The sequence below is a fragment of the Macrobrachium rosenbergii genome, chromosome 15 (genome assembly GCF_040412425.1).
Source record: "Macrobrachium rosenbergii isolate ZJJX-2024 chromosome 15, ASM4041242v1, whole genome shotgun sequence".
NCBI classification, from domain to species: Eukaryota; Metazoa; Arthropoda; class Malacostraca; order Decapoda; family Palaemonidae; genus Macrobrachium; species Macrobrachium rosenbergii.
This window is the reverse complement of record NC_089755.1, coordinates 33,462,327-33,534,415: the sequence shown is the minus strand read 5'-3', so window position 1 is coordinate 33,534,415 and position 72,089 is coordinate 33,462,327. Positions and strand designations below refer to the sequence as shown.

Here is a 72,089-nt window from a genome sequence, read left to right as displayed (position 1 = left end):
AGGTTCAATTCTGAAGACCATTAGGAGAATCCAATATCTCGACCGGGAAAACAAATACTGTATATTGATTTACATTGGTCTGGATTAAGTACTCTGAGGTGCTCACATCATAAGCAACAAAGTCTGCATAAAAACTTTGGTCACAAGAATGCGTCAGCCAACTGCTTTCAGTGCGATTACACCTTAAAAGAAGTGAACATTTTCGCCACAAACAGCAAGGGCTTCTTCAGAAGGTGGCGTTTGTCTCCGCTGAATTTCTCCAACCTCATTAGCGAAGGTTCCTCATCTCCTAATGCGTTTGCTGTCTCTTATCTTTTTACTCTCTCTTACGTGAATATACTGCTGTTTTATTCTGAGTTCAGCACTATCTGTATTTTTGGACCTGACGTTAAATATCCGCAGCCGATAATCATTGTTGACGTCGTGATTGTTGGAGGCGCGTGCTGCTTACCGCTCACCAGTGCTCATCGACCAATCAGAAACAAGGCAAAAGCGTTAGCGATATCGGCTGTGGATATTTACCGTCAGCTTCAATTAAACTGGCTGTTAATCACTTTTTGGCAACATTATAAGTTGATTGCATTAATTTTTTTATCCTTTGTCTCTTATCCGTGCTTGGGAAGGGCTTAAGAGCCTTTTGTAACTTAGAGTGTTGTCTTGTTTAATTGGGGATATGTGTAGAATCTCAGAGGGTTTTCAGGTTGAGCAAAATCTTTGCCAGTGTCTTATCTTACGTTTACTTTTTTTTTTTTCCTGTAAAATAAATGAAAAACCTTAAATATTTGTCCACTAATTTTGTTGATTTTTGTGGCCACTGATTTTGTTGTTTTCCGCAATTCTTTTTTTCATAAGTTTTCTTGTTTACTTTTTATTTCCCCTTTTTCCATTTTCTCAGGAAAAAACATGACATAGTTTTGTTTCCTCTTCGATTTATTCTGTTATTTATTTACATATTCATTTATTGTTATTTTCGAAGAATAGACACCTCCACGTCTCGAACTGTCGACCCAACCGCTCAATTCTTCTCGCTGCTGGGAGAAAGGAGCTGGGGATTTGGTTTGATACATGTATGCACATGCGCTACCGGGTCTAAAAGCGATGTCGGGCAGGGCAGCCGATCGAGGCTACTGGTCTACCCCAACGCCACAATCAAGTCCTTCAAAAAAAAGAAGGTATCATTACCCCATATAAAAAATGGGAAAAAGCATGTTAAACGAAGGAGAAGAAGAAGAAGAAGAAGAGCCAGAGCAATGAAGATAAAGAAAACTCTAGTATTGTAACAATGGCACCTTCCGTTAATCCCCTCTGTAAAGAAAACGGCCTTCTGATGTACATAGATCCTAAAATTCTATACCTCTCCATAGAGACCAAGCACGAATAGAAACCCCTGAATGTACGCGAAAAACAAAGACGTGATATGCATGATTACGTAGAAATCAAAAGTTATTTTGGCAATGTACATAGAGGAAAAAAGTTTTCATGGTCTTGCACATGTAAACCAAATCTATGTGGTGTTTAGGGATGTATAAAGAAGCCAGACGAATATTTGTGGCATTATTGAGTGCCTTTAGAAACTAAAATGTTTGGCATTCGGTTGGAAACACTGAAGAATCTAGTTTCGAATGGCCTTACTGATCCCAGTGCCAGATGTTATGGTGTTACTAGATGGTATTTAAAACCAGAACAGTGTTAGCCTAAGTTCAGTGAAATTGTATGTTAGCGGTATTGACCACTATTTCACATAGAAACCTAAGCTCTTTGTGTGTCTATGAGTGTACGCAGAAACCACGCTTAATAATTCTCTTGGTTTTACTTAGTTAAGACAGGCATTCTTCAAAAGCATCGTTAGAAAGGAATAAAGAAAGTTAATAAAGAAGTTTCGAAGAGAAAGGCGTTTTATGAGAAATATTATTTTTTCCTGTTCTTAGTTGGTAAGATTCTCAGTTTTTATATATATTAAATTAGCGTGATAAAGGTACAGTATATTATGACAGAAATAATTTTTACATAACGTTTTTATTATCATTTCTGAAGCCTGTAATATTATGCGAGTAACATTTCACCTCTGACATATAAACTCGTGAGGAAGTTCTGTAAGCAACACTTACAAAGTTTTTCTAACTATAAAAACTGCTCTCTCTCTCTCTCTCTCTCTCTCTCTCTCTCTCTCTCTCTCTCTCTCTCTCTCTCTCTCTCTCTCTCCTCCGCGTAAAATGACTTTCTTATCTGGATGCATAATTCATCCACACGGCGAAAGGTATAAAATACATTAGACCCAAATGTGGACATTTTTATGTGGACATTTTTTGTCAGCATTGGTTGTCACTATATTCTTATTCAACAGAGGATAATGGTACAGGTAATGAGTCTTTATGAATTTTGTAATTTCTCGTGGCTGATTTTATTACCTTAACTCTTATCAGCTAATTTTCTCGACGTTAATAAACCAGGAATGGTGGATACGTCGTAGCAGATACGGCGAAAGATGAATCACGCATCCATGATTCTGTTGGTACGTAAGTTCTGATCGTCACCCTTTGCAAGTCATTTCGCACTGAGAGAGAGAGAGAGAGAGAGAGAGGCTGCCTTGTTGTATGTTTTATTTTTATCTTTCCGTCAGTCCAAGTTGAGGAAAGACTGCCGATAGAGAATAGAAAAGATAAGTCAGTGAAATAGAGAGAGAGAGAGAGATAGGCTGGCTTGTTACATGTTTTTTTTTTATCTTTTCTTCAGTCTAAGGTAAGGAAAGGCTGCCGATAATGAAGAGAAAAGATAAGTCAGTGAAAGTGAAAACAGAGAGAGAGAGAGAGAGAGAGAGAGAGAGAGAGAGAGAGAGAGAGAGAGAGAGCTTGTTGCATGTTTGTTTTTATCTTTCCGTCTGTCCATGGTAAGGAATGCTGCCGATAAAGAATAGAAAAATTAAGTCAGTTAAGTGTAAACACAGAGAGAGAGAGAGAGAGAGAGAGAGAAAGTTGTCAAAGTTAATATAAAATTTACAATAATTTACTCATTTTTATGAGTTTTGACATATAATTTTACGGATATTTTTAAAGCTTTTGAGTGACTGTTCCACGAAAAATTTTCATTGAGATTTTTACACATTTTTATGCGTTGCAACGCCAATGGTTAATCAATCAATGGCAGGAGGAAAAAGGTAAAAATGACAATAGAGGTTAAAAGGAAAATTAATTATTTAAAAGTGAAAGTAAAGAAAGAAGAATAAAGTATATATATATATATATATATATATATATATATATATATATATATATATATATATATATATATATATATATATATATATATATATATATATACATATACATATACACACAATGAATACACACAAGTAGATATAATATCTATAATTTATGGTTAAGATGTGACTAATATAATGAAAGTGTGTATATATATATATATATATATATATATATATATATATATATATATATATATATGTATATATATATATGTATATATATATATATATATATATATATATATATATATATATATATATATGTGTGTGTGTACAAACGTGCATGAATGTAACAATATTTTTCTATGGAAATATTGCACTATCTTTTTTCCTCTTTACTTGGCCGTCTGGTGGACTCTCTGTCTGTTTCTCTTTAACTGTAGAATGCAGCAAACAAGGAAGAAAAAGAGAAGGATCTATAGACTTTTAAAGAGAGAGCTATCACCTTCGGTGTGTGTCTCGTCTCGACATTATTGCTGCCTGAGAGAGAGAGAGAGAGAGAGAGAGAGAGAGAGAGAGAGAGAGGAGACGGCTCTTGTCGAAGTATATATGTAGGCGATTTCTAAATACGTAGTTACACATATGTACGTGTTGATATGCTATGCAAGGGAATAAATAATTAAGCTTCCGTATGTGACCGTTTACACTCGTATGCTCACACGCATATATATCAGTTCCTCTCTCTCTCTCTCTCTCTCTCTCTCTCTCTCTCCATCATGCGCAGGAGTATATACACAGTAAATACTGTGCACATGACGTGAAAGAATAAGCAAAAACAAGGGAAAGACGAGGGTTGGAGGAACTGTTTCAGATAGGTTGACTGCAACGCAGAAATAGGCCTATTGTATTGTATGGTTCCTTTGGGTGCATGGGGCTGTTGTTTATTGTTTCTTGTTTCTTTGATTTTGTTTGCTTTCGTTTCTGTTGCTCTGTGCGTACCTCTGAAATTATTTGTTAAGGATTGTTCAGAAATTATGTAATATTTTGCGTTAAACATTGGTAGAGAGGTGAGATATTATACTGACACTCAAACTTTTAAACATCCAAAGCTTCTGTTAATTAAAAAACAACATACATGCAACTTATTTCCTTTCTGTGAACAATGCAGAAATAATGATGTAGGAGTGATGATAATGATGAGAAAAAAACTAACAACGTCTCGTTCTTCTTCTTCATGCAAGTTCAGATAGAAAGTTGAACCGAGGAAGTTTTGAAATACCAGTTAAGCGCCGTTCAGTTAATGGCTTATAAAGGTTGAAAACCACTCGCCGTCAGTTTTGTCGGGAAACGTCGTATTCCCTTTAAGAAAACGAGATGAAGTACCTTCCACATGTTTTTACGATATATTAAAACGTGAACATGATTCTCGGCCAAGAGGAGTTTTAGAAAACGGCCGTTTTCTAGCACCTTGAGGGTATACGAGCTGCTCGTTTGAGCGTCGAGGATGAAAGTTATGGCGATGGAACGCTCCCTACAGTTGCCTGAGAGGTTAAGAACGCGGTTTAGAGAGATCGCAGGTGTGGCTTTGATTTATTATTATTATTATTATTATTATTATTATTATTATTATTATTATTATTATTCTCTTTCTCTCCGACATATACACTGACTAGACAAATGAGAATTGTTGATAGATTCTAAGCTTTGTTTTAGAATGAATTCGCTAGACTTATGTCAGGTCTGGTTCTCGCCACCACAGCTGACTAACAGCCCAGTACATTATTCATCGGTTAGGTCAGTGGAGACGCAAGGGATTTAAAGGGAACGGGCGTAAATCTTCCTGGCTCGGTCGGGAATCGAATCCGGGACCTTTTGTCGGTAGGTCAGTCGTACACACACACGCACACACACACACACACACACATATATATATATATATATATATATATATATATATATATATATACATACATACATACATACATACATACATACATACATACATACATACATATATTTTATTCAACTTCCCTACAAAGAGTAAAGCCCCTATGGTGGTAGGAGTAATAATAGAAGTACTAGTGAAAGAGACACTAGCATTGCTGAGTATAGCCTATATATATACTAATTTCATATGCACTTTTATTGCGCATTTTCTTTGGTCATTTCTTTTGATCTGTATTGTCTTCCTCATGTCTATCAACAATAGCTCAGTTACTATTTGTTCGTTTAGTTTTTGAGGGAAACTATATTTCATCAAGGAAAGCATTGCTGGATTTAACTCTAAATTTTGACAACCTGATTTTTACTCCAGTTAACCTACAACATGTTACACCCCCTATCCCGTTGTTTATATTAACACCCTCCCCTTAAATAACCCCTCCCCCCCAACACACACACATCCCGAAGCTGGAAGTTTCCGGATTACGAACTTGATTCGCTCGTAATCTCTTTATTTTCTAGTAAATCTCTCGTTAGCGAGCTGTGACACGATGATTTTGAGAGGCGTTGTATTGTATATCTGCCAGGCTTAAATTATTATTATTATTATTATTATTTTTCCTGGGCCTGGATAGATAAGAGCGATAAGAGAAGAAGGTCTAACGAATCGGTGTAATGAAAAAGTTATTCCCATAAGCAGTGATTTATTACGTGTATGAATAATGTGTTTTCAGAGGCAGAAATGCTTGTCACGTCAATTGATTTCAAACGTCTTTCTCTGCTCTTGTCGTTGTTCATTAGTTTTGGTAACTTCTTTATCAAATCCTCATTTCCGTTAGGAGTTGTTTACTCAAGAGTATGAGCCAAAGGAAATTGAATTTCTCTAGCTGCTTGTGCTGTAAGTACAGTACTCTCTCTCTCTCTCTCTCTCTCTCTCTCTCTCTACACACACACACACACACACACACACACTAGCATATACGTATATGTGATCTGGTATTAAGACTGAATATATATACATATATATACATATATATATATATATATGTGTGTGTGTGTGTGTGTGTGTGTGTGTGTGTGTAAAATATGCACGTGCCTGTGCATGCGCATGAGAGAAAGACAGAGAGTTTGTAATAGCTTAATAGTGACCTCTTAACCTCTCGATACCCTCAGACATTTTGCATACGCTTGTTACTGCAAAGCCTTCAATCCGAAAGAAAGAACCGATGAAGAAGCCTCATACTTAACAGTGGTAAGTTTCGAACTCACGCACGATGGATTGAGGTGAGGTTGAGCTAGACGTTTCGGCCATATGTCCTGGATTTCGAAATCAAGTCTTTGTAGTGATGACCGTATCCAAAATTTTAGAAGAATATGAAATGTTTAGAGGTTACTGTGGTTGTTAAGAAATCGTGTATATCATGGAGACTTTATAGTAAGTTCGAGCCTACTCTATAAAGGTATCTCTCTCTCTCTCTCTCTCTCTCTCTCTCTCTCTCTCTCTCTCTCTCGTTGTCATTACCGGTAAGTACGTTATGTATGTATATACATACTTACATACCGGTAATTATAATAGAGAGAGAGATCCACGATAAGTCCCTATTGAACCATCTAATAGACTATGGATCGTGTCGCCAAAGTCATTTAGAAGTAGGAGAAGCGAAACTTTCCTCTCCCCCACCACGCCTCCCCCCTCTCAACCATCCCAATCCCGCGGGATGGGATAGACTTGGATAGACACAAGACAGGCTACTCACAGACCCTACACCTCGGAGATAAATGTGTTCGTTTTGTTGTATCCCTAAACTTTGACCGTACAAATCCTTGTGGATGCCATTTAAGGAAATTACTCTGTTTAGTTTTAAGCCTTTTTATTTGTTCATGGTTGTACTTTTTTTAGATGTTATTTTTGTGTGAATGTTAGCATACTTCTCTTCAGTGTGGTTTCATCATTTCGTATGCGGTGAGAGAGAGAGAGAGAGAGAGTTTGATCATTTTGAAGAGTAATGATGGTACATAGGCTTTTATTTAATCAAATAAATCATATTCATTTTACAATTTTTTATTATTTATTTTTTTTTCTGGGGGGAAACTTATTCACGTTTTTTTTTCTTTTTTACTTATGCAGGAAAATTATAAGAAACTGTTGTGTACATTTTTTTCCGTTTGTGTACTTTAACACAGTATATATATATATATATATATATATATATATATATATATATATATATATATATATATATATATATATATATATATATATATTCAGTGATTACATTATAAATGTGACAGTAACCGTCATGTTGTTTATTTCTCTGGAGCCATTCTCTGTTATAAGAAACGGCTTAAGGTCATATACATATGTATATGTGTGTCTGTGTATTATATATTTATATATATATATATATGTGTGTGTGTGTGTGTGTTCGTTTAGTATTTTAGTTAATACAAATAAATTATTCCATTTTTCTTATTTTATAAGCAATACACTTACTTTTTCAGACATACGAATTTGCCTAGCTAATAACTTATCCATTACTTGGTTTTTTATATTATCTTATTAGGCTGCGCACTAATTCGTTTCCCATTCGTCCGTTCATTGTTTTCTTGGCGTTTGCAAATCCTTCGTTTGACGGAAAAGGTGCCCTAGAAAACTAGAAAGGACAAGTGGCGTCGTTTTCATGTTTTCCTTGTTTATTTATTTCCTCTTTTGTGTTTGTATTCACACGAACTTTCAAACAGTTTACATAACGTATTTACATTAACTATCCCCAGAGTTATCGAGTTTCCTAATAATTATGGTTTTTTTATTCAGGTCATATAAAGTTCAACAGCCGTTTCCCAGAAGAGGATTGGCTCCAGTCACTGCCACTTTCATACTTTTGAGTTCTGAATGGCGGATGAACTCCATGTGGGGCAAACTTCCATTCCTTCTTCACGACCAGACCATCTCAAGGCTCTGTTATTTTTTCACCTGCCGTAGCCTCTACGATGCTTACATAAACATCCACACTTCACTTCTGTGAAAGTCTTTGATCAACAATCCCTTCAGACATTTCATATATATATATATATATATATATATATATATATATATATATATATATATATATATATATCATATTGCAAAATGTATGAATTAAATGTTCGTGTCCATACATATTTACCATGTCAACGTACATATCTATATTTCTCATAGCGTGTAAAGCAAAAATGTAAGTGAATAAATTAATAAATATAAAACCCGAACGCCTGCTGTCAAATTACATTCTCTGACTCTGAGTTTCCTGAAGAAAGTACAGAGGACGACTTATAGCAAAATTTTGCTCACGAGGGCGCGGAACGTGACTCTGAATGAAGGAAGCAGGCTTCGCCAAACGTCGTTTCTGCCACCACCCTTCCTCCCCTCCCCTCCCCACCACCACCACCACCTCCTCCTCCTCCTCCTCCCTTTTTAATGGTTCATCTTGAAAGCCAGAGAAAATTAACATGACTGCCGCTGCCACGTTCTTACTTCAGGTACTGAATCTTAGATGAACCCCATTGCAGAACGCTCCGTTATTATTTGCTTCGTTAACTTCCAGGGAATTCTCATCAGCAGCACGTTAAACGTCCCCATAAATTTGGTTCAAACTGAATGTTCACGAAATGGGAGATTTTTTGCCAAAATAACTTTAGTTAATTAGGTCTTTATTCAAATTATCTTCTAGTAAGGGGTAGATTTAGAACCAAATCAGTCATAATGAGCTGCTTGCTTAGTCAAATTTTACCTGAGAACAGCCCAGGCGAAATACTCATCAGTAAGAAAAAGAATAGGTATTGTAAATATAAAAATGTTAAAAATAAGCAAATGTCAAGCTAAAAGGGTAGATAGCAAGAGTTTTTTGTAAACAAAACAGACTACAGGAAATTTACGATGCACCAGTTAACTTGATCCAATTGTGTGCAATGCATATTACTCTCGAAAGTACGTGGAACAGTGATCCATTTCATCGACGCTCTTCAAAATCGGTCTGAAGGGAAACGACGTCAGAGTGAAGCGGAAGGAAAACAGACGTTCAATACTTCATTTCTCCGTACCGTTATTTCTTTCCCTCATTTTTACATTTTTCCTGCCATCTGGATGTCGGGAATAAAATAAAAAAGCAAGGTAAGAGCGAAGATTGTTCATTCGTGTATGTTAGACCATAGGAGAGAGAATGTAGTTGTGGCCTTTCCATACTCTCCATATCTACTTTCTTTTCCTCATTCGCCCCAGTTTGAACACCAGGAATAAAAAGACGAGTGGAAAAAGAGTGCGAGGCTTGAGCTCTGTCAACACAGCTCCATTTTCCTGCTAAAAACAAAAAGGTACACAAAGAACTTCGAGGAGATAACTGAGCTATGATATATGAGCCTAGATCCAGATAAGCTCCTGCCTTAGGCCTACGTGCTTCCCGGTTTACTTGCGTAAGCATTTTTGCTGTTTATCCAACTGCTTTGAAAAACCCATGTGTGTATAGATGTTCTTGAGGTGCATCTTAAAATGATACATTTATACTTGTTTAATTACATTTTTGTATTGAAAATAGACACAGTTCAAGTTCAGACACTGCAGAAAATTTGCTGACACTTCCTGAGCAAAGAGCATGCGCTAGCCAGCATAAAGTTCAAGAAATCGGATTGATTATGACGGTGGAATAAATTTTCCCTTGCTCGTTAGTCGCAGTGAGTAACCGCAGTTTATTATGCAGTATGCCACGCAAGAAACCGGCCACAACAGAAGTGGATAACTGCTCATTCGAGATGAATAACCATGACACCCAACCAACATGGCGAAACGGCATTCACAGATTGGCTCTGTCAGTGTTTCAGGGAGTCCCATTTAATAAACCCTTCCCCTCCCAGCCGAAACAACTGCAAAGCCCAGTTAAATGGCGGGACGTCGGGAGCCCATAATCTTCTTAAATCAACAATGCAACTGCCGCCCGGATTTTGCACAATGATGCGTCGCAAAATTCTCTCTCAATAGACTCTAATCGCAAATCCGATTTTCCGTTGATCAGTCGCAGCCTATGTATTGGGCGAACCACCCCTCCCCCCCGTGACGCCAAATTCGAACTTTGCGGGAGAGGTTTTTAGTCTTGGAAATGTGTTGCTTTTTGTCTGCACCTCTCTTAGTGATTTATTAAAACTTTCCTTTTATATTATTTTTTAGCTTATAAAACTATAAAAGTAAAGTAAGACGGTTGGGACTAATTAAGGCCATTCTATAGGATTTAGAGGGTGCGTTTAAGACAGAGGTGAGTGGCGCAGTGTATGTTGGGGGTTCAACACGTTGCTGGTGAGATTCCTGTGATGGTGTAAGAAGCGACCAGTTTTATCGATTTCTGCCCAGTGATTCATCCATAATTCAACAGAGTAAGTATGAATATGAGGCAGTGATAATTGTCTTTTCTTTTCTTGGGAGCCCCAGCCTTGAAAGGGGACACAGCTTATATATATATATTATACATAATACATATATATACAAAGCTTATAAGCATAAATAATTCGGCTTCATTCCAATTTAAACTTACCGTAATAATGATATCACGCGTTAGTCGGAACTTCGCCAGTTTGAAAGGTCAAACGGCCGTTTTATCTTCAGTGTGTTTATAAATATTAACCGATATGTCATTTATTCAACTGTTTTGTACTCCTTGCTAATGCGTTCGTAATATAGACCCTTTCATTGGTTGGCTGATAGATTTGCTTATCTGTGACCGAGGCTTTGTATTCGTCTTTATCATTTAATTGTTTACAAAGATGAATAGACAGTCGTGGTCGGCCTGCCTGTCTGTCTGTCAGTCTCTCTCTGGAGACGAAGAAGGTTACGTTAGTACAATAGGGCGTTTTCTAGAACCATAAATGATAATATAGTACTGTAGGGGACTTTCTAAAACTCTCTCTCTCTCTCTCTCTCTCTCTCTCTCTCTCTCTCTCTCATATTGATTATCATTGCAACTGGCATAAGCGCTGCTGTGAGGACACCAAACATTGTGTAATAATATTTGGGAAAGCTAGGTAATATCCTTATTTTGAAAAGCATGTTTCGTAAGATCGGCCAATCTCTCTCTCTCTCTCTCTCTCTCTCTCTCTCTCTCTCTCTCTCTCTCTCTCTCTCTCAAATATTTTCCCATGTTCATTTTCTCCAATTTTTTAAAGTTTCGTTTGTCTTAGTGGAATGTGAATTCTAATTCTTGTGCATTTTTATTCATCCCTTTAAAAAGTTTTATTCATTTCTATGTTTATCTTGATTTCAGTTAGTAACCGGTCATTTTTGTTGTCTATATACCTTTGCGTTGTAACGCCTGGATCACTTCTAAATCAGTCATCCTTGCTAGTCTCACTTCTGAATCAGTCATCCTTGCTAGTCTCACTTCTAAATCAGTCACTCTTGATAGTCTCCCTTGTAAATCAGTCACTCTTGCTAGTCTCACTTCTGAATCAGTCATCCTTGCTAGTCTCACTTCTAAATCAGTCACTCTTGATAGTCTCCCTTGTAAATCAGTCACTCTTGCTAGTCTCATTTTTAAGTCGGTCACTCTTTCTAGTCTCACGTCTAAATCAGTCACTCTTGCTAATCTCACTTCTAAATCAGTCAGTCTTGATAGTCTCACGTCTAATCAGTCACTCTTGTTAGTCTCACTTCTAAATCAGTCACTCTTGCTAGTCACACCTCTAAATCAGTCACTCTGGCTGGCTGGTGACACATCTAAATCAACCACTCTTGCTAGTATCGCTTCTAAATCGGTCACTCTTGCTATAGTCACACTTCTAAATCAGTGACTCTTGGTAGTCTCACTTCTAAATCAGTCGCTCTTGCAAGTCACACTTGTGAATCAGTTGCTCTTGCTATGGTCTCACTTCTGAATCAGTCGCTCTTGCTAGTCACACTTCTAAACCATTCACTCCTGTTGGTCTCACTTCTAAATCCGCCACTCTTGCTAATCTCACTTCTGAATTAGTCACTCTTGCTAGTCTCACTTCTGAATTAGTTGCTCTTGCTAGTCTCACTTCTTTGCTAGTCACACTTCTATATCAGGCACTCTTGCTAGTCTCACTTCTAAATCAGTCACACATTCACTCCAGTGTGTCCTTGCCTGTCACTATTGTTTTGAAACAATACCCACGCCTTTCGATGGTTCTCAGGCTGCAGTCAGACACAGGGTCTAAGAAAGAAGTCTTTCTTAAACCATGGTCAGACGAGCTTCTAAAGTTTTGCCTCCCTGAAAAGATCCAGGCGTGACTTTTGCCCACCAAAATTTTTATTCTCTCTTAGTCTTATATGTAACTATATTGGCCTCTATAGCTTTTATGAAGTTGCTGGTAGTACATATATATATATATATATATATATATATATATATATATATATATATATATATACACACACACATATATATATATATATATGTGTGTGTGTGTGTTGTGTTTGTGTGTATTATCGTTACGATGAATATGCAAGCTTTATTTGTCAGTAGTAATAATTTTTTTTATAAAATACATAAGAAATTAAGTCTAGGAAGGTAAGGTAATCAACAAAAAATTAACAATAAATAAATGAATAATTTTAAAAAAAGGGAATAATTACCCTGTATCGAATAGTAGACATACGAAAACAGATCGAATAGAGGCATTACGGAATAAAAATAGGATTAATTATAGTTAACAATGGGAGCAAAAGAAGCCTATTTATTGAATACACTGGAAGGTGGCTTGGCCTACCTGCGTTAGGCCTATCATTAGTAAAGGCGAACTGCCTTACCAAGAAGATTGCTGAGCAACTGAACCACGGTCAAACGCATAAACCAAACTACTACGATATTTTAGGATAATTTGGTCTACTTCTGGAAGAACGAGAGAAAGGTTAAACGCAGCATTCAATAGTAGTAGTCAGTCGACTTGCACACGAATGGGGGCTTGACAACCTGCACTCGGGAGAGATTCTCTTTTGGGCAGAGAAACTTTGACATTATCTGAGGTCACCTTGAGCCACTGACAGAGTAGCTCATGATCTTATCTAAGGTCATCTTGAGCTACTCGTTCAGTGGACTGCGTTTAGAAGCGTATGAAGCACTCTGGGAGAGAACCGGTGACCTTAACCTTACATCCTGGAGTGCTTATAAAAGTTCTTAAAGCATCGAGCGAATATTGAACAGCTTAAAAAATGTTCAGAAACGCGAAATTCTTATTATAAGAGTAAAAGAACTGAGCTGTGTTGAGGTCTAATAAACTGAGATGGTTTGGACATGTACTGGGAATGGATGAGTAACACTCAGTTAGCAAAAGCTGAAGATCTGGTGGTTGCAAGCGGGACTGAACCTCGCAACAAATGTTAACGGTATGGTGCAAGCAGCATTGTTTTAGGGGTCCAAAATCTAAAGCATTCAATCTAGAAAAACTGTGAGGTTAAGATTCTTGAAGAAATTATTTTGACGATTGCAGAGAGAGAGAGAGAGAATTCGGCAAGACAAACCGGTTATAGTCTTTATTTTCAACAAATATGATAATTAGCTTTGATAAAAACTTGTTAATTCATAAACAGTCCGAGTATCTAATGTACTTTTATACGGTTAAATAAACTTTTTAAGAACGAAGCAATTATATGGAAGGAAGTAGATTAGTGTTGTTTTTTTTTATGAAAATGAGGTCACTGTCATATTCATACTTTTAAATTTTTATATGTATATATATATGTGTGTGTATATGTATGTATGTGTGTATATGTGTATATACATATATGTGTGTGTATGCGTGTGCAGTATATGTATATACATATACACATACATACATATACACACATACTGTATATATATAGATATATGTGTATATGTATGTATGTGTATATATGTATATACATATATGTGTGTGTGCGTGTGCAATATATGAATTAAGTACCTCGTAAGTTTATTCATGTAGATTTACAAGACGCCACAGTTAACTGCAAAAGGCGCCTTTAATTATGTTGCTTGTTCTACTCTCTCTCTCTCTCTCTCTCTCTCTCTCTCTCTCTCTCTCTCTCTCTCTTGGGCGATGACCGCACGGAACTCTTTTAAACCAAACGCTATGATAATTACGACTGATCACTGAAAGCAGCCTACACATGTGTTGGCTAATTATATGTTTTTTAGAAATTCTATTTCTGCCTGTTGCCCACGAAACTTGTATCCTTTTCCGTTTTACGTTTTTCAAATACCCGCCCCCATCGGCCTCCCTAAATAAGAATTTCGATATGTAGATTCTTGAACTTCAGTCGAAAAGTGGATTTGTAGGTTCCACGTCCAGGCTAAACGGGTCCTTAAGTGTGTGTGCGTGTGTGTGTCCGTAACTGATGAATACTGCGCCAACTCCTTAACAGCATGTGGCAAAAAGAAATTAAATTTACGTCAAAGTTCTCATAAGCAGGCAACGAGTCAAAGTTATCGAAGGAACTGATTTATGTAAAGAGAACCCTATATTAATCATTTTCTCCGTCTGTGTTTGGTTTATGCAAATAATTGGTCGCCGTAGTTGTTTGCCGATATCGATGACCTTGCCGGCTGCAACTCCAGCCGCATTAATCACCTGGCGTTGTTTTATGCTGCTTATGGAGATGGCGCTGTAATCGTTGTTGTTTGTCCATTGCCGCTGATAAGGATGATGTTGTTGTTGTTGTTGTTGTTGTTGATGTTACTGCCCAAATGAAAACAAAAACAAATACTTCTGTTCAAAACATTTGTGCTCCCGCTCCCTGCACAGTCTAAACGACTAAAAAATGCGCCGAAGTTTCTTCGGCACAATCGAGTTATCTTTACAGCCGCTACAGCGTATAACCAAGGTCACCGAAAACCGATCTATCTTTCGGTGGTCTCGGTATAATGCTGTATGAGCCGCGGCCCATGAAACTTTAACCACGGGCCGGTGGTGGCCTATCCTATGTACTTGCCAGAAGCATGATTATATCTAACTTTAACTTTAAACAAGATAAAAACTACTGAGGCTAGACGGCTACAATTTGGCATGTTAGATGATTGGAGAGTGGATGATTAACAAACTAATTTGCAGCCCTCTAGCCTCAGCAGTTTTTAAGATCTGAGGGCGGACAGAATAAAGTGCGGACGGACAGACAAAGCCGGCACGACAGTTTTCTTTTCCAGAAAACTTAAAATGAAGACCACCGAGTCCCGCCGATCGAGAAAAGAACTATGAGAAAAGGAGAAAGATGCGGAAGCGGTTTTATTATTGGTCGAGGGCGGCCATCTTACGGTAAATTATTCACGAGCTCTAAGGAGGAGCCCCTAGATGCTGTGTGTGTGGTGGACTTTCGCTTTTAATGGATCCCTCCCCTGAGGTTTATAGGTAACGTTTTAGTTTATTTTATTACCTTAAGGCTGTTGTTGTGACGTCGTCACGCTTTTAGTCTCTTCAGTGATACATGCGTGTATATAGGCCTATATATATTATATATATATATATATATATATATATATATATATATATATATATATATATATATATATATATTTTTAATCTAATAATTTTTACAGTTAGGAGATACTTATTTCAATTTTACTGAATATTTGAATAGCATTTTACCGACGTTGTTAGTGTACCACACACACACACACACACACACACACACATATACATATATATATATATATATATATATATATATATATATATATATATATATATATATATATATATATTATATATATATATATACAACCTCTAAGTAAATATTGAGTAAGTATTCAGTAAAACTGAAATAAGTATCTCCTATCTGTAAAAGTAATTAGGTTATTATGAATACATTTCCACCAAAAATCGGTTTAATAAGAGAGAAAAAGATTAGACATGACGGAAATTAGCCACTGAAAGGTGCCCTCTTCCTTAACTGACCCGGATAAACCAGACAAAAGCATAGGCGACCGATTTTGACTGATCGATTCGGTTTTTACTCGATCGATTCAGTGATTCGGGAGAAGGATGTCGGTGCGTATTTTTATCTTTTTCATTATTATTATTATTATTATTATTATTATTATTATTATTATTATTATTATTATTATTATTATTATTAGCATCCCCAGACATCGAAAAAATTTAAGTGTCACTTGTCATTGCAGGTTCTAGACAATATATGTGTGTATATATATACATATATATATATATATATATATATATATATATATATATATATATATATATATATATATATATATATATATATGAATGAATTTTTATCACATCACCGTGATTTATATTAAATACAAATATTGTTTAATATCCAATGCGCTCTACCTATATAAATTATATATATATATATTCACTGTATATATATATATATATATATATATATATATATATATATATATATATATATATATATTATGTATATATATATGCGTATGTATACCGAAGGGGAATTATAATTGATAAGTGGTTCGTCATCTCAGGGACTTGAACCGCCGAACATGAGAACCAGCGACGTACAGTGACGCCTCAAACCATCCGGCTACGAACCACCTATCGTCATAATTCCCCTTCGGTATACACTATATATACTGTACATATATTATTTCCGAGGTAGAGCGAATTGGATATTGAACGACATTTGTAGCTTAATGCTTATATATATATATATATATATATATATATATATATATATATATATATATATATATATATATATATATATATATATATATATACCGGGTGTTTCGAAATTAGATCCCCCCTCCACAGAACAAATGGAAAGTTATGAAGTTTTCTGCTATAGCCTATCTCCAAGTACATTATTTTAAGTTTCTATTAAGCTATTTTTCATTTTACATTTCTTGTATTTTCAGACTGAGTGACGGAGTTAGATACAGCCATGGCTAATGACTCGGAGGAAATCAGATGGATTGACCGAATCCGGGCTATAACCTTCAGAGAGGCCAGGGATGCTGGCGCATCCTTCATTTCACGTTCCTGGATAGCTAAATACATTAAAAGAGATGAATCCTTTGTTAAAAGAAACTGGAACAAAAATCCATATATGACTGTCATCGCGAAAAGAGTAAGAATCTTGGAAGGCCTGAAGTCCTTTCTCAGGAGTCAAAGACATCATAGCTGAGGCAGTGGGTGACCAAGAAAGTCTTTACGTAAATTGACGCTTGAACTAGAAACAAAAAGGGGAAAGAAGAGAAGTTATAGTGCTGCATATCATGAGTTGAAAAAATCTGGTATCAAGCCATTTCATGTTATCAGCAAGCCCAACATCACTCAGCAACAGAGAGAAGACTGTGCATGGTTTTGTGGTTCATTTCTTAAAGATTGGGATGAAGCTGACTTTCTCCATGTTGCCTCATCAGATGAATTCTTCATTTACACAGTCAGGACGCCAGATCATAAAAATGACATCATTTGGGCTGCAAAGTTGGATGATATCAGCGATGACATGCGCTTTGCCAGGTTGTGAAATTTCCTGATTGTTTGGGAATTTTTCTCTATTTCACAGCCATACGGTTAATGTGGATCATCAAAGAAAAAGGGCAGTCATAGAATGGTGAATACCTCAGAGAAACTGTGCTTACTGGTGGAGTATTTCCTTTCCTCAAAGATCCTGAAAATGTGTTATCTGTTGAAGAAGTCACATTTTTGCATGATAAGGCACCATGTTTCAAGGCTTCAGACACAGGAGCTGCTTCGAAACAGTGGTATCGATTTCTTCTCGTCAAGTGAATTTCCAGGTAGCTCCCCTGACCTTAATGTGTGTGTGAAAACATTGGTAGTATCTTAAAGGATCGTGTTGAAGTGCGCACAGTGAACTATGATGGTATACCAAGCCTCGACGACCTGCGAAGAGAGGTGACCCAAGTGCTCAGGGAAATGGAGTTTGAGTCTCAGCTTTTTTGCGATTTGCTGAAATCATACCCCTCAAGAATGCAGGCTGTGGTACAAGCAGATGGAGGCCACACAAAATATTAAATACTCAGAGAGAAACTGAAATAAATACCTGTTCTGAATTACTTTTGTTTTTGTCCATATCTATTTTAGTTTATGCTGTAGAGGGGGAATGGGAATTAAAAGTTTCCTTAATTTCATTTATTATTATTATTATTATTATTATTATTATTATTATTATTATTATTATTATTATTATTATTATTATCACGTAAGAACGTTAAAAAAAACCTGTTAAAATGTATGGATATCTCCGCTCTCCCAAGGAGATGTGAACGATAATACCTATAAAAGTATGAAGTTAAAATTGGTTTATTGATCTGACAACAACCATTAAATCTCTCTTTGCTTTGGTTTGATTTCGTCCTTAAAGCTTCACTAAGCTTATATCCTACCGTATGTGGACAAATTGAGAGAGAGAGAGAGAGGGAGAATTGTTGTTGTTGCTTATGATTAAGCTGACGTATACCAGCACGGACTCTTGCGCATAGAGCAGCCCGTAAGTGAGAGAGAGCTAGAGTTACTATTTTTGTCCCTCCCCTTAGTAACGAGGTTATTATTCATTCTTGGATTTTGGCTTCATTGTGACTCATCGCCCCTTCCAACGGCCTCCTAAATCCTGTTGAAAGGTTTCGTTAATGGCCACCCATTCGAGCACTGACCAGTCGCACTGTTGCTAAACTCCATTGGTCGATAAACCAGCGGCCGTGAAGAGCGCCTTTATATAGTCTGACATTTGGAAGTAGGCTGGTGAGTGGGGTGGGGCAGGGATGTCCACCCATCCAAGCACTGACCTAACCCAACGTAGCTGACCCTCGCTGCAGCTATATTAGAGTGACGAGTATTTAGACAGGCCGTGTGGGTTTGTTTCGCAAGTACTGTCAGAATCAGCGGTAGATCTCGCAATCACTCGATAAAAGACTGACTGTGAGTGAGATCGCACGTCTGCGAGTATTCAGTGCAACATGATTTGCATACCTATTTCGTCATGTCACATACAGTAGGTTTTATTTACTGTGAGGAAGATTGCGCAAGATTAACTCTTAATATTGAAGGAGTTTCCTCTTACTTGTTACAGAAATTAAAGTTATGCCTATGTTACCTTGTGTAAGTTTTAAAGGATTAAGTATTAAAAGCGCGAACATTTTACAAAGAAATATCGTGTTTTTTTACCTAATATTATGTAAAAATTTTGTAGTTATGAATTTGGGTCTCTCTCTCTCTCTCTCTCTCTCTCTCTCTCTCTCTCTCCAGGAGAGCTTGCAAGGTATAAATGAGTGGCGCAGTGTGAGTAAGGAGTGTTCGACGCGCCGTTGATGAAGCAGTTAACAATACTGTAGGAGTTTTTTTTGTTTGTTTGTTTTTGTTTGCAGAGAATTTTAATCATTGATTCTGAAGATAAAATATTATTGTGGCAGTAACCGTGTTTTTTTTTCCTGCAGCCATCCCTTTTAGGGGAGACAGCTCTAGTGTTAAATATATATAATATATATATATATATATATATATATATATATATATATATATATATATATATATATATATTATATATATATATATATATATATATATGTGTGTGTGTGTGTGTGTGTGTGTGTGTATCTGTAGTCTTGTTTTGCTCACTACCTGGAAAGTTCGGGGGGTAGCCGGGCCATTGTCCCAGTTAATAAATGAATCTGAAGATTTACGCGCCCCTGTAACACGGAATTATGTTCTGTGCAGCGCTGGATGCGCGTGCGCAGCCGGGACAGAAAAAAAAACAGCGATTGTAGTGTATAGATCGTCTACAGAATAAATTTTGTTTATTTACTAAGCTCATTAATTATTTATCTATTCAACAGCCAGCTGTTTGATTTGGCCCAGACACGTCCGTTTAGTACGCGTATTGCGAAACCAGATTTCATTTCAGCATTTTCTTTCATTCCCGGATAAAAGAGGAGGGTGGAACGTTTGCGCGTCATCTTTTTTTTTTATCTGCAGCGCCCTTCAGTCTCCCAGAGTGAGCTTTTACACAGCCGAAAACCTCCCCCTGGCGGCGAACGTCCGTGTAAACTCGTTTTAAACGCCCCCCTTCTCATGACACTTAAATTCAGGATGCTCATGCGTATCGTTGCAATTATTATCGATTGATGTCGCTACTTCGTAGCCAATTGGCCTCCTTGCGTGCGATATCGATATCTCTCTCTCTCTCTCTCTCTCTCTCTCTCTCTTTTTGTGAATATCCTATCGTTCATTTCCCCGGTAATGCGAAGGACATGTCTACTTTGTAATTACCGGAGTCGGTCAGTTTAGTCTAATTTTTATCTTGTTTTTCGGAATTAAAGACACGCCCACTAACACTATATATATATATATATATATATATATATATATATATATATATATATATATATATATATATATATATATATATATATTTTATATGTGCGTGTCCGAGAACTCGTGTCTTTGACCAGAACGGCGAGCGCCATCTGGTGGTATCCGGTAAGGTAAAACCTGGTGTCTTTCTTTTGTTTATTACTCTCTCTCTCTCTCTCTCTCTCTCTCTCTCTCTCTCTCTCTCTCTCTCTCTAAAATACGCACGTGTGGTATATATATACGTCTTTAAGCAATGGAACGTTTAACCAAACGAGAGCGGTTGTAGAAAAAAATGAGCAAGTCACTGTCACATTTATCCTATTTGATCGAGGAAGGATTTTATTTTAACACTTGGTATACTTCTCTGTCCCTCTGCTTATACAGGCAGACGCGGGCAGACAGACACGTTGTGTGTGTGTGTGTGTATGTATATATATATATATAGTATATATATATATATATATATATATATATATATATATATATATATGTGTGTGTGTGTGTGTGTTTCGCTATGCATCACAGTTGACTTACTACCAGATATATAATCCGTTGATCCACTGATTAGGTTAACTGGGGCTCAGTGAGTTTTTGCAGGAAGTCGTACATGTGTGTGTGTGTTGTGAGTGTACACACACACACACGCACATGCAAGCACACTCCAAGACCACTGACCCTCTTAAGAACTCGTTCTACGTAAGAGCTGCGACGCCTTTCCACGCTCGTAATTGATACATATGCTTTTTTATTCTTAATTATTTATTTACATATTTATCGCATTTCAGTGTATCCACAAAATGAGTCGCTCTCGTGCAAATGCCGTTATCTCTTATCTCACGAATGCGAGATCGTATTTGCTTTGAGCATCCGGTGGTATTTCTAAATAAAGCTCTTTATAGACGGGTATCTGATGAAGCCTGTGAAAGCACATTGATCATTTCAGTAAATCTTGCAATTAACCGCGAAACTGTGGTGGACATTTGATGATCTGGTTCCGTGGAAATTAAAGTGAAAGTATTTATGGAGGGAGAGAGAGAGAGAGAGATAGATATGGGTTCTCTGATCTGAAATAGCACACCACACCTGTGCATCTGCATAAAGGGTAGAGAGAGAGAGATAGAGAGAGATATGGGTGCTGTGATCTAAAATAGCACACCTGTGCATTTGCATAAAGGGTAGAGAGAGAGAGAGAGAGAGAGAGAGAGAGAGAAAAAAAAAATATAGGTGCTCTGATCTGAAATAGCACACGTGTGCATCTGTATAAGGGTAGAAGTTAAGTGTACCCTGGTTTAACCAGACCACTGAGCTGATTAACAGCTCTCCTAGGGCTTATTGTGGAATCCGAACCACATTATACCGAGAAATGAATCTCTGTCACCAGAAATAAATTCCTCTAATTCTTCATTGGGCGGCCGGAGACTCGAACTCGGGCCTAGCAGAGTGCTAGCCGACAACTCTACCGACTTGTCCAACGAGGAACTGTGTATAAGGGTAGAGATAGAGAGAAAGAGAGAGAGAGAGAGCTGGATGCTCTGATCTAGAATAGCACACCTATGCATTTGCATAAAGGGTAGAGAGAGAGAGAGAGAGTTGGTGCTCTGATCTGAAATAGCACACCTGTGCATCTGTGTAAGGGTAGATAAAGAGAGAGAGAGAGAGATGGATGCTGTGATCTAAAATAGCACACCTATGCATTTGCATAAAGGGTAGAGAGAGAGAGAGAGAGAGAGATGGATGCTGTGATCTAAAATAAAACATATTTTGCATAAAGGTAGAGAGAGAGAGAGAGAGAGAGAGAGAGAGAGAGAGAGTACATTGACATTGAGGGGGAAGGAGAGACGAGGTAATGAGCAGAATGTGCTTGGACAACAGATGAAATGGATAGACGCCAAGACATTGTGGATACCGTTGCCAAAAAAAATTGATTCGTTTCTTAGGTTTAATAAAGAGAAATATTATTCAATGTCGTAGTTTCGAGAAAAAAACAAAAACAGTATTTAAAACAAATAAAAACGTTATTCAATGTCTTAGGTTCAAGAAAAAAAAGAAAACATCATTCAGTATCTCAGTGCAAATAAAAACAAAAACCTTATTCAGTGCCTTATTTTCAAGAAAAAAAAATTCAATGTCTTAGGTTCAAGAAAAAAAAGTTATTCAATGTCCTAGGTTCAAGAAGGAAAATTACTCGATGTCTTATACTCAAGAAAAAAACAAAAAAACATTATTCAACATCTTAGGTTCAAGAAAAAAAATTTACCTCTTAGATTCAAGAAAAAACAAAAAACATTATTCAATATCTTATGTTCAGGAAAAAAATTTACTGTCTCAGGTTCAAGAAAAAAAATGTTATTCATAGTCTGAGGTGTAAAAAAAAAAATATATATTCTTCAGTGTCATAAGTTCACGAAATAAACCAAGCCTTTATCCTCCTTAATCCAAATTTCTTTCGGCACCAGTAAATCTACCACGGGCTCTGCATGAAACCCCGCGTCATTTATATCTGGAGATGCCGTCTTCTCACGCCATCTGTTTATGCCACCGTGGTGCAACTGCTCCAACTGATGTCCGTGTAATTAGAGCCATTGCAAACGACGTCAGTTGCAGTTTAAGAAAAGGGAAATGGTCGTGGAATGACTGGGAATGATTGCAGGTTTTCGGGGAATGACTAAGTGGGGCCTTTTCCCAGAAAATCGGGATTTTTGTGGAAAATTTACTCTAAACGGTCTGAAACCTCTATTACTTATTTATTTAATTATTTTACTGTTTATTTGTTTGTTTGATTATTTATTTATTCATTTTTAAGGAACATTTCTCGTCATTTCACTGGTGTGGCTCCAAAACTAATGTTCCTACGAACTTCATAGTTTGCAAGGAGGCTCGCCGCGTCTTTCCTGTCGCCTCTCCTTGATCAGAACCTGCGAACCTTTTCGTTTCAGCAGAACAACCTGAGAACTGAATAATGATAAACTGGAGATGACTTGGATCGCAAAGTCCGAAGTCCAAGGCGCAGCAAATCACGGTAACTGTCCCGGAAATATATGAAAAATGAATAAGGCTGTGTAGTCCTTTATTCAAGAGAAGTGACTGAATCGGCGCGCAGTTCCACGAGAGTGACTACTGCAGAGAACAGTTCTAAGGGAACGAACACTCGTGGAGATATGGGTTCCCTTGAGCGTGACAGTTCGGATACTCGCGTGGTATAAAAAGAAACTTTTTCCTTTGTTTAGAGGGAGAAAATTTTTTATTCGGTATATAGATGGAAAATAATAAGTAGTAAGTCATATTTGAAGGTTATTATGTCGCAGACAGCTTGAGGAAGATAGATTGCTTGCTTTTAACTTTGTCAACGATGAAAACAGCAAGTTTTTCAGCCAATCAATAGAGAAAATTATACGCACCAAGAACATAAAAGTCTGAATTCTTTCCCAAATGAAAATATCTTTTCGAAAAAAAAGACATGAAAATTTGTACGACAAATACGTCGGAAGTTCTATTCGACAACAGCAGCAAAAAAAAGAACAAAAATTCTGCTGCATCGTTGCTTGTCGAGTCAGACCGGAAACCACTCCCTCCACCAACCCCCTCCTCCCTTCCCCTCCCTCCCCCCTTGTAGTGAGGTCATACCTCAGCAAGGTATGCCGGTCTTGTCTGCCTTTCCCACCGCTTACAGGCCTATAGGCCCGAGCAAATTTGGGATATGCTGTAGGTAAATTATTAGAAGAAAAATGTTAGAAAAATTTATCGGATAACTGTGGGATTGTGTTTGAAAAAATGATTGATAATTAGTGTATTTCTTATAAACACAAGCTTTTTAATCGACTGATGTAATAAAATACTAGATTTATGTCGTAGGAATGATGCGAGTTGATATTATGCGTAATAAATAACGTACAACCAAAATATTAACCAGTATAAAATATACAAATAATATCGAGATAGATTAGATAGACGATGAATTTTTAGGATAATAATTTCCAAACTATGTAGTAGCCTTTTCATAAGTAAAAATAAAAACTCTGCCATTTTAAGCCTGGAATAATATTTAGTTACTTTGGGCGATGAAGGGACCTCTTCTCCATTCCAGAAGAAGAAGAAGAAGAAGAAGGGGAGTAAGGAAGGTTACGTCTACCTGTTAACAAAACAAGCGGAACATAGAAAAAAAAAGAAAGAAAAACTTGTTGCAGTTCCGTGCATCCTGTGGCGCGAAACCTATCATTTGCATCTTGTTGTTGTTGTTATTTCTGCTGCTGTAGTTGTTGTTTTGCTGATTTCTTGTACTCCAGAGTGGTTTGTTAATATCGTTGCTGTTCCGGTTGTTTTCTAGTGTTGTTTGTTGTTGCGTTTGAGTTTTTTATTGTGTTGTTTCTGTCTGTTGTTCTCGATTGATTATGATTCTCGTTGCTGTGATCTGATTGCTTCCTTTTGTTGCTGTATGTCGTTATTAGATATTAACATTGCAATCATAGTTGAAAGTAATTATGTTGAAATTTCATATTCCATCATTTTTGGGTTTCATATAAATTGCATTACCTCAGTTTCCATTATAATTCACCCATGCTTTAAAAACACCCGTTTCAAAATATCCATGTTTTAAATCATTCATGCTTTAAATCACCCTTATTTATAATCATCCATGTTTTAAATTGTCCATTCTTTAAATCATCCATATTTTGAAACATCCATGCTTTAAATCATCCATGCTTTATGCTTTCAATTCTCTGTGCATTACATTATCCATATTTTAAATCATTCATGTTTAGAATCGTCCATATTTTAATCATCCATGTTTTGAGTCACCCATGCTTTAAATCATCCATGTTTCAAGTCATCCATGCTTTATATCATTTATATTTTAAAATATCCATGCTTTAAATCATCCCGGTTCTAAATCATCCATGCTTTATATTATTTATATTTTAAAATATCCATGCTTTAAATCATCCAGGTTCTAAATCACCCATGCTTTAAATCATTCATGTCTTAAATCATCCATGCTTTAAATCATCCATGTTTTAAAGCAGATTATCTCTACCTACCTCCGTGTACCCAGAGCTTAACCAACTGCATACTAACTATAATTGTCTCTGGTCATTTCTCCGCTAGTCTAATATTAATCATCCCAAAGCAACTATATTTCTCAACCCTGCTCGGTGCTCTGTAAATCCGAATTCATTCTTTCTAGAGAAAGAGAGAGAGAGAGAGAACAACGACTAATGATCTCGATTAATGATCTCATTAATGAGAGCAACGGAAAACACAATCGAAAGAAAGGCAAAACATCAGAACGTGTAATGAACCTGTCGTATTTTTAAATCCTGCGTAAATTGAGTGAATGGTTTTTTCAAACTGATCAAAATTGAAAAAAAAAAAACATCGGCGTCGATTACCATAATCGTTGCAACGCTATGTGGTATTGCGCCGATCAATCGATCAGTCATTCTATGTAATATTTGTATTCCAAATAAATGTCAGTGGGAAGTTACAGTTTAGACGCTAAAATGTTACTCTTATGAGAGAGAGAGAGAGAGAGAGAGAGAGAGAGAGAGAGAGAGAGAGAGAATATATACATTATATATCCTCTATAATCGTCACTTGCGGTTCCATTTATATTTGCTACCCAGTAGTTATTATTATTATTATTATTATTATTATTATTATTATTATTATTATTATTAGGTTAAGTTGGTCTTAAGAGGATCTACTGGAAGGCTGAATGGATTTTTTCTTTGCTCTTGCAGTTTCGTTTTAAATCTTCCTTATCCTGCAGAGATTACGTTGGACCGTCGAAGGGTGGATCCTAATTTAAATATTTTTATTAACAGATTTGTTTTTGTTATATACATTTATTTACTTGTCAGTCGCTTCTGTTACCGGAATAACCAGAGGTTTCCTTGCCATCCTGTTACTTTAGTTGTCTTACCATCTTTGTGCCTGCTTGGTAACAGTTTTATTCAGAAGCTCTGGAAGGAGTGTCCTGGAAATTCGAGATTAAGCTCATTCACAGACCAGAGACCAGTATATCAAATCTTGATGGCATTCCGTACCCAAAAACCGGTCCGGAATCGTACGGTGCATTTTGGCAACTGTTTCTGGACCAACAGATGTGGTTGTACATTCATGTATTTGTTTAGAGTCAAATGGCAGTTATTTCCTTTTAACGTAAGAGGCACGACAAAATACTTTTTTGGAGGGAGCAGCTGCATTACCTAACCTAACCTAACCTAACCTAACCGAGCAGTATTTGGGTGGGGGTTGTAACCCCATGTTGTACAGTACAGTAGGTCAGCTTGAAATTATTTTTATTCAGATATGAAATCGATTTGAGGAACCATATTCTCTTCATAATGGATTGGTCCTTAGTTGTTATCTGTCATTTATTGAAAGGTATTTATCACAAACTCAACTTTTTTCGTATTCTGTTGCAGTATTTTTATTTAATTTTCGAAATTCTCTTTTTATCTTAATTTTTCATTGCATCAACATTATTTTATATTTTCCACTTTTTGTACCTTTTGGTCAAGTACTCTATTCTCTATGGTTCCACAGTTTAGAACAAAAATTCATACCTACTTTTTTTACAACCATTTCTAAGTTAGAAAATTTTTCTCCCGTGTTTTATTCAGATCTTGTACTAGTGGACCCTCTGTTGTACTTAATTCCTCGCACAACGTCCAGTCACAAGTGAGATCCGTCTTCTCTCAGCTAATGAAATTCTGAGCGCATCCTCAGTCTCACTGCTGTCTCTGTCCATTTGAAGCGTTCACGTAAGATCATTTTCGCCTTACGAGAACCCAGTGGCTTCTAAGAACTGAAATAAGGCCTCTTACGTTTTCTATAGTTTTTTTTTCTGTACTTAGGATATCTCGTGATTTTCAATTTTAAGTCTGCCGTACAACTGATTCTGAAGATTCTGTCCGAGAGTTTTGCAAAATGTGAGAGTTTGTTATTGTGACAAATTCACATTGTTTTTAGTATCTTCAGACTTGTATTTTAGAGAAAACGGATTTTTCAATGGTCTTTTATATGAAGATTCTACTCAAGAAATAGTTTTCCTTCAAATGTTCCAAGGTTTCAAGGAGTAAAACGAGATTTTTACGTTGTATTATTGCCGATAAAGTTCTATCATAAAGTTGAGCAGTGAGAAAATTTCACGTTTTCTCTCTTCACGTTTGGGACTTTGATTCAGTGGCATTCCTTAAGCGTATTAATAATGTATGTGTCCTCATGTCTGTAATTAATAACTGACTATTGTTAAGTTATCATTCTCTGAGAATATTAAAAATATTTAAAAAAAGATATTTGAGATTTTAGGTTGGGATCTTTTGACAAAGTTGTCACTAAGAGATTTTAAGTTTTAACCTTGGAAGCGAAACAAAATTCACAGTGATAAAAAGATATGATACAATAGAATGGTCTTTAAGTATTTTTTCATCATTGTGGCATCAACAAATATATATATATATATATATATATATATATATATATATATATATATATATATATATATATATGTGTGTGTGTGTGTGTGTGTGATTATATATATATATATATATATATATATATATATATATATATATATATATATATATATTATATATACACAATCACACATATATACATACATAGATATACATATATATATATATATATATATATATATATATATATATATATATATACTGTATGTGTGTGTATGTGACGGAAATGAACACTTGTGTTTGTATGAACAATAAACAATACTCTTTATTTAACAAAACCCACGTAAATTTCTCTTCAAATTGTAATTACTGTTTCTGCGTTGTTAGTTTTTTCCTAATGCCTTGCTTTTTGGCTTTCTTTTCTTTGCTAAGGTTTCAGTCCTTGTTTGCATCAATTGTTTCCTTACGTAGTTGTCCCTCCTACGATGTTAGGACAGCGTTGTTTTATTAGTAGTTGTAACTACATTATAAATATATAATATATATATATATATATATATATATATATATATATATATATATATATATATATATATATATATATATATATATATATATATATATATATATATATAATGTATGTGTACATGTGTGCGAGTCCCACTCCGTTATCTGTCTGTATCCCGATGTAAAAAAAAAAAAGGCACCCAGCAGACGCACAAACTTGAAAAGTCGCTTGCGGTTGGCACTACCTTGTTTCTAGATAATCTTATCCTGCCTTTCAGAAGGTCCATTTTTCATTAACCATGGCCCTAACCCTGGACTAAAGACCTTAAAGTGACCAAGTGCATTATAATAATAATTAGAGTAAATAAATGCTTGAAGTTTGCACCTCTTTAATATACGCAGACGTTTCTAAAGTTCAAATTTGCCTTTCCGTAAAAGAACCTGATTTAGAAAGTCCTCGTTTTGTGAGGCGGACGTAACCAGTTCCGAACTGGAATTTAACCAAGGGGGTATAGATCTAATTACTACTTTTTCAACTGAAGATGATTTGTTTAAAGGACTTGATCAAATAGGCCCACCCTTGAGAAAAAGGCTTGGGGAGCCAAGTAAAATTCAAAGGTAGCGGGCCCAGGAATCCAGGGGAGGCAGCAGGTGTGGGCGCGGAGGAATACACAACTGAGCCGAAAGACACAGCTGTGTCGGGCGCGGCCATATTGTGTGTGTAGCCTCATTCTGTGTCGTGGGAGAGTATCTTCGTTTTATATCGTGTGACATCGGCCTCCCAAGCGGCTCTACACCATGACGGAAAGGGAGGATAACGTCTACCGGGCCAAACTGGCCGAACAGGCAGAGAGATATGACGGTGAGAGTTACAGATGAAGAGGATTTTTGTTTAGGATTGTGAGTGAGTTTTGCGCCGATCTAAGAGACCCAACCTCGGCTTCGTTGACAGCCGACGACGCGTTTGGGCCGAAAGTGTTCGCTCTTTGCCCTCTTTCTATTCCTCTTGGGGCCTTTTCTATTTATTATTGACCCTCTAAAATGAAGGATCTGTCTTGGGCTGACCTAGGGAGTGTCATATGTGCCCTAAAATTGTCCTGACACGATGGGCGGGGTGGGTGTAGGCGGTTTGGCCGCCCACAGTTTTTTGACATTTGTGACCGCGTGAGAGAGAGAGGGAGAGAGACTGGGGTGGGCGATTATCGATCATTTTGGTTGTGCCCCTCTTTTGCACCATCAACAGCTGAAATTGCCATGGGCAACGTCCTGCTGCCATGATGACGTATTGTCTAAATAAATTAGGAAAAAAATTTTGATGGAGGAAAAAAATTCATGGTCCAAATCTCCAAGGGCTTGTCCAAACGGCCGGTATTCTAAAGATCACCCTACAATGGCGGGTTCTTTTTTTTTTTTTACTGTAGAATTCAGCAGATCACTCGTATCCAGTCAGTTTTAAGGCTAAAAAAATACCCTATTTAGATCTAGGTCTAAGGTACTTTCTCTTCGCTGAAGATTCGCCAAATGGCTGCCTTAAAACCCAAGCATGTGCTCGGTAGTCCTTTGTGGGGCATTGTGTTCCTCTCAAGGGCCTCTTGAGCTATTCAAGGACCAGGCGAGCCGCCTCTGTTTCTCGAGGGAGAGAAAACTTCGAGTAGAAGCCTAGAGATTAACCATACCCAGATACCAGTGCTGGTGTAGCCTGTAGACTACACCTATATTTAAGGATGGCAGAATGCATTTACCAGTAGGTTGGTCGTAGATCAATGCTAGAGCTTAGTAGTTCGTATTTAATCCCTGTAAAGCAAAGTTAGTCATAGGGGAATAAATATTGTTAGGCACATGGTCCTGCATTCCTCATTTTTCAGTATTTGAAAGGAAGTTATTCCGTAAAATTACGACTACCGGTACCTTTAGGGTATCTTTCTTTGCACCGTGCAACTAGCTTCATCACACCTAAGTTTTGTTAATCTTAATTATTCCATTATGCCATTTAAGGCTTAGTCAAGGTTTGTCCTCTATGTCTGCTAGATTTTAGGTTACAGGCAATGAAGTGAGCATGAAGTTTTCTGTCTTATTAATGTTACTAATGACAAAGGTCAAGTATTTTTATTCCAAATCTGATTTTGTCTTTTTAGTTTGGTAAAATTAGAGCAAGAATCTTTGGCACTCAGAGTAGGCAAACCCCTGGCTACGGCACTTCATTGCACTATTGTGCATTTACTGAGTAGCCTATGTGGCTTAGGATGGATTAGATATTCTGCCATAGGATGTGGGCTTTTAGGATAAGTGAGGTCAGGATCGATTTCCAAATGGGCAATGCAGAAGTTAAACGACACCCAGTAAAATTGAGGTAAACAGAGCTCTAAGTAAGTTAAAAAATTGAGGTTTATCTATAAAAACACTATAACGATTGTTAAATTGGACTAACAACTTGATCGGTTATGGAAAGTTATGGAGTAATAATGGTTAACATGAGTCTTGGCTTTCTCAGTTCAAGTAGACTATCACATGCAAAATGTCATTTTTCCTCGAGTAAAATCAGTCTTGCCGTAGTTACCCAACGTTGTACTTTGGCTCAAAGATGCTACCCAGTGTTTCTTCTCTAAGATGAGAAAATATTTACACACTAATTTTTAAATTTGGATAGTAGCCTAGATAGGAAGTGATATTTCGAACAGTTTAAGTATTGATTGGGCAATTTAGAGATTGATTTTGCATTGAGAGTCAGCATATGGTTCATTTAGGCAAAGAAACATATTGGAGAATGGTTTTTGTGGTTTATGATGTAGCCTAGATTTAAATTCACTTCTATAGCTCAGTTTGAAAGGTCTTAAATGTAAATGGTAACTTGAGTAAAACTTTCTGCTATACTTGTGGCATTTCCCACCGTAAGTAAAAGTCTCCCCAATGCCCTTTCAGGATGTCACCTTTAGTGTGGAGTTTCCTTACCAAACCCTTTGAAGTATTAGTTCTCAGAGTCTGTTAGTTGTTCTATAATTGAAAATTGGAGGCGCTGGAGGCTAAGAGAGAAATATATTAGTTAGAGGCGGCTGGAGGCTAAGGGAGAAATATATTGGTTAGAGGGCTGGAGGCTGAGGAAGAAATATATTAGTTAGAGGGGCTGGAGGCTAAGGGAGAAATATATTAGTTAAGAGGGGCTGGAGGCTAAGGGAGAAGTATATTACTTAGTTTATAGGGGCTGGTGGCTAAGGGAGAAATATATTACTCAGTTTAGAGGGGCTGGAGGCTAAGGGAGAAATATATTACATAGTTTAGAGGTGCTGGAGGACGAGGTAGAAATATATTACTTAGTTTAGAGGGGCTAGAGGCTAATGGAGAAATCTATTGCATATTTTAAGGGTGCTGGAGGCGAAGGGAGAAATATATTACTGAACTTAGTTCAGAGGTTCTGGAGGCTAAGGGAGAAATAATTATATTAACAGAGTTTAGAGGGGCTAGAGGCTATTGGAGAAATATATTACTTAGTTCAGAGGTGCTGGAGGCTAAGGTAGAAATATATTACTTAGTTTTAGAGGTGCTGGAGGCTAAGAGAGAAATATATTACTTAGTTTAGAGGTGCTGAAGGCTGAGAGAGAAATATATTACTTACTTTAGAAGTGCTGGAGGCTAAGGTAGAAATATGTTACTAAGTTTAGAGGTGCTGAAGGCTAAGGTAGAACTATGTTAACTGAGCTTAGAGGGGCAGGAGGCTAAGGGAGAAATATATTACTAAGCTTAGTTTAGAGGTGCTGGAGGCTGAGGGAGAAATATATGAACTGAGTTTAGAGGGACTGGAGGCTGAGGGAGCAATATATTTACATAGTTCAGAGGTGCTGGAGGCTAAGGGAGAAATATATTACTGAGTTTAGTTTAGAGGTGCTGGAGGCTCAGGGAGAAATGTATTAACTGAGTTTAGAGGTGCTGGAGGCTAAGGGAGAAATATATTGCTGAGTTTAGAGGTGCTGGAGGCTAAGAGAGAAATATATTAACCGAGCTTAGAGGGGCTGGAGGCTGAGTGAGAAATAAGAGGCCGAAGAAGTAATATCTGTGCTTGATTTGCAATTCTCATCAAACCTTGGTAGTTACAGCAAGGTGTAAGTCCAAATAAAGTATGTTGTGTATTGTCTTTGCAACTTCTGAGTTTTTTAAAATGTCTGATCAGGGTTAATCAAGCACTGTAATACTCTAATAGTACATTTTTAGTTTTCTGCAAAAGAAAACTCTTGTGCCGGCTTGGTCTGTCCGTTTGCACTTTATTCTGTCCACACTTTTTTTCTGTCTGCCTGGAGATCTTAAAAACTAATGATGTTAGAGGGCGGCAAATTGGTATGTTGATCATCTGCCCTCCAGTCATCAAACATACCAAATTGCAGCCCTCTAGCCTAAGTAGTTTTTATTGTATTTAAGGTTAAAGTTAGCCATAATCGTGCCTCTGGCAACAATATAGGATAGGCCACTACCGGGCCATGGTTAAAGCTTCATAGGCTGCGGCTCATACAGCATTATACTGAGACCACCGAAAGATAGATCTATTTTCAGTGGCCTTGATTATACACTGTAGTAGCTACAGTAAACCCCCTGTATTCACGTTCTCACGGTTTGCGGACTCACACATTAGCTGGTTTCTCTGTGGAACACATCTAGCCATTTTTCGCGGAATATTCGCCTATTTGCGGTATTTTTCACTGAGAAATATTCACTTTACTGTTTTCATATAATTTTCACGAATAAATGCACTTTTTGTGATAAAACTATTAAAATACTCGGGTATAAGTATTTTTTTACAGGGTTTTCTTGATTTAAGCAATAAAAATGGGCAGTTCTAAGTGTTTTTAGAGGGTTTTAAGCATTACAGGATTTGACCTATTAAATGGGGGTGGGACGCATCCCCACGAATCTGGGGTGTTCACTCTATACAGAAAACCTGATTGTGCTGAAGAAATTTTGACGCATTTTTTACTTGTTATATTAAGTTTTCTGTCTACCAGTAGAGAATGTGCTTCTTTAGCAATAGTACTATGAGGCTAGGGTCAGCGTCAGGGACACCATATTCAAGAATTTAACAAATCCATTTTATGTCGCCCATCACTTGGCCAAAAAGTTGCCTGCTAACTAGAGTGTTGACTGTTACTAGTGAAATATTTTAACTAAAGGTTGCGACATTTTACAGCAATGTTGTTTTTACTGGATACAAAAATTTATTCCTTTTTGTGACAAAGAGATTCTCACCGTTTGGTCATCAGTTCAAAAGCAGTGCCAAGATTTTTGAATACTTAGGTTCATTTGTAAGTTGTTTGTTGCTGTTAATAATTATATATGGGTTAAAAAAATGTTTTGGGAAAATGAAAAGGCTGTAAAACTACAAAATCAATCAAAAGCAAATGAAAAAGATTTTCTTGAAACAATACTTCTTACCATTTCCTCTTAGAATTCTGCTATTGCATTGATTTTCAATCAGTTGTCTCAAACAATTGGCTTTGTTTGGAAACGTGCTGTCCCTTGTATGTTATTTAAATTTGGCAGGTTTCCATAAGAATCACAAAGTTTTAAGTTTTATATTTAAAAGATGTGTAGTACTTCATTAAAATGTTGCAAGATAATTGTTAGCTTTATTTCTGAAATTTTGGATTGACCAACCCAACAGATCGACATCTTATGCTGTACTGAATTGTGAATTACGTTATGAAATAACTTCCCTTAGTTATTGTAGGGTCTCTGGTCTCGGCATAGGCCATATATGATTATATATGTAGGATTAAAATTACTTAAAGTAACGTGGACAAGTTTGTTTTGACCACTTGAATTTTCAACCAACATTACTTTCAGAAAATGAAACCTTGCTGGGAAAATGGCCCAAATTTCATTCATCATCTTTAGGGCCCTTGGAAATGATAATCCTTTTTAAGATGAAAAAGGGGCCACTGACCCGCAGTGACTAACTACTGTGTTGAAATACATTATATCATACACAGAATACTTCATTTTTTTACCTTCTGGGAAGTGTTTGGAAAGCGGGGAAACCAAGAAGTAAAACAAACCATGGTCCATTGATTTTACTGTGAGGGTCGAAGGGTGGATCAGGGCCATTTACTCACACTGCTAAACTAAACATTTTATAGGAATGTGTAATGAGAAAAGGGAATCTTTGTAATGACTAAAAGGAGTGAAAAAAGCTTAAAAAGTAATTGTGATATAAAAAACATTTTCTGATGTTTTTCTGGGTTCATTCTTCAGTCACCAGAAAGAGAAATTTGGCATTAGTGTTGTTGCATCTAGATTCCTCGTTGGAGGTTAAGGATGGTATTAAATAACCTGCTTCAGTGATTTAAGGTCAAAGCTCTTCGTTGAGAATCCTTCAAGGTCGAGTCTCAGAAATCATATAGTACAATTCAAAACATTTCTTGTTAGAAAGACCGGAAGGATCTTCTGTTAGAAATGTATATGAAGCAATGCTATGTACAGTAAAGGCTACCAAGGTCAGTAAAGTCTCAGTAGAAAAGATTGCAAAGGAGGACAAGATGTGGAAGAAATTACTAGGAAGGCAGTTTTTGAGTAATGACCAAAAGAGCTGCAACAGATCTAGTTCATATCAACAAATGTTTTATGCAAAGGGCAGCCCTAAAATTTTATGAAACAAGAAATTCAGACCATTGATGAAGTTTTTGTGACAAAGTTTTGTTGGAGGTGTGGAAGAGGGCACATATATAATGCGTCTGTTGCTGAAAATTTTAAGAAAATTTCATGAAAGAAATTGTCTTCATATGTGCAAATGTCACTTGGAGGAAATTTATAATGAAACAATCAAATATTGTCAAACAAGATTTTTAGAAAAAATGCATTAGTATTGGAAAGTCAACAGACAGTTATCCATTTGGGCAAATGTGGATAAACCAAAAATGCACACTAGGAAAATGCCAGATAGGTTTTCAGGAAGATTTGTTCCATAGGCATGCAGTCAGACATGCCACCAGCATCTGTTGTTGTAGTGTAGGTGTAACATCACATTTCATGTCTCACCACAGTCCAGCCCCCTTGGTAAAACAGAATGACTAGTTAACCAACTGGGCAAGATTTGAGTTGGCCAGCTTTGAGTTATGTTAAATTACCCATGCTGCATGTTACTGTAATACCGTATCAGGCATAGCCTTGAATCATTAAAAATATAAACTTACATAGTTTTCTAGTTTTCTATTTTTCAAAAAGTGTCCCTTAAGTTACTTTTTTAGAAGTAACTCTTATTGAACTAAGTCATGAAAGACCAGTTTGCTTTGTTGTTACATCAGGAGCTATCCAATCTTTATTGGGGGAAAGTATATATACTGTATTCCAGGCACAAATTATGAAATCCTGGTAAGCAGCCTCACACCTCTTTAAGTACTGTAGTGTCACAAAGCAGTAATAGATGTTTTGCATTACTTCTAACCTATTGGTTATTAGGTTGCAGATTGAAGAAGGTAGAAAGCCAAAAATTTTTCCTCGGGATATTTACATATTTCAGTTCAGTTTTTGCTAGTGTTCTTTATGCCTTGTATATCAGTGTATAACAGCAGTACCTTGCATGTACTACTGATATTACTCACTTTCATTGTTTGATTAAATCCTGCTTACTTGATTGTTTGGTTATGGATTTATTTTTTCTTAGTTCCAAAAATATATTAATGTAAAGACTATATCAAGGAAAATGGAGATTATTCTGAGATTTTGCCATGTTTATACAGTTCAGGTGATGAGATGTTCAGTTGTATCATTGGCCAGTTGTATTTGCTGTATTGTTCATGGGGTATGTGAGTTCTTTTTTAGAGATTATTATTGAATTGCCAAATTTAAGCTATATTGAAAGTTATATATATATATATATATATATATATATATATATATATATATATATATATATATATATATATTAATCACTGCCCAAATGCTATTCTGAAAAACTACAACAACAGCTGGAGTAGTGTCTTTATCTATTTTCATTTGCTTGTGGGCCACAGCCCAGAGCTTTTTGCATAGCAAATCATCTTGATTTTTTAAACAAAAATTTCTTGAAATAGTGATGAATGGCAACATTAAGAATTTGTAAGGCCAAATTTTATTTAAGGGGTATAGACAGTGGTACTATACACTTAGATTTTATTTTTTTTTTTAATACAGTAGTGCATTGCACCATATTTTGTTTGGCTAATGGATTTTGTCCAGGGTTAAGTATGTGTCATAAATTGGAAGCCAGGAGTTTAATGCAGTGCCTGTTCATGTAATTATTTTTCCATGGGTCCATGAAAGTGGCATCATTGATTAAACAGTATGATTTTTTCCAACAGAGATGGTCGAGGCCATGAAGATGGTTGCGTCTATGGACGTTGAACTCACTGTTGAGGAGCGAAACCTTTTATCAGTCGCTTACAAAAATGTCATCGGTGCCAGACGTGCATCTTGGAGGATCATCTCTTCCATAGAACAGAAAGAAGAAAACAAAGGTGGTGAAGAGAAATTGGAAATGATTCGAACATACAGGACACAGGTTCGTTTTACCAAGAAGATAATCCCCTTTTTTTATATCTTGACAAATTTCAAAAATAGTGTTCATTTCCTTACCTGTAACCTTCATTGTTCTGTAATTTTTTTTTTATTTATTTTTTTTTTTTTTTTTGCAAGAGGTTTTCTCCAGATCCAAAACACACTTTCATTAAAGATTTGGTGTGCTGTTGTAAAACTTTTTGGTATATATACATGACATGCAGACTTTGTCTTCTACAAGGAAGTCTTCGTTTTTAAGACATTGACATTGTACCATGCTGCATTTTGTAATGTTTATACCAGGGTGGCCTAAGGGACCAGGGGGAGGGAACTGCACTTTGAGAAGTTTCAAACAGCAAAAGAAGTTGAAGTTAATCGGAATTGTTGTGAAGACCCTTTAACCATAATAAAAAGTTGAACTTGGGTTGGAGATTGTTTAAACTATACTATTTCCAATCCTTCTTGTCCTTTTAGGCATTTCCTTCCATGTTGTCAAATGTACTTTGTTGGAAGTGACCATGTGTATTCCTTTTTAATCCTTACCTTTGAGAGCAGTAATAATCTTTGTTTGGGCCTACTCTTCAAAACATCCATGGTAAATCTCTGAAGATGTTTGTACTGTAAGATTACTTATAAGACAGGAGCAGTAGAAAAAAGGCAAAATATAATTTTTAAAAAGATTTTCATAATTTTACTTACAAGACAAGAGCAGTAGAAAAAGTGCAAAATATCGCAATTTTTAAAAAGATTTTATTTTCATAATTCCAATTGCAATTAGTAAGGAAATGTGACTCCAGCAAATGTGTGTGTTACGTTGTCTAGAGTTTTTTTTGGGGGGCAGGGGGAGTAATAATTGAATCCTCCTTATTTACATTGACCTTCAGACTGATTATATTTTTTCCAATCTCTGTTTTTCCCCTCCCATATAAATACAGTACTAATCACACACACACACATATACAGGCAGTCCCCAGTTATCGGTGATCCAGTTTTGCGGCACTTTTCTAGTGACAATGATAACTGGATTTTTGGCACCGATCCCTGATAATCGGTCCTGATCCCCAGTTATCGGTGGCACCGATAACCGGATATCAGCGCCGGTTGGTTATCATCACACTGCCGGGAACAGAACCCCCGCCGATAACTGGGGACTGCCTTTATATATAAATTTACAACATATTTATATATACATATATTATCTTGGAGACATTCTGCGCTTAGGTATGTGCCACTGCATTTTCTCCCCACACTTGCAATATATGAAACTTTTTTTTTTTTTTTTTTTTTTTTTTTTTTTTTTTTTTTTTTTTTTTTTTAAGCAAAAATAAAGTTTTCACAGTTCATTCTTCACATGCTTTGTACTTTAAAATACTCTACACAATACTATATTATTTTAGTTTATAGAGGTTTTATTTCCACACTCGTCATTTTCTTCTATCATCATCATCTTAGATTAAGCCAGCCTTGTGCTGGCACAGGCTCTTGCTCTGGGGCAGCCCATAAATCTTGTCTGAGTTCAACTGCTACATGCCCCAGGGGCAGCTTAGCTTGGACATGAATCCTTTTAATAAGAGAAATGGCTAGGTTTACAAAATAAATTAGCATTCTTTAGGTTTTTAGTTCAGACAAATACCAGACAAATTTGTTGAGAATGTTTGATTTTAAACGCTACTACCCGCCCTTGCCCTGCTCAAAATGATAAGGTTTGGAAGCACTGTACTATAATTGGGAAGACTATTTGGGCAGTGTCTCCAGAGGCTGTTTGTGAGGTTTTTACAAAACTGTTTGACAAAGTGAGTCTTTGTCAACAAAATAAAAATTCATATCTGGATTTTAACAACATTTCACTTCATAATTGATTAAATAGTTTATGACAGTTGCTAAACCTTAATATGAAATTTTGCTGATAGGTGGAAAAGGAGCTGAAGGACATCTGTTCTGACATCCTTGGGTTGTTAGACAAGCACCTTATACCAACGGCATCAGCTGGAGAAAGCAGAGTATTCTTTTACAAGATGAAAGGTGATTACCACAGGTGAGTAATAATTGAAGCTGTGTGCAGCCATGTTAAATTCATGTTTTTTTTTGTTGTGGTGAGTAAATCCTACCAAACAGTATTGGACAGGCATGTCCTCTTAATTTGGTGTGTATGTGTGGGTTTTTTAATGTCATCTCGTGTTTTTCTTGTGTAAGTAGATAATAAGTTTGAAGTCCTTGCTGTAAGACTCATTCAAGGACAAGGGTAAGCATTGATTTTATCATAGTACTCATTTTTGTGATAAGCGATTTAGCACTTTTTAATTTAGTTTTTAGTCCTTCATTGCATTGATCACATTTAACAGTAAGGTAGACTTAAGCAGCTACTTGGTAACCTGTTGTATCCTTACAGTCAATTATGTTGTAAAATTTTGTAATCTACCGGAGTACAGTACTCTATTTTGGTGACTTTTTGGTAACCCCATTACTCCCTTAGTGGAGCAGACCTTGCTGCATTTGGAATGCAGAATACATGGCTTATGAGGTGAACACTTACAGGATGTTCTGCTTCAAAGTAGGATAGAGTCCATGTTTTGTCATGGCACACTATGGTGTATCTGTGTAGGCTTTTTGTTTTTTCTTTCTGGAGAACTCATGTGACACAACTGGGGTTTTTGGTCATGTGTGATAATGATCTGAATTACATATAAGCGAACTTGTATCCTTTGTTAGCTTGAGCTTGCTCGTGTGTGTAGTTCATTGTATCTGCAGCTTGCTGGCTTTCTGCGGCCACTGTGAGTTGTGCAGATTTTATGCCCTCCAATCTCATTAGAACTGACATGATTTTGAGTGTTGGTATGTGCCTGTAGTAGTATATTCATTTATAGATGGGCATTAGTTATTGGCAGACGTCAGTGTGTATGTTGCATGCTTTCAAATAAACAGTTTGATTGACATTACGGTAAAGTTTTTATTGCTTATGTAACTTGCATTTATAGTGAAGTGTCTACCTTATTTTTAATATTTGAATTGCATGCTTATAAAACAGTGCCTAAAGATAGATAGGTAGATATGTTACCTGACTTGTACTATACAGGTTTAATGAGTTGTTAGATTTATTTTACCACCAACTAGATGTTCTGGTGTCAAGTATATCACTTGGGGCAGAGTTGTTTGCCTTGGTTTCATTAAGTTTTGTTATTTTGTAATGCATGAAGCATTGTCCTTTTGTTGATTGAATAAGGGTATGTATGTCTCGCTGAATTTCAGCTAAGAGCATATGTCAAGCCTAAGACAAAGAAATTTGTCACAAAATTAAACATATTCAGTTGAAATTGATTTTTTGTTTAGTGGTATTGAATAATTTTTTTTTTTATGTATTGAATAAGATTTTATTTTATTTGTAAGAGCACTCTTCAGACCAGACCCATGGGAGTCGTTTTAACAGTGGACTGATTATTGCTGATAATAATTGTAATAGTTTGACTGTGCATATATTTTTGATGGTCAAATGTAGTGTCCTATAATCCAGTTTGTAAGGATTTGCCATTAACAGAGGTAGGGAAGAATTTCTTACGTGTATAGGGTACAGCATATTTGTAGTGTTCGTCACAAGTCTTGAATGATGTGAAATTTAGGAAGCAGATACCTAACATTTCATATGTGGGCCAAGAACTAGTTGAGATCACTAGTAGTTTATTGGAGGACTGTAATACTGTACTAGGTGCAGTTTTGTTCCCCCTAGCCTCATGTTTCATGAGGAAGGTAAATGGAAGTTTTTTTTTTTTTTTTTTTTTTTTTTTTTTTTTCTCTCTCTCTCTCTCTCTCTCTCTCTCTCTCTCTCTCTCTCTCTCTCTCTCTCTCTCTCTCTCTCTCTCCATCTAAATAGTTGTGATTTTACAGTTATGTTTTAATTTGCTTTCACTGAGCACCAGTTATATGCAGTTTTGAGTAGGTAATTATTTTTCCTTTTTAAGAGTTGAGAGAGCTGCTGCTTGTGCCCTTGGCAGCTTGGTTTATTAAGCATTAGCAAATTGAAATTGCTTCATGAAACTTTATGAAATTTTTGTATTGCATGTACAAATACAGTAATTTGTTTTTTCAGTTTCACCATGAATCCTTTTCTCTAGAGGCAGCTCTCTTGCAGTTGTAAAGTTGGCACTTAAGTCAGTCGTACGAGTAGAGTATTTAATTCAGAATCTTTGTTCCTGCATTGTACTTGCATTTTATCCCTGTGGCCTGCTTCCCAAATTATTGCTTTTATTGATTTGATAAGGTCAAGGGAAGGGGGCTTCCGTTTTGATTGAATGTCAAATATTATGCATTAATGGTGCAGTCCTTGCCGATAGTAATAACATAAAGGTACTGCCTAAGGTTTGCCTTTAATGGGACACTGAAATTGGTTATATGTAAAGGTATCGTGCATCATCCCACTGTTGTGTTGTGTTTAGTATACTTATGATTTGTTGCTCTTTTCCAGTCTGTGCTTAGTGCACAACTACTTCAGTTTGCCATACTACAGTTGTGAACTTTCCTTTAAACAAAACCTTTGGGAAAGTGCTATCACTTTTGAGTATTGAAATCAAAACCTGGAGACTATTGATAATAAAGACACTGGCACTTACTGCCTGATGGTCGTCTCATACTAAACCTGCACGTTTTGACCGTTGACTTTTTAGGTCAGCCATGTGTCATTTAATGCGTCTGGTCTGGTTAAACAAACTTCATAGATTTGATTCTAAAAGAAAATTTTCTTTGCACTTTTTTCCCTTGATTTTTAAACTTTTTTAATTCTTGCAAACAAAGCTGTTAAATCAGTAACCTTTCATGTGATGGTAATTTCCAATTTAGTCCTTGATATAGTTTTCCAAGCACATTTTTGTACTGTAGGGAGGGCATTTTTTGAATTTTTTTTAGATCTGCTCTGGTACATTTTTAGTTGAAGTAAATTTTCAGGTTTTTAAAGCTTTATGTCCAGTGGTATTTTGAGATTGTTACTCATGGTATGCAGAGTGATTGGTGGTTGATATTTATGTATCGTCCCTGGCCAAGAATTTTGTGGAATTTTGTTTCTTTATTGCTTTGCCAGTTTTCCCTGTATTTTACATCTTCAGTGTTCATGCACTCCTAGCTTTTAACATTGCTATGGTGTATCGCACTCTTTGTTTTGCCTGTGCCTCTTCTTTTTCCATTTTATTTTTTTTTTTTATTTCCAGAAGTACAGTATTACAGTTAGAATTGTATTTGGCTTACTAATATTGAAGGGAAATCAGAGACATAAATTCCGCACCGAGGAGTGTGGTACGTACAGTACAATCTCTAAGTAGTCCCAACGTCTCTGCCTACAGGTATCTTGCTGAGTCTGCCACTGGCAACGACAAGAAGAATGAAGAGGGGTAAATATTGTTTCTACGGTAGTCCTCATTTCCTTCAACCCCCTCCCCTCCCCCATTTCCCTTCTGCCCCTCCTTTAGAGAGCTTTTATTTGTTTTCTTTCCCAACCTACAGTTTGTAGAATCACTTTTTAGGTGTTGTACTGTTAAGCCAAGTCACTGGTTACCAAGATTTCTATTAGTTGTATAGTTTATTATCAGACTTCACAAAGTAGATGTATTTGCGGTTACCACTTTTGTCCTTCCTTTCCCTGGGTATGAAATAATTATGATGGGTTATTTTCAAGTCCATTGTATGTAGGCATACATAGAGGAATTCTCAACTGGTTGGTATTTGGTTACCTGTTTTGCAGTGATCTCTTGTGTTTAGGATTAATAACATTGCTTTACAAAGCAATAATTCCAAATCCATGGTTGTGATAAGTGAATGGTAAATTTGTCAAAGGGTATTGGATCCATACAGCTACTGCACTGCAAGGAATGGAGAGGGTAAGGTATTTTTCTGCTTTTTCACATAGTTCATGTATATTTTGTCTTTTTTACTTAGCATATTTACATTTTTCTTCATTTTTATACTTGAGCTGTGAAAAGTTGAATATGGTGAAGTCGTTCAGATTGTAGTTTTCCACAGTTTGTGTATGCTGCATGTTAAGCATCCTTACAGAAGTGCATGTTTTATGGTTGTTGATATCTGTCACAGTCTCGTTATTTCAAAAGCCATTAATGGTACCTTGTTACACGGTGAATTTAATATTTTTGTTAATGGTCTATGTTTTACAAGTTGGCATGATGGGTGAAAGTAGGTACTTGTATGTTGGACTTTTCGTTATTTTTTACATAAACTGTGTTTAATTTTAGTGTTGTATTGGTAGTTTCCTGTTAAGATCAAAACATGGAATGAATATTTTATTTGTGAATACGGTAAGCCTTTTGACTGCACATGTTGATAATAGTATCCTGAAATACTTGTACAATAATAATGTATGAGGCAACTATTTATTTTGACGTTTGAAAATGGAGTCTGCAGGAAATTGTTTTAGTGATGCAGTGACATTATCAATCTGTTATCATCTGAGGTTCAAACGAATGATTTTGCAGTAACTTAGCAGCCTCATATATAACATGCTGATTTTCATTCCACTGTTTTTCAAAGCCAATATAAAAATAAAAAAAATGGATCCAAAACATGTATATAGTTTTTAATGTTAGAAGCATAAAGTTTTTCTTAGTAATCCTTACTCAACCAATTTGTAAGTTTCCATTCCACAAATATATTGTAGTTGGTGTAAATGTTGAAGCATGTTGATTCTGTACATAATGTAGCCATTTAAGTAAATAAGGATGCCGATAAAGTAGCCAAAAGCTGCAGTCATTGACTGGGTGAAATATTGTATTTCCTGGCAATGATTTACTGCCTCTAAAACCCATCATGATCAGTAAATGGCATGGATTATTGAATACTTGTACAAATAAACAACATTAAACCAGCTGTTGTGTGGTGTCCATTCCAAAAGGGACTCCACATACAGGTAATATACTGTATTCGAATTGGTCACATTCGTCTGACCCATTGCCACTGGATGGATAACTTACGAACCCAAATACCCAAATGCAGAACAACATTTATAATCACTGCATCTTCAGTGATTGACCAACGTTGAACCAACAACATATTTCACATATTGGAAAGAAATGTTTTGGTAAAATTTTCAGATTCTTCAACATTTGCAGTTTATCCAATTATAGAATTTTTAGGGAGTCACATTGCTAAATAAGGTCCTCTAGTTCATCAAGAACAACCGTTTAGGCCATCCCTATGAGAGTTAAAAATGTCAACTAGTAACCTTGCAAAACTTGAGTAATAATATAAACTGACAAGATTGATTAATCAGTAATAATTATGCTTGGTGAAGGAAATGAACTTAATCTGCTGTTGTTTGGAATAATAAAGTTGATAACTAAATGTTGAACAGCGCTGAATGACCTCATTGGTCCAGTGCTTGGCTGTTGGCCTAAATTCTATATTCAAGTTCAACGGTTTGAGCATACTGGTTGATTTTGGTGTTCAATTGTTAAATAACCCTGATGACTCGGTCTGAGAATGCAGAACAGAAATGACATTTAATGTGTTTGTCTCCTTAGACAACCAGTAACAATGTTTTTGATCCTTACACAACCAGCAACAATGTTTTTGAGACAACCCTTGAAAGAAATTTTGACGTTTCAGTGTTTATCATTGTTTGTCCACTTCTTACATTTTTAAGTTGTAATTGATAAAATAAGACCAATGCTGGGAACAAGACCCGAGAATTAGAAAATATGGTTAAACTACTTTTAAAAATATTGATAATTACAATACAGTGTGCTGAACATAGATTCCCAGAAAAGCAAAAGCTTGTGCATATGTAAGATGCATATTACGGTGTAAGTCAGTGGTGAAACAGTTGAGGATTTAGTACAGTTAACTCATATTTCATATAAACCCATCTATCAGACATTTAGTGCCTAACTCCCATCCCTTCGTATCTCACTGATTTTGCATGTAGCCTGCACAAACTATGATGAGGGTAGATAGTATCTGCCATTTGATCCACGGGTGCATGCGTAAACAGTTTCTCGTCGTTTGTCTGAGGACGAAAAGTATTTTTACATTGAGACTGCACATATGGGGACAGTTTGATTGATGGGTCTATCAAAGTTACACATTGTAAAAAGTTTTTACAAATATTTGAGAGTAAGATTTTTACCACAGTGGTCTTGGAACTTTTTTATAATTAGTTTGGAGATTTTGTTTTGTTCCTGTGGCTTGCAGTTGCATTGCTTTAACAGCTTTATGATATTTATGGTGTTCCATGCTCATGCTAAAATATTAAAGCCCTTTGAGAGTTTTAATGATATTACAGCACAGTTATTGTGGTAATTCATTTGACAGTGCAACAAGTCACAACTAAGTGCTAAGCATTCATGCAACAGCAACTTATGTTCAGCACAAAATATTTGCTTATATATAAATATGTGTGGTTTTTTGTAGCTGCTATTAATGCAGCTGCATTAGATTGATAGTGCATATTTTTGGAAAATTGTATGCTTGCCTTTGTTTTACATTTGCCCCCCCAAAAAACTGAGTAATATAAAAAGAAATTTCCCCCTTCAAAGAAATGTTTCCTGGATGTTATTAAAAAATTAGGTTTTTAAAGTTAAAACAGGCATTGTTTATCTTGGCCATGCTTATTGTGCAAAGGCGTGGGCCAAACTGAACAAGTAAACTCAAAATTCTACAGCACATTTCAGTAAGTGGTGTATTTCTTTAAACTGTTTCACATTAGTCTGCATTATGTTCTGAAGCATAGGTTAAGGTAAGTACATTTGTTATTAACAGAATTAGGTTCTTGGTTTGATTATAAATAAACAGTCTTGTTTTATATATACTTTAGGGCATGAAGTGTTTCACTTTCTTTTGTGTTCATTTACTGGCGTGTCTGAAGTATGTGCATTCTAAAACATTTCATTAGACTGCCTGGTTATCTTTCTGTTTTCACATACATTACTACTAGCATATAGGGTAGAAAACTCAGTTTCGTGACAGATTCCAAGCATGAACAAGGAAGGCAAAATAATGAGAAAAATGGGGACCCATCCCAAACAAAAGATTAGGGCTTCACCCAAATCATTTTAAGTTCAGTACTCGTTGGCCTTGCTATAGATATAATGCTTGGACTATACAGTACTAGTAAATTGTTAAGAAAGGAAATAACTTGGCAAAGGCAAAGTCAGGTTTCCCCAATCCCTGTGGATAGAAAGCAGCAAGTGGTGCTGCCTTAGTCCTTAGGTAATAGAAAATGTGCAAGATTCTTCAGCTGCAGAAGTTATCTTTGCCAAATCTTCCGGTACTTCCAGAGTTCTTTTTCTAGTGAAAGGTCATTAAGTGCATTTCAGCAGGGAAAAGAAAAATCTTATCACAGAACTATAGCGAAAAATTTTTTACTCAAATGTTTACATCAGATACACTGATGTAAACAGTTCTGTAGTGTGTTCATTGTAATTTCAAAGTTAAGTTGATGCAGCATTCTTTAGCTGTAGAACATTAACGTTGTTTAACTCCGAGTTAGCTGAGACCCATCTTTTGTATCATCCTACAAATTTACCAGATGAGTAACTTACCCATAAATTTGATATGAAGAATATGGTGATTTTTTAAGTTTATTGTGTGAGCATTAGGTGTGTTAATTTAAACATAAGAATTATCTGATTCTTAACCTGCTTAGTTGGAATTATGAGATTCTCGAGGGGTGACTAACTACTTTGATGTAAAAAAAAATCATTATAAAAAACCTTGCAAAATAAAGGTGGAAAGCTTATATATAAATACTACATGCTATTGTTTTTAGGTATGAGCATAATTGTCCCGTCATAACGTTGTATTTACTATTTTTGTTGTAGCAGCTTCAATATTTGAACAATGTAAATGAATTTTTTCTTGTATAGTTCGAAAGTGTCTAAATGCTTTGTCATGAAAATTTTTCCATAATCTAAATGTCATAAATAGTCGCCACATCATCATCAGTTACAGTGCATTTATATTCATTTTCTTTTTAGATTTGGAAATTAGCTGAATGTGACCATTCCATTGCCTAAGCAATATCAACAGAATGCCAGAGTTCCAATAAAATAGAGCGCATATTGGATTTTCTATGAAGGTGCAAAAATAACTTATGAGATATTCGCACATGAAGTTTAGAGACTCAATAAGGCTGGGTATGGAGCAAATCATGGAGCCATATCCTCCCCGTTTCTCTTTCTGAGAGCAACTGAAGTCTCATGCACTGAGTAGCTGCTTGTATACAGTAAATACAATCATCACCATAACTATCAGTTGCCAAAAATGCTGATTCCATATGTGATCACTTATTTTCACTGGCTAAAGTCAGCATTATGGTTGAATAAATAGGGACGGTTTTTGCTGCACAGCAGGCTGGCTGCTCCTTACACTCAGTGCCCCCAGGGGTCCCAACAGCCCACAAGCTGTTCTACAATGTTTTCCGTGTGTCATAATGGATTCTTGACTACTTTAAGAAAAATTTAAGATTTTTTAAAAATTTTGATTCCCCCCCCTCCTAAAGTAGCTAGTCACCCCTTAACCTGCCTACTTTAAATCCTGTAATAGCAAGAATGCCTATTGATTCCAAATCAAAATGATTAGTAGGTTTTGAGGCAATGTTTCAAGTTCTTGATAAGTTTACCCAAATACCTCACATGATTACACTTTTAAATTGATGTTCTGTTGCAGTTAGATTAATTTATGTCCTTGTCTGATGAGTATATCAGGAGCTGAGAATGGTCAGGACTGATTGTTGTTTGAGAGTTTCTTTTTTTGGTATATGTTCATAAGGGTAATTATTATTAAATATCCGAAGGCACTTCTTGTGTTGAGATTGAAGGTCTTAGTAAAAGAAAAATTTATTATTTTCTTTTTAACAAGCTAACCCACTAGTATCCCTCAGAGATTTTTCTTTAGGGACAAAAATTTCTTCTGCATTAGTAACCTTGACCTTGTGAACTGCATGAGCATGCCTGGCATAGACAGACATGAACTGGTGCCACTGTAATGCCAACTAGTTCCTAGAGTTCTGAAAGGGAACTGTAATTACTTTTGATTTAGGCCCCAGAAATTCCATCCCTTTTTTTATTTAAAATAGAAGTTCTGTGTCCAGATGTGAAATTGAAGAGGAAGCTGAAAGGTGTAATTAATGCACAGTAATAGTTTAAATTTTACCTCTTAGATTTTTTTTGTTTACTGTTTTGTTTCCTTTGATTTTTCTCCAATTCTGGTGTGAATTGAGCAGTCAGGATATTAATATAGAAGTGCATAATTATGTTTAGTTTGATGAAAGTCTCATGGGATTAGCATACCATAGTATCTTGATATTGAGTTGACAGTATTTACTTCCCTTTGAATAAGTCTCTCTCTCTCTCTCTCTCTCTCTCTCTCTCTCTCTCTCTCTCTCTCTCTCTCTCTCTCTCTCTCTCTCTCTCTCTCTCTCTCTCTGTAGCTGGATAATTGGGTTCGTACCACACAGATGCACTTGATTTAGTTTTGCACTTTTATTAGTAGTTTCCAAAATGTAGCAGTGAAAAATACTTGATATTTGGAATCATTTCAGAGGGTGAAACTTTTTGGTATATACCTTCCATCAATAAGTAAGGATATTTTTGGGAAATATATTTCTTACACATCAACTAAATAGTTTGGCAGAGTAATTCCAGATCAAGACTGAGCTCTTTTTATCGTTGAATTTTTACTGTTTTGGAAAATTTTTCTTGAAGGTTTTAAATGCATATTAAATTTTGTGCCTTGTGTTGGGTAATGTTTTTCTGTTCCAGTTATTTTGTCACACACGTTAGGAACTGCGTGTGCATTAGGGAAGCTAATTGTTTTTAAAACATTACTGGGATGTTTTGATTGGTTAGCAACCAAGAACTAAAGAATAATTCTGGAATGTTTGAAGGTGGTGTAGATGTGTTGAAGCTTTTAAGCAGCTTCTAAGTTGTCACCTGATATTTCCAGGGACAAGAGTAAGCAAAGTAGGTGATTATCTTAATTGCCCTATTCTCTCCACAGGTATCTTGCAGAGTTTGCCACTGCAAATGACAGGAAAGCAGCAGCTGAAAACTCTCTTGTTGCTTACAAAGCTGCTAGTGACATTGCAATGACAGAACTGCCTCCTACGCATCCTATTCGGTACGTCTCTCTCTCTCTCTCTCTCTCTCTCTCTCTCTCTCTCTCTCTCTCTCTCTCTCTCTCTCTCTCTCTCTCTCAGATTTACCTGTAGCATCCTCAGACTTTGTTGTTTTCAAATATTCCACTAGTCTGCTATTCGTGCACTATTCATTGTTTTTAGTATTCATATCACATTTGTCAAAGCAGTTTTGTAATATACTGTTGTTTGCATAAGTCTCAAGTTAAATATGATGTGGGCATGAAGATTACAGCCTTTAAAGATATCAAACAAGTATGACAAGGTCATGAGCTAATTGATGTATGCAAGGTAATTGAGAAGAAGAAAGCAAAGGAAAGGTTTTTGTTCACGAATATGATGACAGCTTTGACAGAAATTTGAATTGACAATAATGGAATTGGATCAGTATGAAGGCCCGCAATAAATATGGGACCATCATACAAGCTTTTAGAATTTTGTATGGTAGGAAAAAATACAAAGTACTTTAAAATTTGTCATATCTTCTTGCAAGTAGCGGCAAATTAAAGATGGATACACTTAAATACTGGATGTTGACCTAGTGCAGTTTTAAAAGTGGTAGAAAAATCAATGTCATCAGTGTAGAAACTTAAGAAAAAAGGGAGCAAAGAGACAAAACTTTAATGAATGTATCAGGGGAGTTTGTGATGGGATATCTGGTAACTAAACCCATGCAGTATTTATATTTACATATGCTTGGTTAAAGTCATGACCTGGGCTGAGTTATTCATGAAATTAATGGGGGGAAATTAATGTTTTGTGCAGTATTACTTGGAAAACTTCATTTATGTTTTTAATTTAACAATTTTGTTAATATTTTTTTCTTTTTCAACAGGCTTGGTTTGGCGCTGAACTTCTCAGTGTTCTATTATGAAATTCTGAATAGTCCAGAACGGGCATGTCGTCTTGCCAAGGCAGCTTTTGACGATGCGATTGCAGAGCTAGATACTTTATCAGAAGAAAGCTACAAAGATTCAACGTTGATAATGCAGCTCTTGCGGGATAACTTAACGTTATGGACTTCAGATATGCAGGGTGAAGGTAGGTGCCAATGCTAACATTTGCTTTGTGCTTGTTAAGCAACATTATATTTTTCATCAGTCAGCATTAGTTGCTGAAATATGCATTGCATTTTCAACCTTGAGCATTCTTATATTTTTGAAGTTGAGCATTTTTTAAACAACTTGAATCTCACACCTGAAGTTATCACTGCTTGAGGTCTGGAATATGTCTGAAATATTTCAATTTAAAATTTTCATCAGCAGGAGAAGGAGAACAGAAGGAACAGGTTCAGGATGTGGAAGATCAAGATGTGAGCTAATGTGGTAGTGGTTATCTGGTGGTTCTTTCACATCCCGCCACCACCACCACCATATTGCTACCGCCACACCACCTCCACCTCCACTACCACCACAACCAACCACCCCCTTCCCACAGTGGAGCTCTTCAATACCAAAGGCTTCTCTCCAGCACTGCCAGAGTTGTCTTTTGCATTATTAAAGACATGATTTGCAAAGGGTAGATAGAGGCTGAAGGAGCAAGAGGTAACCTTGTCTGGCGCTCCTTTAAGGCTCCTGATCCCTTTTCATTGTTTTCCTTCCTTGTAAAATATTCTAAAGGGAAGGGCAGAATTATTTTTTTTTAATTTGTGTATATCCATTAGTTCTAAACTACTTATGCCAGTGGTTGCTGCTGACTAGTGAGGTATATTGCGTGTAAATTTTGAGGCTTTAACCTTTGAAATGTTAAGCAGTTGTATATTTAGATGTATTTGCATCCAGGGTAGAACTTTTAATCCTCAAGTTAAGGCTATGGACTTTTTGAAGAGTCTTTCTCCTCCTCATAATCTGTGCAGGGACTTTGTTATGGACAGAAGCTCCACTGTGAGGATGGGAAAGGATAAGGCACCATCATTCCAATCCTTCGTCTTTAAGTTTCGACATTTTCATCACACGCCTTGTGTTGGAAAAGTTCCATTACATCATTTGTTGTGTATTTATTATTGATATTGGTAAATAATAAGAAATTTTGAATAGGTAGGTTTATTCTTTTAATTTTTAAATATAGTTTTCTGTATATTTCTATGTGGTCTTAGATTAAGGCTGCAATTTCTGTTGAACCTTAGTTGGTGTTCGGTGTCCGAAGTTGGCGCATTTTAAGTTCCCCTGCAGCTCAAGATTGATTTTAATACCCTAGGGTTAACCACAGTTGGGAGTGTGCTTCTCCAACTTGGTCAGCCTTTTTCAAAGTTCCTCCTTTTCCTTAAAAACCCTGCATTGTCCTTAACCCAGTCCTTAACACAAATCATATCCTACTTGTTTCTTTTTACCATTATTCTTCTTTCCAGTCCCAGATTTTGAAAACCTAACATCTTTGAAGCCAGCATTCCCACTCATTATGGGACATTAGAAATGTCTTAGAAAGAAATACACTTTTTTGTACCAAGCAATCTTCTCTTTCTGTGTGTGAGTGAGCCTAAGTGCATCCTAGCACTTTCTTTTCTCTGCTTGGGGAAATCAGCACAGTTATGGTGAAACTCTCTTTTTGTCAGTTGTATTGATTAGATCATTTGTATGTCACTGCTTCAGGAGGTTTTACATTGGGTATAGTGTGTGTCTTAGTGGTTATATACATAGGAGAAATATATGTAGATGATTGGAAGCCCCAGTACAGTATGTATTTGAGGTGTAAGATAAGAAATTTAGTAATCCAATAATTTAACAGTACAGTGTTTCTAATGCTGAAAGTTTAATAAAACCACCCCTCTTCAAAAAGGCTGTTTTAACACGTAATTAGGTTCGTCTGGATACTAGTGTGCAAGATCAAGAGGTTTGTGGTATTGGCTGTTATTAGCAGTCTGTAAGCACATTCACAAGCTCCCGTTTAGTGTTTAAATTAATACATGTAGGTTATGATTGTTGACAATACAGTATCCTTAAACTTGGGTTTTCCAGCTCTGCATTACATTCCCAATTATCTCCCAGATCCCTCCTCCCTCCCTCTCCCAAACCTTCATCAGCAGCAGCCTTTTGCCGTATAGTGTTTCCTTAGTAGAGTTTGCTTCAGTACTTGTGCTTTTCCCCAGCTCTGTGTGGTTGAGGTCACAAAGTTTAGACCAAAAAGATGAGAGTATTTATGAATCTGGAAGTAGGCGGCTGTTATATATGATGATGCCTTGCAGTAGGCCAATATCCATTTTTATTTCATATTAACTGTGACCAGCATGTTGCCATTGGATAGGTGGGAATCCAGGAGAGCTGCAACTGGCAAATTTGATGTTAGAAATTATTTTCTTTTCCCCACTCCAGATCTGTGTCCTGTAATGGATACAGGTGGAGTTGCTAACTCACATCATGGTCCTCTCTGCTGTAATGCAGAGTGAACTCTGTATGAAATGAAAACACAAGCTCTTTATCATCACCTGCCAGTCTCTCATTTTCATACAATATAAGGAATTTCAGTCGGCTTGCAGTTTTTTCTGTCTTATGTTGATCGCTTGGTGCTGTTGCCTGTGGTTGCAAGATGGTTAACCCTATCATGGCCAGGGGGGGTTTTTGAGCAGAAGCTACGCATATGGTGTAATTTGAAGAGACTTGTTTATTTTGAGGGGTGGGCATTTATATGGTGCAAATACACTTTTTTCTAAAAGACTTGAGTGAACAAGTGTGCTTAATGTATGTACTGTATAATGAAGCACTTATAATTTTCCCGTTATTTATTGATTCACTTCACTTCACTGTTGTCTTAGGCTGTATAGTAAAAAGTTCCTTTATTGGATGGTAGTTTCATAAAGATGCAAATATACTTCGAGAGTTTTCATCAATAAGACTTAATCATGCCAACTTAATTTTCCTCATTGTCCCACATACCAAGGGCTTCTCCCCTTCTCGTTACTTGGAACTAAAGTTTCAGGGGATGAGTGGTGGTGCTTTTCATTCTAATGAATTTGTTCCCACTATCAGTGTGGTAAATGGAGCTGTCTTGCTGCTTCTCTCCACAACATTATCCCAACAACCCTTCCCTGTTTTAAGTTTGTCCTCCCTTTTTAATTTTCCCTTTCCATGCAAACTTCCTTCCCTGTCCCGTACCACAGTTACCATTCATGCCGGTAATAATTTCTTCTCATTGTGGGTCATCCTAGTTGCTGGTACAGTAGGCTATGCTTAGCCCTTCCTGGCTTCTTCAGTGTCTAGTATTTGTGTCGCAACGAGGAAAAAATGACCAGGTGCAGAACTCCACCAAGCAAGGAGTTGCTTGTTGCGTCACATCTTGTGCTTTGTCATCTGAAAGATCACAACCACCTAATCTTTTTAATGTCAAAACTGGTTGGATGTTTGGTGCCAGGGGTGTGGTCAGTTGCACTCTATGACATCCAGAGAAAAAGCATACACGTCAAAAGGTAAAAACAGCATAGCAAATACATGCAGCAACAGTTCTTAATGTGGAGCTTTGAGGCTTGTTTCACATGGCTCTCATTGAAAGAATCTGAGATGTGGTGCCATTTGCAAAACTTCCTAGATCTATATTTGAAGGGTTTCTTGTGTTTCTATGAAGTTGGTTACCTTTTGGGAGGGTGTGTGTTAGCTGTGAAGTTCAGCACATCAGGACACCCTTGGCACTAGGTGCATTATTGTGCAAAAGTACAGTGGATGACTTTCCTTGTGGTCAGTCAATTGCAGCAGCTACTGTGGATGCTCCAATAAGGCTGCTACATTACAGTACTCATATTTTTCACTCATAAGGGAACAATCCTTATTGACTCGATGCATCTCTTAGGAAGACGCTGCTACTGACCGCAGCAATTTTTTGTGACATTCCAGTAAGCATTTTGGTGTTTCACCAAAACAAGCAACCAAGCGATCACGTCTCAGCGTCGAGATTGCTACTCAGCAGTAGCATATGGCACTTTCTTAACAGTTCTTGGTGCTAGCAGAAAGATTTCCTTCATGGACTCGTTTGGCAATAAAAACAAATGGCAACTGACACAGGTGCAGCATTATATAAATTCACATGCAGGTTATGATGTTAGTAATAAAAAAAAAATAAAGCTTACTTAGTGTGTAATGTTTTAAGTGTGACTAAGGGTCTGTGGTGGCATACTTACTCTGTACAGCCTTTCAGCTAGGTGTCGCTAAAGCTCAGTTGTGGCTCACTTGTGTTGACTGGGAGACTGCTTCACTTGCGAATGTCGTCTCTCGTGAAAAGGCAGTAGTTGGGCTTGTAAAACAGGACCATGTCTTAGAAGTGCATTACACCAACAACCATAAACAGTAGCTGTCCACAATTGGTATGATGTCTTGTATTTTTTACTGCAATATCAAAGGTTATATAGATGCTGTCCACCAAGAGTTGTGAATCTTGCTAGAATGTGCCCCTCTATGTAAATACTAAATTGTGATAGGCAAAGCACATTGTGTCAATGCACTTGCATGTCAAAGTGTTTGATTAAACCTCATATTCTCTAGAGCAGCTTTTATTGAACCCTTTTTACAGATATGGAAAGTCTGTGAATCCTTAAGTCTGACTTAACAAAGAAATGAAATTCACAAAGTATTAAACAGCAGTACAACGATTTGGGTTTCATATTAGCTGATGTGATGTCATGAGAAGATTTCAAGTTGATTGTAAAACTGCTCAAGATGTGAAGGCTCTAGCTAAAATAAGACTTCTGTCCAATTAAGTGGTGTTAAACCTGGTACTGGTAAACGACACTGCAGTCGCAGCCTGTCAAGTGTTGCCAGCAAAACCAGTAAGATCTGGTGAACAAGTTTAGAGGATGTTGGTTGTAGTACATGCTAGGATTTGCTCTGTTAAAGGTTCATACAACCTTGTATCATATCAAGCTGCTTTACCTGACACGGTACTGTAACACTTCAGCCTATCAGACATGTACAAATCTACATTGTGAATACTTCATACCAGGTCATCTTCATAATGGTGGACTTTGGATATCTTGAAAAATATCAAGTGTACGTTAAATAATGTCCTTGTTATTCAGACTTAATAGAAGGTCAGACACCGAATTGTAAGTTAAGAGGAATTGTAATTATCAGATGGGAGGTTATGCTTGATCCCTGCTTATTTTTCGGGTTTCAAATAGTGAAGACGCAGGTAAAACATCTTAAGTTGGTGACAGTTCTAACTAGACCTGACAAAATTTCCCATTAGACACTGCATAAATCTGTCATAAGTAAATGAATGGAGTGATTAAGTATTAAACACATCATGGTCAAAAAGTCATCAGTAAAAATAAATTTTTTTTAAAATGGAATGGGACACTAGCATAAAGAGAAGTGGAGGGTCTAATCAAGGTAAACTGGTAGAAAAAATTGAAGTTTCAGCCAATGAAAGCTTGAAAATCTAAAGTTCAGGTGAATAGAAGTGGCGATGCACCTAGACTAGAGACTGGTGTAACAAAAATGGCTATTACTGTATAAGTTCAGTTATGGCCTGTCCACACTAGTGGGCATGGCCGTTGGGCACTTCCAGCTGTATATATTTTCTCTCGCTTCTGAAGCATTGTTACCAGACAATCGCATCGTTCTGGCTCCTTACTCGGACGGACAGTATAGTGGAACGGGATCTTGGAACGGGTTATGGGAACAGTGTTGCCCGCTAGTGTGGACAGGGCTTTAGTCTACTTGGCTGTTTTACTTTTCAAATGAATAATAAACCTTCGAAGCTGGTTTATTGGGTGTAAGTAATTAAACCGATATCCTTAATGAGATAATCAACATTTGGCGTATGAACTGGCACTATAGAGAATCGTAAAATCCAACAAGAACTAGTAAAATTTAATCATTTTCTATACTCTTAAAAGGCTGAAAAAATACCAGAACTGACCTGACTAATGATTCGAGTCAAGACATCTTATTCTATGGCTGGCTTATACAACTACTAATTGTCTTGCGTACCGCACTAAAGGTGGTACAGTTATCTGTTACTCTGGTGAGGCTGTTTTGTTTTACTTTTCAACATTATTTTAGTTCGTCTCCAGATGTATGACAAATATTCCGGTTGAACTGCTTTATATCTTTCAAAAGTTGTCTGATGACAATTTAACATTCTAATCCACCGGAGGTGTCGATACATACTGAGATACCATTTTACCATCATGATAAATTTAACCGAAGAGATGAACATGTGGAACAGAACTGATATGGTGGGTTGACTGAGAGGTAAAATAGCAAAAATTATTTTTAATTGATGAGGAAGTGTATAAAACTCGTGAGCATCAGTACGGATTTCAGTGACTACTGGACACTTGGGAGGAGGGTCCATTGTATTTTGGGGTGCCCTCCCTGTGTTGAGTTCTTATCAACGTCTCCGGTGAGGTTATGTTGAAACCTTGCAACCTTTAGTATTTATATTAATACTGTGCCCGATATGCATCCCATTTTTGTAACAAAGTTTGTTTCCAAGTACTTAAATTTCAAAATCTGGATTTGATTGAATAGGTATTTTAGAAATTTGGCTATTATAGATCAGTTCAGGCTATTTTAAATATAATATTCATCGTTCGTGACATATTTTGTCGGTTAACACTGCAGTTGCCATTAGTAGGCGTGATGAAACATACAGAAGCCAATAACACACTGACTCGTGACACGAAACGTATGACGGACGTAGAAGTTAGGAATACGTAACAACAATACCAGACAGGCTTGACCAGGATTAATATTGATCCTGGGCCTGACTAAGTATGACGAGCAATTCCAACATCGTTATGTGATGAAATTTTCATCATAGATTTATAAAAAAAAACGAATGCTGGAATAAGGAAGGGTGGTGAGTACTGGTCAGTAATTCCGTTGTGATATGGATAAAATCCACCAACAAAAATACAGTAAAGGAACGACACAGTTCTGCTAAACAAATAAGTAGGGTGGGTAGCATCACAGCACGGTAATTAGTGGCAGCGGAAACTAGATATGTATACCACATAATTTTGCGTAGTTTATTGTTACGTTCAATTTTTTTTTATTCAAATTACGCAAAAGCCACCTAGCTAGAAAGTTATGTAACCCTAATCGAGGGTAGGGGGGCGGGGTTCCCTAACCAGAAACCACGAAGGAAGCACAAGCTGGAAGGTTATGCTATACAGTCATGAGTATTCCACACCGGTACAGTATATGAAAACTAACACCAACCTAACCAAGCAATTCGGTGGTTGCAGGTCTCTGTAAACGTCGGGTTCTAGGGTGTGGCCCTTCTCTACTTAAGTTATCGCCGAAGGGTTTGACTTAGAAGGAAGACGCTACTCTTCATGAGCCAGCCGCGTATATATATGACCTATCATAGCCTGCACTATTTGCATAATTGAGCATCTGATTGTAATATGAAACAATATCTGTTTAGGATGTTTAACCTGGATTAAAACCGGCCTTATGGCACCAGAGCCCTTCCCTAGTGGCAAGTGTATGAAGCTAGCTATAAAAGGGAACAGGAGGGCTGTTGTGGACCTCTAGACTCTAAACAACCAGTTATGACGGGGAAATCAGTTGTTGCTGGATGAAATGAAGTAAACTAAAAAAAAAAAAAACTGGTGACACAAAGTTAGTAATAGCCACAAACCAATAAAACTACGAGTTCTGGCAGAAACCGGATTTCATAGTTTATGCAACCTCATCAACATATATATTCAATATTTATAGGAGCAAGTACTTGCATTGGGATGTGAGTTGGATACAATAAATGCCCCAGTTGCCTCAGACTTAATAGTGAAAGGAAATAAAAAGGTTCTCTTTTGACGGTAAACACAATCGACGCTCGAATATAGGGGTGTTATGTAATTAGGATGGAAAATTTTGAAAGTGGAGTATAACCTCAACAGGTGTTCGTTGTTCAAGTCCGAACCACGAAGTTTCTGAGAAGTTAACAAACCTAATAAGGTTTCATTTAACGAAAAGAAGAATTTTCAATACATTCACTTTGTGTGGCTTGTCTCGACCATTTTTTGCACGTTTGGTCTAAAACTCGCAGACGAAAATATATTGCAAGGCATAACTTAGCAACCGAGGAACCGGGTTTGTGCCAACAAATGAGTTATGTGCGACTATAAATTTTAAGTGTTCAAGTATCACCGAATGCTTTAATATACAGTGCCGGCGATTACCAAATAAAATGAAATGGTAATCAGAGAATATGTACCTTTCTGCTAAGAATGCCGAAGATAAAACACCGCGACAACAATAACAACAGAAGAAGCAAATTCTCAATTGATTAAGTCACAAGTATAAATAAAGCTGATAATAGTAATAAAAGTAAATACACGCCAGCTAGCGACTCCACTTTAAAAAAAAAAGTCCTGACCTTGACTATAAAGCAGAGTCCACGGCTCTTTGCAGCTAAGCCCCGCCCACTGCACGCCAGTGATTGGCTAGCTCTCGAAGGGAGAATGACGTCACACTAGTTAAAAGTCCGAATGATTACCAGTAGGGATTTGACTCCGTTCGGTCATGTTAAGTTTCGTGCATGAATCTTGACACCACAGATATGAGTTCCCGGAGTTGTGAAGTCTGCAACTGACATCTCCGATAAAAGATATAGTAAGTTATATATCAATATGAAGATCTTGGATCATTTTGTCTGTGCATCTTTTTTTATCATGCTCAGCCTAAACACACAAGCATCTTGCTTTTTTTTTCTTTTAAACCATTGTTGGCCTAAATAAGTGATCCCACTTAGACCCATTAATTGCAATGAAGCGTAGACTTATGCAGCCATGTCAAATGTTAATATCATTGAGAGATTAGGCCTACACGTCAATTTCTTTAATTCTGGGGCAATGACAGGGCATAGACCTACACACCAATCTCTTGTATTTTTAGGCTATGACAGGGCATAGACCTACACGTCAATTTCTCATATTTTGAGGCAATGGCAGGGCATAGGCCTACGCGTCAATTTCTTATATATTTGGGGAATGACTGGGCTTATGCCTACACGCCAATTTCTCGTATTTTGAGGCAATGACAAGGCATAGGCGTACACATTAAATTCTTATATTTTTTGACCCAGGACATAGACCTAATCAATTTCTTATATTTTGAAAGACAAAGACAGAACATGGCAGACCTGCACGTCAATTTATATTTTGAGGCAATCAATTTCTTATATTTTGAGGCAAAGGGCACCTGCAGGCATATTTTGAGTCCTAGTCCTGCACGTCAATTTCTTATATTTTGAGGCAATGGCAGGCATAGTCCTGCGTCAATTTTTATATTTTGAGGCAATGGCAGTGTCCTGCACAATTTTTATATTTTGAGGCCAAAGTAGACACACATTAAATTCTTATATTTTGAGAAAATGACAGAACATAGGCCTACATGCCAATTTCTTATTGCAAATAGTTTTCTACCCGTATCCGTTGGAAATACGGTAGCTTTTAATTATTATAGTAGTTTCAACTCTACGATATATAATGTATATGCATAAAGTGGAATGTATATGTATAAGCAAGGTCAAACATACATACATGCGTGGATGGCCATATTATTTGTAACGCCACATATACCACGGTATATGTGGGTAGGTAGCCGAAGGCACACACAGATCAATCATAGGATTGTCTCAGCCTTACACACAATCAAATTGTTCTAATAAACTATATTGAAAATATATTTACAAAAGGGATAACAAATTATATTACCGTGATGAGTAAATATAAGGCTGCTGTAGCATTTCTATTTAAATGAAGGCTATGGTAGGAAGGCATCATAAGATACTTTAACGAAATAAAAGAAAAATAAACGATAGCTGAAAAAGTTATGTATGAGAAGAACCAAACCAGTTTGCGAATAGCCCATGATTCATTTGCTTTTGGCGGAATTCTTGTAGATTACCATGTTGGACAACAGGATACATAAGTCAGTAACTCTCTCTCTCTCTCTCTCTCTCTCTCTCTCTCTCTCTCTCTCTCTCTCTCTCTCTCTCTCTCTCTCTCTCTCTCTCTCTCTCTCTCTCTCTCTCCGTTGTTGGGAGAATATTCTAGCGTAGACTACATTCATAAAGATCTCGATTACTTTTAATTAAAACAAATGACTAAATTTCAGTTACCAAGAGTAGGCAGATAATTCTTTACACCAGTATTTTATGAATAGGTCTATATTTATTCTGCAATGTTAGGTTACCATATGAAAATTTTTCGAATACACCATAACAGCAGCAACAAAAACAAGAACAACTACAACAAGAATCACAATAAAATGGCTGAATATAAGGTAGGCCTATAATCCAAACATCATAAAGACATAGGACATTATAGGTCTATGTCATTTTTTATGGTCCTGTTATTTCGAAAGGAGATAATGCCCTTAAGAAAATTCTCAGCAAATTATGTCCAATATGACTCGTATAGCCTATCATACTGTAACTTTAAGTTAAACATAGGCATATTCTGGTTTTGTAGAGTGCAGTCACCGCTTGTCATCCCTTCGAGTGCGTAAACGAATGCAATGAAGTCGATTTTATGACTATTAAAATGTAGTAAAATTTTCTAAAATCAATATGAAATAACGGTCTGCATAGCTCTGAGAAAATCTTTGAGTTAAATTTAGAATGGTGAACACGCTTGACAATATCAGCGGTAATTATCATTGTCCAGTGATTTAAGTGAACCCATTCGAGCGCAGACATTCCGTCACCGTAATCAGGTGAACCTCATTTACGAAAAACAACATTGCAGCATCGTGGAACACTCCTGACTTCATTCATATTTTCCTTAATTTTTTTACCATTTTCAGGGAGATTTGTATTATGATTTATGATTTTATATCAGTAGATAATATAACGTTTCTTCTTGATAATCAGCAGAACGTATTTTAGCTCGGTAAAACAACCATTGCAAAATAAATGATGGTGAAAAGAATCGCAGATTAACCGACTTTTCGAATCCACTGCCAACCAATCATCCGTGGGAGGGGCTTAGCTGCAACGCACGTTGGACTTTGCTATAGCTGGCTGCATCTGCCTTGGCCTTGGACCGCCCTGACCCGTCGTCATCAAAACAGGCCCGCTAGGTAGTTATTGTATCTTTGTGAGAGGAAAACGATGTCTCTGTTAGCAAGAGGGGTGTGGGTTTCGTCTGCTTCCGTCAAAAATGTTGCCTTTAAAAGTCAAGTCAGTCGGGTGAGTCCGTGTTAATCATCGTTTTCGTAACAGAAATGGTGATTTTAGCATTTTTAAGGCTTTGCATTAAATTGAAGGCCGTATTTGTTGTCGGCGCCAAGCCCCGAATCGTCATAACAATGGATTTATTTTTCATTTTAAAAATTAATGGATGTAGGATTTGTCTTTTGGAATATACGTAATTAAGCCTGATTAATAAAACAAGTACTTTGTAGAAACAGATTAGGTCTTATTTCCTCTGCCGGCGAATGAGCAAATCTCTCAGGCCTAGACCTATGTTTGTTTAGGCTAGTAGGCCTATAGCTCATAGCCATGTAGGCTTATAGGTATGGGCATGAGATTATGCCCACGATATTCGCAGGCCTGCTGAAGTTGGTATGACATAGCCTGAGTTGTCCTGACAAAAGTAGGCGTAGGCTAGGCAATACCAAAGCTACCTCGATGTCGAAGAGTAGGCTAATTACTTTTAGAGGAGCCGAAGCCAAGACTACAGAAGATAGGCCCTGTGGGAGGGGGTGTTGCTGCCTCACTGGCATGATGCACTGTGGGATTACTTGAGGTTCTTTAGTCCCTTCGCTCCCTAGCCCCTTTCATTCCTTTACCATACCTTCCATTCCATGTTCTCTCTCTCTTCAACTTACTTTCACCCTCCCCTAACAATTGTTTCAACATTATTTTCAGTGCTGAATGACCTCGTAGGTCCCAGCAATTGGCCTTTGGCTTTAATTTTACATTCCAATCCAATACCGCTGATAGGTTCCCTTTAGTTGAGCGTTCATGGAATTTTATCTTTAAGAGAGAGTTGTAAAAGCTAATTGTCTGCATGTTGTGAAAATTTTTGATATTGTATTATTCGTACAACTATCGCCTAAAAAAGGAGGTTGTGTGTTATTTCCCTTCAAGATTTCAGTGACATCATGTGAATTTCTTCCTTTGAGATTCTGATGTTTTCATCTAAAGAAAATTATGAGTAATTTTCAAACCATAAATAATTTAATGAAATAATGAATGAAACCAAAATAAGCATTGGGCTGTATAATGGAAAGTGAATATACAGAGTGGCAAAAGAAAATAATCTCCTGAGCAGTAAGCCAGAGTTGAGAGTGTTATACTACAGAAAATCAAAAGATTAAGGTTTGCATGCAATATGAATTTTTTTATTTGCTGTCTCGTAATTGACTGAAACACCTCACATCATTATAGTATCTGAGCAGAGTATGAATATGTAAAATCCCCTTTGCATATTCCTTGCTTAAGCAAAGAGAAGTTTAGAATATAGAGGAGCAACCTTGCAAAAGTCAGGTACTGTACTGGTATCTGGTTGAAAAAATCCCAACTCTGTATGCATCTGTGTTTACTATATAAGATGGTAAATAGGGCACAGCTTGCTTCGTATATATGCAGTAATTTGAGGTCGGTTTGTGTTTTCAGGATTTTGTGGCCTTGTTGTCCACAAGTGTTCGAAGGGATGCACATTTTTGTGGGTCTGCTCTTGAGGCAGTAGAAGACATAAAGCCTGGTTCCAAATTACTGGTCGGAGGTAAGATAGGCACCAGTTTCTTGGTCGATATTTGGCAAAGTGATGACCAGTTTTCTTAGATTGGTTTGTATCATCCAGTAGGTTGTTGTAGAGAGTTCAATTCTGTTTTATGGTTTAATGCATATTTCACTGTTTCAGGTTTTGGTCTTTGTGGAATTCCAGAGAATCTAATTGGCGCATTAGTGGAAACCAAAGTTGATGGCCTTACTGTTGTAAGTAACAATGCTGGCATTGACAATTTTGGATTAGGCCTGCTCTTAGCACAGAGACAGATCAAGCGTATGATATCTTCTTATGTTGGAGAAAATGCAGAGTTTGAACGACAGTATTTAAGCGGAGAATTGGAGGTTGAATTGACACCCCAGGTGAGTTGGTAGTTGTTATTTGTAAAAGAACTGTGCAGTTTTACTGTAAATCATTGTGGTGTTCTGTGGTTAATTGGGGTTTAATAAACTTTAAATCATTCAACTGTTGTAGGTAATGATGTAATTTTTTGTCAGTTTCACAAACCTTCCACATCTTTGTCACAAGTGTAATATGGTTAGTTAATGTCTCTTAGAGCAGTGGAATGTATTCTAGTAGCTTCAAGTTTGAAGTTTGTCACTGTAGAATTCTAGTTTTCAGGCATCTGTATTTATTTATGGCAGTTGCAGTACTCATATCATCTTAACATGGATTCATAAAGTATTGAAAGAGAGGTATTTTAAAATTTGATTTATGGATGTTCAGGGGTATTTTTAGTTTTGTATTGGTGCAGTTATTTGAGGCTTCTGTGACCTATGACAGTTTTGTTTGTGGGCTTATGTGTTATATTCACACATTAAGTGAGCTTGTGTGTTATATTCATTGCATTGCACAACTGTGTACATATGTGCTATATGTAGCTGTTATCCCAATTGTTATGTAAAATTTGCGGGAGTGTATAGGGTGGGATAATATATAATATGTGCTAGTTTTGTTGAAGTTCAATAGCATTTAGGTATTAGTGATCAAATGGTGTACTTGATAATATCTTTTCCACCTGTGTATCATCATCATTCATGCTTAAGTATTTTTGTCACCTTTGCAGTGTAGGTATTGCTTCCAGTATGTAGATGGTACCAAAGATTCTTTGTTGCATCTCTTCACGTCCATCTGCATTTCTGTTTGCCTTTTTATCTATTCCTTGTGATTTCTTCTCGTGTAGCTGACTGACTTCTTCAACTGTACCTTGGTCCAGTTTTCACCTTATCAGTGAAAGAATCCTTTAATTGAACCTTGAGAGTTCAGAAATGGGCTTAGTTGGTGTCGTAAATAACTTGCTTGAATTTTCATCTGGTCAGAATCTCATCTCATGCCTTTCCAGGATTTTACACATTTGACCTCCTTACATGACCCCCTTACATCTCTTCTCTCTGTAAACTTCTCTTTCCAAACATTTTTTTTCTTCGCCATGTTTTGAGACTAATCCTTCCAGATCTACCAATCTGAGTCACTCTTCTCTGTCTTCTAGAGCTGGAAGGGTTATTTGTTTTCTGTACACTATCAGTTACAAATTTCAGGGCACACTTGCTGAACGTTGTCGTGCTGGTGGTGCTGGTATTCCAGCTTTCTTCACCCCCACTGGTTATGGTACACTTGTACATGAAGGAGGATCGCCAATTAAGTAAGTTATGAATGATGCAAAAATTAATTTAGTATATGATGTTAAATTACTCATACTGGATGGGCTAGCCATGGAGCATTCTAATGTTATGATTTATTAAAAATTTAAAAGTTTGGTCAAGCTTTGAACTTTCATTTTCAGATATACAGAAAATGGAAAAATTGATATCCAAAGTGCCCCTAGGGAACATAGGGTGTTTAACGGTAGGAATTACATAATGGAAGAAGCCATCACTGGGGATTTTGCCCTTATTAAGGCATGGAAAGCAGACAAAGCTGGCAATCTTATTTTCAGGTGAGCTTGGCACATCCTTCAGCACTCCTGTAGTGTTTCCAGCTGTTAGATTTTCAGTAAAATACACCCTATTGAGATCCAATAGTCATGAATTAAAGAGCTTGGGGAAGATAGGGTCTTTTTCTTCCCATAGTTTATTCAGGTAAGAACTTACTTCAAAATGCCCCATTTTGTATTTAATCACTGAACAACAATAGCTGACCCTGGAGTAAATACAAATGCCCATTTGTTCATGAGACTTACCTGTCAGATATATATATAGCTGTATTTCATAGTCCATAGAATTTCAAAACTTACGATGACGCAGTGAGATCAGGTATAGTACTCATTCCCGCTCGCTGAGCGGTATCAGGAATCCACCTTACTTTCTATTCAGATTTTTCTCTGTCGCTTGTACTGTCAACACTTGTTTTCAGTACCTCCGCCTTGGATTTCGGATAAAACTTGGTTGTCACTTGAGTATTTGTTTGATTTTTTGTTTTGACTTGGGACTTGTGGCTAGGCATATGCTATTGTGATTGTTTGGATTTGGCTTTGTTTTTTCCTGGGATTAAGATGTCTGAATCTAGTTCTTCTAGTTATCGAGTTTGCCGTGCAAGATGTATAAGAGGCTACCAAAATTTCGCAGATCCTCACACTGTATGCTCCGGGTTGTAGAGGGCATGTTTGTTTGTTGAATGACCGATGCAAGGAGGTGAATCTTGTCTGATGCTAGTTGGAGGACTTATGATTCTGGTGTGTGAGAAAGCTAGAGCGAGATAGGATCAGGAGGTCTCTCCAGAAGGGTAGGAGTCAGGGTAGTGTGTTTTCACCTGTTAACCCTCCTGTAGACGTAGCCTTCCTAACCCTTTGGTGTTGCCCCAACCCTGGGGTTGTGTCTGCGATGGTGATGTTCTGGCGATTATTATGTCTTCCATTTCCATCTTTGAAGTTAATATGCTCGCTCAAAGTGCTGTGAAGTGCAGTGACAGTGTCCGTCCCCCTAGTGTTGTGGGAGGGGGCGCCAGATCGCCGTATAACGCCCTAGGCCCAGACCCTGTCGGACTCCAGGACCAGGGAGGCAAGTCGAAAGTCGCAAGAGAGGCCACGCGACCTCCCACCGATCTGGCGTCCCTTCGCATGTCCTGATGACGCTTCCCAGGTTGCTGCTGATCGCGTGTTTCGGGCACGAATCCTGGCGATTGCTTCTTCCCGATTCCTCCTCCCCGCGTTGGGAATGGAAATCTCGGATTCTCGCTGAAGAGAAGTTTAAAGAAGGGGGACGCCTTCACGCCTTTCTCGTGACGCCGCTTCTCCTGGAGGACGGACGCCATCCCACCGCAGAAGAGGGACCAGGACGTCATCGACGATGACGCTGAGCGCTCCGCCGCTCCAGAAAGAAGGCTGTTGCTTCCTGTGAGAAGAAGAAGCTTCCCTCGCCCCTCTTCTTCTCATAGGATCAGTCCTTCCTGAGGAGGAATTCTCTCCTACCGTGTTGCCCTAGGGGCATGCAGAAGCAATTGGCTTCATTAATGGCCCAGAAGGAGACTGATGCGCAGGTCGCCGTCGGAAGGATCTCCCGCCGCTTCGATCAAGAGGTCCAAACCCTTTCCTCTTCCTCCACGCCGTCGCCGTCTCATGCTTCGCCGCCCGCTAAGTCCTGCTTGCTCAGCGCTTTACTGGTCTCGGCAGGGATCGCAATTTCCCGCTTCTGATGCGTCATGCTGCCAGGCTTGACGCCTCATTACCACGACCCTCTTGTTGCCGCCATGACGCTTCATGCTGCTTGCCGACGCTTTCTCATGCTGCTAACGTGACGCTCTCATGCTGCTCGGCAAGACGCCCCCTTGCTGCTCGACATGACGCCCCTTGCTGCTCGCCATGACGCTCCCTGGCTGCTCCGACAGGACGCCTCCTGCAGTTCGTCAAGACGCCCCTTGCTGCTCGGCACGACGCTTGCCGCGGCATGACGCCTCGCTCGCTCGCTCACCAGGACTCTCGTCGGATCGTTCCGTCAAGAAGCTCGTCGGGATTCTCAGACGCTCGTCGACTCTCATTTTGACTCTTCTGCCTGAGACTTCGCGACCCTCTCGACTTCTTCCAAGCAGAAGTCCTTTTGCATGTTGGTCTGCGGCGACTTCGTCCTCCGTTCTTTCTCCTGCTCCCTTCGGTTGCTCCTGTGGAAGAAGGAGAGCTTTCTTGGCGCTTTCGGATCCTGCAATTGAGGATCAGTCCTCTTTCTTCTTCAGCTTCTGCAGACTACCAAGTCTTAACTAGGGCTGGGTTGGAAAGACTTGTTTGGGGACAAGTTTCAACCTCTGCTCCCTCGCCCTCCCCGCAGCTAACCCCGCTCAACCGCAGCCTTCTGGGTTTTGTGAAGATGGCGACGTCTCTCTACGAAGAGGGCTTCCAACAAGGTTCAGGAGTGGAGGGACTCCAGGAAGGCCCAGTGCAGACTTCTTTCGCCCTACCTCCATCAAGATTGGAGTGGAAAAGCAGGAATTTGGTAATGAGACAGGAGAGGAGGTTGCTGAGAGTTCCTTCCTCTTCTCAAGGGATTTGCCAGCCTTGTGACGCTCCCAGAAGGTCTCTCCTTTTCATCAGCGAAGGTGTCCTGGTCTTTATCTGAGACCGATCACCATCTGAAAGGCCTAGTTCAGGTCTTTAGGGAAGTTTTTAACTTTGACTGGTGCCTGGGAGTCCTGGACTTGCAGGCTCGTAGCCCTGACTCCATTAGCCTGGAGATTTTGTTTAGCGTCCATCCTGTATGGACAAAGGCGGTTAGGGATGGCTCAAGAACTGGCTGCTCATTTCTGTACGGGCTTTAAAGAAGAGAGCCATTTACTGCAACTTCACGGCAATCGGCCCTCCTACTCAGAAGGCAGAATTACATTAGCTCTGCCTAGCCATCTTTTTCTCAACCCTTAGTCAAGGATATGGCCTCCACCTTGCAAGAGAAGGCTACTCCAGGACCTCCTGGCCCAGTCTTCTAGACGTCCTGCAGCCCTTCGACTTCTTCCCTTGGGCAGGCTTCAAGATTCAGAAGCCCTTTTCGTGGAGACCCTCCTCTAGATCGTCCTTTCGAGGAAGAGGTCCCTCAGAAGTAGAGCCCTTCTAAGACCGGGCAAGAAATGACTCCGTGGACCTTCAGACACCGGTAGGAGCCAGGCTCCTTTCTTTTAAGAGCCTGGAGAGAGAGGACGGACAACTGGTCCCTCAGAGTCATCGAAAAGGGGATACAAGATCCTATTCCTGCGTATTGCCTCTAGTTAAATCACGGTAATCATAGAATCTGTCGCCATCCTATCATCAGGAGAAACAGCAGATTCTTTCTTTTCGACCTGCTCTCGAGCAAAATGCTCGAGATGGAGCTGTGGAGCAGGTCTCAGATTTACAATCCCCGGCTTTTACAACAGGCTGTTTCTGGTACCAGTGAGTCAGGGGATGGAGACCAGTTCTGGACGTCAACAGGATTGAACATTTCGTTCTGAAGGAAAAGTTCATGTCAGAGACGTCCCAGTCGGTCATAGGCGGAGCCTAAGACCAGAGCGACTGGATGGTTTTCTCTCCGATCTCCCAGGACGCCTATTTTCACGTCCCTATCATCCTCTATGAGGAAATACCTGAGATTTGTCCTGCGGACAGGTATTCCAGTTCAGGGCCCTTTGCTTCGGGCTCAGCGCTCCTATGGTCTTCACGATCTTAATGAGAATGTTGCGAATGGCTTCGCCTTGGAGGAATAGAATCTCTCTTTATTTGAATGATTGGCTCATTCGAGCCTCGTCAATAGTGAGTATCTGGAAGGATCTTCTTTGACTTTGACCTTGGCGAAGTCCCTGGGACTTCTGGTGAATTTGAAAAGTCCCACCTGACCCCACGACTCAGTCCGCCGTTTATCTGAGGTTCAGATGGATTCCAGTGGCTGACATTTCACGTCTCAAGAAAGACAACTTCAGTGTTTAGAAAAATTTTCAGCTTTCTGAGAAAGAAACATGCTCAGTGAGGAATGGATGGAGTCTGCTGGACCATTTTCATCACTGGAGAAGATTTAGTTTGTTTCCTGGAGGCTATCTCAGACAACCAGTTCTTCGCCAGAACTGGCGACAAAGAATCTAGGGCTTCTCTGAGTATCTCGCCAAAGAAGTAAAAGTCACCTTCGGTGGTGGCTGATCATCGAGTTGGCAGAGAGCCTTTCTCTCCAGAAACTTTAGAACCCGACCTAGTGTTGTTTCCGGCGCGTCCATCTCGGGGTGAGGAGCAACACTGGGGAGGGAAGAAGTGTCGGGCACCTGGAGAGGGAACAGGTGTCCTGGCACATAAACCTCAAAGAATTGGGGGCGATTCAGTTGGCCCTTCTTTTCTTCGAAGTCTGAGTGGAACGAGTTGTCCAGATCAACGGACAACACCACGGCCCTTTCATACCTCAAGAAACAGGGAGGAACTCACTCTCGGTCCCTGTTCGCCTTTAGCAAAGGACATCCTTCTGTGGGCTCAGGCCGAAATATTACGATCCTCACGAGGTTTGTTGCAGGCGTGAGAGGCGTCCGTGCGGATCTTCTAAGTCGGCAGCGACAACTGCTCCCCGACCGAATGGATCCTACACCAAGAGGTGTGTCAAGGACTGTGGAAGCTTTAGGGGACGTCCCTTGGTAGATCTCTTCGCAACCTCCAAGACGAAGAGACTTCCTCTTTACTGCTCCCCTGTTCTCGACCCAGGAGCTCTCTCAGTGGGCGCTCTTCTTTGGGATTGGTCGGGGATGGGCGTGTATGCCTTTCCCCGTACAAGATCGCCGGAGAAGTCATCAGAAAGTTTGCGTCGTCGGAAGGGACGAGGATGACGTTGATCGCCCCATTTTGGCCTTGAGGAATGGTTCACAGAGGTCATGTCCTTCCTAGTAGACTTTCCGAGACCTCTGCCCATGAGAGTCGATCTACTCAGACAACCCCACTTCGAGAGGTACCACAAAAACCTCCCCGCTCTGTGTCTGACTGCATTCAGACTATCGAGAAGCTGGCCAGAGCGAGAGGTTTTTCTAGACCAGTGGTAAAGCTATTGCCAGAGCGAGAAGACTCTTCCAGCAATTTGTACCAATCGAAGTGGACCGTCTTTAGGAGATGGTGTAGAAAGAAGGGCATTTCCTCCACCATGACCTCTGTGAGCCAGATAGCAGACTTCCTCTTATTTCTGAGGTGATGTGAAACTTGCAGTCTCGACTATCAAGGGGTATAGAAGTATGCTATCATCTGTTTTTAGGCATAGAGACTTGGATCTGTCTAACAACAGAGACCTTCACGATCTATTCAGATCCTTCGAAACCTCGAAGGTGCCTCGGCTAAGGACTCCTTCTTGGAATTTGGATGTTGTGCTACGGTTCCTAATGTCCAGTTCGTTTGAACCTCTTCGTTCTGCGTCATTGAGGAAACATTACTAGGAAGACTATCTTTCTAACCGCTCTAGCAACTGCAAGAGGGTTAGTGAACTGCAAGCCTTTAGTAGACATATAGGGCAAGGGCATAACGCAGTTTGTTCTTTAAGCCCTTCCTTTTGCGAAAAATGAAAGCCCGTCTAACCCTTGGCCCAAGAGTTTTCGAAATCAAAGGGTATGGCTGAAATCCTAATTCAAGAGCCACAGAGAGAGTCCTTTGCCCTGTTAGGGCTCTCAAAGTCTACTTAGACAAGGCGAAGGAAAGTTGAGGTCCCTCAGATAGTTTATGGTGTTCCGTAAAGAGACTGGACTTACCTATGTCAAAGAATGCTCTGGCTTTCTTTCTGAGGATCACGATTAAAGCCCATTCATGGTGTCAAGACACTGATTTTAAACTTGAAAGTCAATGCTCACGGTGTGAGCGGTTGCGACTTCAGTGGCTTTTCAGAAGAATATGTCACTCCAGTAACATTCTGGGTGCCACATTTTGGCGGAACAACTCTGTGTTGCCTCACACTACCTGAGAGATGTGAAGACGACACATGAGAACTGCTTCTCGCTAGGACCATACGTTTCGCAGATACTTTCCTGGGGCAGGGGATGACACTCATCCTATCCTATAGAAAATGGTTGGATAGTGTTTTTTATGGTTGTTGGGTCGACTGCCTGTGGCGGACTTCCCAATCGTTAGCTTTAGTTGCGTTATCTAACTTAGTTAGGCTTGGTCAGGTGGTTGGTTTTACTTCGTTTGCCCTCATTGTATGGTCAATATGGTCTTGTCACATTGTGGTCACGCCCCCGTTGACAGATCATCTAGAACTCACCAGCTATACAGGTCACACCCTTGCTGGAGACTCTAGTTAAGCAGAAGCGGACTTGGGTGACAGTAATCACGAAGTCAGCTATGCTAACAGGTAAGGAACCAAGTATCTTTCACCTACATGTAGTGTGTTTTTCCAAAACCTATTCTGTCTGTACCCACCTCCAATGGTGGTATTCAGCTTATATATATATCTGACAGGTAAGTCTCATGAACAAAATGATATTTTAATGATAAAATAAAGTTTGTTCATACTTACCTGGCAGATATATATATTCATAGTGCCCCCCCCACCTCCCCTCAGGAGACAGTGGCACTAGAAAATCTGAATAGAAAATGGGAATGGTTCCTGATACCGCCTCCCAGCGGCGGGAATGGGTACTAACCACCTGATCTCCCACTGCGTGTGTCGTAAGTTTTGAAATTCTGTCGAACTAACAGAGAATACAGCTATATATATATCTGCCAGGTAAGTATGAACAAACTTTATTTTATCATTAAAATATCATTTTTGTATTTAATCAGTGGACAGCAGGAGTTGACTTTGGAGTAAGAAATGGGTAAAATACAGAAATTCTCCTAGCTTTATGCTAAGACAGATCCTTTGGAATTAAATTGAAGGAGAAATGCTGTTGTCCTTTGACATTCATTCATGTTATACTTTTAGTAAAAGTTTTATTTTTCATGTTGTAAGGAAACAAGAATGTTTACTTTTGATATGAAACATATCCATAGTTTAATGTAAGCTTCTGTCAGTTGTTCATAGTATAAATAGTTTGCAGCAGCTGTTTTTATTTTTTATGGCATCAGCAGAAAGACACTGTTGATCTGAGCAATACTACACAATCAACATGTAGTGTGCCTTGTTTTCACGAAGTTAGTGGCATTGAATTATAATAGTTACCTTCAGCTTCAATAAAGCTTCAAAACTTACTTCAACAACGTATGAGCCTCTGTGACTAGTTGGTTTTTTGTCATCTTCGCAGTAGTGAAGAAACTAAGGATTTATTAAATTTGAAAAATTATGATATGGTATTTATAAGAATTTAAATTTATTCTCCTAATCCCATCTTCCATAATCTGATAAACATTAGGTAGTTTAACAATGAATGATTTAGTTAATAGCAGATATGGAGGTAAGGCTATGTTTAAGAGCATGCCCATTTTGTAAAGCCAAGTGCCTAGTTAAACAATTTCTAGTATGTGCCATTGCACATGCTAAAATCCATGGCTGTGTC

General features: G+C 37.8%; 2 protein-coding genes across 5 annotated transcripts in view; both read left to right on the top strand.

Annotated features, from left to right (window-relative positions):
• Positions 1-28,861: 28,861 nt before the first annotated feature.
• On the top strand, positions 28,862-54,482 carry 14-3-3epsilon (tyrosine 3-monooxygenase/tryptophan 5-monooxygenase activation protein epsilon). 4 transcript variants are annotated; one of them, XM_067117391.1, is made up of 7 exons: positions 29,010-29,242; positions 36,699-36,898; positions 38,805-38,929; positions 42,219-42,266; positions 48,883-49,002; positions 49,854-50,059; positions 50,281-54,482. In XM_067117391.1, exons 1-7 carry the CDS (start codon positions 29,179-29,181, stop codon positions 50,337-50,339), a joined length of 822 nt encoding a protein of 273 aa, XP_066973492.1. In that variant the 5' UTR covers positions 29,010-29,178; the 3' UTR covers positions 50,340-54,482. The 4 variants fall into 4 exon arrangements, with proteins under 4 accessions (XP_066973494.1, XP_066973492.1, XP_066973495.1 ...); XM_067117392.1 differs by having other exon boundaries at positions 29,054-29,242; positions 50,284-54,482; XM_067117393.1 differs by lacking the exon at positions 42,219-42,266 and having other exon boundaries at positions 28,862-29,242.
• Positions 54,483-60,555: 6,073 nt separating this feature from the next.
• SCOT (Succinyl-CoA:3-ketoacid CoA transferase) overlaps positions 60,556-72,089 on the top strand; it is a 44,814-nt gene continuing 33,280 nt past the window's right edge. The window contains exons 1-5 of the mRNA XM_067117390.1: positions 60,556-61,147; positions 62,579-62,687; positions 62,826-63,052; positions 64,229-64,332; positions 64,474-64,626. Coding sequence (XP_066973491.1) covers positions 61,070-61,147; positions 62,579-62,687; positions 62,826-63,052; positions 64,229-64,332; positions 64,474-64,626 — 671 coding nt within the window. The 5' untranslated portion in view covers positions 60,556-61,069. The remainder of the gene's footprint in view (positions 61,148-62,578; positions 62,688-62,825; positions 63,053-64,228; positions 64,333-64,473; positions 64,627-72,089) is intronic.

Coding starts and splice junctions, on each gene's coding strand:
- 14-3-3epsilon (XM_067117391.1), top strand. CDS start 29,179: ATGACGGAAAGGGAGGATAACGTCTACCGGGCCAAACTGGCCGAACAG. Junction 29,243..36,698: donor ACAGGCAGAGAGATATGACG/GTGAGAGTTACA, acceptor TTTTTCCAACAG/AGATGGTCGAGGCCATGAAG. Junction 36,899..38,804: donor TTCGAACATACAGGACACAG/GTTCGTTTTACC, acceptor TTTTGCTGATAG/GTGGAAAAGGAGCTGAAGGA.